General features: G+C 39.4%; 1 protein-coding gene across 1 annotated transcript; it reads right to left on the reverse strand.

Moving 5' to 3' along the window:
• Positions 1-9,609: 9,609 nt before the first annotated feature.
• Positions 9,610-38,479, reverse strand: LOC145772599 (uncharacterized). The gene is made up of 5 exons (XM_082584459.1): positions 38,342-38,479; positions 26,508-26,613; positions 24,232-24,363; positions 11,703-14,869; positions 9,610-10,840 (listed from the first exon to the last, which is right to left on the reverse strand). Exons 3-5 carry the CDS (start codon positions 24,317-24,319, stop codon positions 10,754-10,756), a joined length of 3,342 nt encoding a protein of 1,113 aa, XP_082440585.1. The 5' UTR covers positions 24,320-24,363; positions 26,508-26,613; positions 38,342-38,479; the 3' UTR covers positions 9,610-10,753.
• Between the last annotated feature and the right edge of the window lie 33,610 nt (positions 38,480-72,089).

Below are 72,089 nucleotides of genomic sequence, written 5' to 3' on the forward strand. Positions count from 1 at the left end.
CTGCCTGTGTTTTTGTACACTGCCAAGTTAATGAAATTGTGGAGTTCTTAGACTACACTATCTCAGAGGTTGTGAGTAATATTGCGTTTTTCACAATATGTTTGCAAAGGCAAAATTTGGGCAAAGTTTGGAAAATTTGGGCAAATTTTGTTCGCCCCCCCAAAATTTTTTACTCTCCTACGGCTATGCGAAGACTATATGTCACTTCGCTGCTTCCCATCGTCTGTTGTATCGCATCTGTGATCGCAGTGTAGGCTACGGTTAGTTATCGCAATGGGCGCAAATAAAAACACGAATCTTAGGCTATTATTATAAGGCGTAATTTGTTCATAATGCCTTTTATGTGACCTTACATTTTTACATTCCAAATAATTTAATACAATGGATTAGCGGTGGCCGGTGGGAGATTTCTAAAATGGTTATCAGAAGGTGCGAAATCTACAATAATCCACTCCACAATGAATTGTTCACACGTACCAGACTAAGCTAAACTATAAACACGTTTCACGGGTCGCACACAATTCAAAATTGGAACATCTTCGCGGCTCGCGGGACGCACAATTTTTCTTCGCGGGCCGCACGTTGCACACCCCTGGTTTAAGGTAGTCGTGAGTTGACTACGCGAGGGCTACGCACACACTCTTGGCCAGCTCCATGTCCATTGCGGTCCAATAAGATCGGAACGTGCAGTTTCAGGGGAACCGGTTGCAACGGGCTACCGGGTGCTCTGTTCATTGAGGCCCACCTTCCAGGATGCCTGCCCGTCAGACATTGCCCTCTTCCGCCAACGAAAGATTGCCGTTGGGGACTTTTAAGTGTGTCTATTAACCCCAGGAGTTGCTAGGAATGAGCCTAGTTTTCAGCCTGGGTTCACCTCTACACCGCGTTGAGGCATCTCCATAAGATGGGGGTTGAACAAAGTCAGCTCCCTAGACACTCCGATCTTGTAGAGGCATTTCATGTGGAACACGAAGTGGAAAAACCACACCTCCACGCTCCGTGACTTTATACCCGACGCCAATCTCCGTTCACCGGGGATGTTCCTCGTAAGGTTTGCGTGGGTCAAGCTTAACCGCCTGCGAACTGGCATCGGCCGTTTTTGTTCGGACATGCACAAGTGCCTGGCTCCTTCACCAGAATGCGAGTGTGGTGCCACTGAAGAGACCGCAGACCATGTCATCCACCACTGCCTAACCCACCGGCCTCCACACGGTGCGCATGGTCTGAGGGTCCTGGACGACGAGACTGTTGAGTGGCTGATGATTTCCTGCCCTCCAATCTAGCCTGGAAAGATCTGCTCATACGCCGATGATGAGTAGTTTTTTGGTAGTTACATTCATGATAGGCCTATCACTAATCAACCTGTATAAAATACTGGTTATTGCCTACCTACTATACTAACCTGTACGAAAAACATCTGAAAAAAAATCACAAAACAAAATTATGACGTCAATCATGATGCAATGCTGACGTCATATTTGAAGAGGGAATTATTTTAGCATTGGTAACTTTTTGTAACCATAAATTAACACCAACAACAAACAAGCGACTACAAAAAGAAAAAAATTAATGTTATGACGCCACAATGACGTCATTAATAACATAATTTTGGGTGATTTTTATCTCGTGTATTTTGTAGTGGCAGTCAGTCCAAATATAAAAAAATTACGTATCTAATTGCATAAAAATGGCGTAAAAAGAGCTCAAAATTGATTTGGGGGTGATCACGTGGCCCAAAAAGTTGCGGCACCCACTAAAATTGAAGTTAGATTTATCAACTACAAAAAAATGCAAAAAACCAACGTGTAACACGTTTAGCCTAAAGATGCTCCTTTTCCAGTTAGTTCTTCCCACTTTTGATGCTCATTTTTTTCCGTAAGGGCCTGCACTATTTGCGAAACTGCTCAAATCAAAACGCAAACTTTGCTATATAGCTAATTTTATTAATTTTCACAAATGCATCGTGTTGATTTGGGAAACTGAAAACATGAAATTATCTGATGAAACTGATTAGTCCAGGGTTGCCAGACTGAAATTTGAAAAAAAGGCCAAACTCAACAAGAAAAAAGGCCAAATTGAGGCCAAATAAGTAGAAAAAAGGCCAAAAATAAGCCAAACTTAAACAAGATAAAACAAGCATTGTAATCAGGGTTGTCAGACTGTGAAAAGGCCTTAATGCCAAAATAATACAAGAAAGATCCGGTGAAAAATTTTCTTAGGGGGTGTAGGTCTTTTTTAGCGCCTGCGGTCTTTTTTCATGTTTGCTTTAGAGTTTAGACAGTCTAATTGCCGTTGTAAAATTTGTGCTTGGTATGAATTTGAAACGCTGGCTGAAAATTAGGGCGTTTCCTTGGAATTTTCACCACTTATCAGGGTTTGATTTTACATACGTAGTTTTACGTTGTTGTAGGTATTGCGCATTTGACACATGCTGCCAGGCCCGTAGCCAGGGGGGCCTCGCCCCCCTGAAAAAAATTTCCCCCCCCCCTGGCAAAATCCCAACATTCTCGAGCAACAGCCACAATTATAATGATTTTGCCCATTTAAATTTTTTCGGCCCTCCCTAAAAACAGTTGGACCCCCTTGCTCTGCGGTCTGGCCACGGCCCTGCATGCTGCATTGCTTGAAGCAATAAGCCCCTTTAAATCAATCGTTCAGCGTTAAACACAGTCAGTTTGTGAGTTTCCAGTATGGTTTCTGTCGGCCAGTTGTGTGGTGCCTTATTTTCTCAGTCAGTTTGTCACGGATGCCTTTCTCGGAAGTCACGGTGTTAGTTTAAGTATGGTTGTAGTGTAGTTTTTTATGTTCTGAATTAGTTTAGCTCGTTCTATTTGAATTCAAGGTATTATTTGGCTACAACGTTCCGACGTGGAAGTTCATTCATTTCTTTGTAATAAACTCCTACTCGCAAAAGAAGCAAGGTATTGTTCTCAAGATCATCCCCACTACACGCTAGTACCCAGGATGTTGCTGTAGCAGCTACAGCTAGGTATGGGCGGATGTTCAGACCATTCGACGTCCGCTACAAAAGCAATACCTTAGCAAGGTCTGAAAGGAATGGTCCAACAGGAAAGAGTCTTACTGTAATGTCGAACAGAGCTGAAAACTTTTCATAAGAAGGTCAAATATGAAGGCAATCAATGTTAAAATGTCGTCAGTGAATAAAGCTAAATTCATATCGTCATAATTGAATAATTTATGTTCATGTCGTCAAATTCATGTCGTTTAAATTCCTCAATCGTCGTAGGCTACTGCGTGATGTGCAGTCTGACCCAGTGGCGTACCGTGACCACTTTGACAGGGTGTTCAGTGACGGCAAAGCAACAGCGGGAGGTCTGGGGGGCCTCCCCAGAAAATTTTTAAAATTAACCTTGAATTTGGTGCGTTCTGAAAGCATTTTCAGCACAAATTCTGAACATGAACAGAACTGACAAAAATAATGTTGTCGGAATGGAGAAGAATACAAAATAGATATTTATTTGACAGCGCCTATTGAATGAAAGACTAAATAATATCAAACATTAAGTTGCATTTCTAAAGTCACATACTTCAGTTCACTTTTTATTTCCAACCATCAAAACGAACAATATTACTTGCCATAACACAGCAGGAGTCTGAAAAAACGCGAAAGTTAAAGCGTGCTCGAGATGGAAATGATTTAGGCTACTTCATGCAAGGATTAGGCACGATCGCAACACCTTGAGAAATGTACAAGCGAATTAAAAACAAACAGGTGAAAGTTAAAACAAAAAACAATAGCAAAGCAACTCGATAATAAACAAGAAAAGAAAGTCGATTGCTATGTTGGTCGTCTGTACTTTTATCCGCCGTACTACTTAGTAAAAACGAAAATGTTTAACACCTCGACTACAGAAGGAAAATTCATCTATAGCATAATTTGATTCTTCTTGTTTGTGCAATAAATTTTTGAATTACATCGTCGTAGAAAGCTTGCTTTTGCTTCAGTTCTAGCAAAAGTTCCTTCTCTATTGAAAGCAAGCTGAGCGAGCTCAGTCTTTCTTGTTTTTGTGTGGAAATTACAAAACGATTAGATGTGTTGTTTTAGAATGGTGCATCAATGATATTGGCTGTTGACTTAAGCTTTATTGCAGATTCAGACAAGCTAGTTCTAATTTACTGGCACTTGGTGCATAAAAAACATTTTATCTTATCTTGTTTCCAACTCTGATCACCTCAAACTCTAATCCAACAAGCTAAAACTTGCTATTGCCTGGGATTCCCCCAATGACGCGTCAAGGTGTTCAGATCAGCGAGTGCACAGCCTGGCTGACCTAAAACCATTGCTGTTTTCGCTGCCTTGTGACGTCATTTTTCTTATTGTTTATTTTAAATAGCACTCGCCAAGCTGTTAGTGCACACCCAGCTTAAAGGTAATGACCGAAAAAATTAAAGGCAATGACCTCAAACGTTGGAGTATTAAAATTAGAAGGGGACGAGTTTTGCAATTGAAAAGAAAGCAATCAGCATGCAGCAAGATGTTAGAATATCATGAAAGTAAAGAACATCGACAATCGATGGAAATTATCCTTTTTTCTGGATTTCTTAGGGTGTTCAGTGCACACCTTGCACATCCTGAATATACGCCACTGGTCTGACCATGGGAAGAGCTCAACACTTTGCTCTCCTAGGCCGCATCGAAACGGGCTTTTGCCTAAGGATGGGTTTCTTTTATGTCCGGTTTTCTTTCTCCATCCTATTTTTATTATGATGACTGCTCATCCACATCAACATTGGAACTGGCAAATGCGAACCACAACACTTTTCATTAGGCTATCATTTATTGCTACATGTGTGCTTCTGTTTGTTTTGTGGCCGTGCTAACTACAGACATACAGGCTACTACATGATTTACTATTCAGGCACGTTTTAAACCTTTTAAGGTTTTGCCACCTTTTCCCGTTCATTAACGTCCTGGTAGGCCTATATCGACTATTGTAGTTACTATACTTAGTATCTTTTTCGTCCCGGACGCGTTAATGACTAAAAATAAATGAATGAATGATGTATGTATATCATTTAAGTGAACATTACTACAGTAATTATTAAAAAGAGATTCTTTTGTAACAAGTCTATGATCAATAATTTATTTGCTCATTACAAATTTATTTATAACATCACAAAGCATCACAATAATGGTAATTTGAAACGCACTCAATTGCACAACCACGAATCACTTGTATCGCTCAACAACTGAATTTCTGAAAGCATGCTCTGATGGCAAGCCAGCGGTTGTGTTGGACTACCGATCGATCGAAAATGCAGCTGACTTTAGTGACCTTTTGGTCTTTCGCTGCCATCCTTGTTGTGCGACTTATTTGTGTTTTCGTATATTTTTGTTTTTTTCTTTCTTTTTCGCCAACAAAACAAAAATAAATTGAACTGAAAAGTGAACACGTTAGTCGTTACATTTCTGTATAGGCCACCTACTTTTGAGCGTTACCATTATAATTCCAAAATAATGTCTATAACATTCATATTTATCGATATCTTATGACTTGTAGCGGATTTTAATAAATTATAGCAAAAATAATTCTGAAAGTAGCAAGTATATATATATAATAAAAGGACTGTAGCAGATGAGTATGAATCTGCTACAGTGGTGACATCTGGCACCACTGGCTGGCTTAGAGGGGAGCGCAGTCCGACTCGGCGTCACATTACAAGTATTTAACAAGTATAGAACATGTATTGAACAATGGTGAATATATGAGAAATATTGATTATTATGCATTTTGAAGATTAAATTTAAAAAAGGCCAAATTTAAGGCCAAATCTAGAAAAAGGCCAAACGTATCATTTCTAAGGCCAAACGGCTTTAAAAAAAGCCAAATCTGAGAAATTTGGCCTTAAAAAGGCCAATCTGGTAACCCTGGATTAGTCTGTTTATGCAGCTGCCCAAATTAGTGTGAGGCAGTTTCCCCAAAAATTTTTCCCATTTACACAACTGTATCGTTTAGATGAAGATGAAGCCCGAACCATCTTTACACCCTCCAAACTTCAATAATTTCACATTTGTTTGGTATCAGTCTCATGGTGGTTAATTATCAACTAGTATAGATTAATGATATGCAAAATGGTAGTTCTGTGACTATTGGTTTGGGAGATAGCGGACATCAAAAATTGATAAAAAATTTTCAAATGTAAAAAAATTCAATTTTTGAAAAGTTCTATATCTAAAACTAATTTGAAATTAGCAATTTTGGTGGTAGATATGAAAACTAGGGCTGCTTCTTAATCAGAATACCAAATTTCAGCTTTGTAAATGCTTTAGATTAAAAGTTATGAAGACCCAAACATGGAGGAAAATGTACAATTGTACATGCGAACACATTTTGAGGGACCTTGGTGACTTTGAAGGGCTGTAATTTCTAAACGTCTTGAGATAATGAGCTGAAATTTTTTTTGTGTTTATTATACACGTCCCGGATTATACATCAATATGAAACTTTAGTGTGAATTTCAAGAAAATCTAAGAGGATCGAGCTTGCACACCTTGTTGAGTTGACAGGGAATGACCCATTTGTGTATTATGTGCAGCTTTCAAAGTCGGTAGCAACCTTAAAAATGCTTTCGATTGCTCTAAAAATTTGACAGGATTATTTTTTCAGGTATTGACACGATACAAGAGGGTGCCCCATTGAATTAAAAAAAATTTCAATTTATGAATCACCCTAATATATAGCTAACACATTGATCTGTGATAGCCCAGAAACTGTTCAAAATTCCGCTTGTTTGGCCTTGAACTCAACTAAATCTTCTTCTTCGTCGTATGAGCTGTTCTTCTGGACTATATGTTTGGGCATGATGTCATCAGCCACTCGACACTCTCGTCATCCAGGGCCTTCAGTCCAAGCGCTCCATGTGGTGGTTGATGGATTGGGCAGTCATGGACGACATGATCTACTGTCTGGTCTGTGGCGCCACACTCGCATCCCGGTGAGGGAGCCAGGCCCCATTTGCACATGTCTGAACGAAAGCGACCGACGCCGGTTCGTAGGCGGTTAAGCCGGACCCACGCAAGTCTTGCGAGGGACATTCCCGGAGGGTGGGGATCGACGTCGGGTAGGAAATCACGGAGTCGGGAGGTGTTGTTTTGCCACTCCATGTTCCATGTGTAGTTCGTCCAGTGTGCCGCACTTATTCCAAGATCTTCAACGTTGTTCAGAAGCTGTCGTGCGGCGGGCACAAATGGGCGTCTTGATTTCAGTCGCTGCTGTCCTCCAGGTAGGCGCTGGAATGTACTGTGGAGGAGGTGGTCGGGGTCCAGTGCGCGACGAGCAAGGGAAATCATGGCTCCTTTACGGCGAAGCTCAGCAGGTTGGATGCCTGCAAGGATGGGAAGGCAGTCCGTTGGAGTGGGACGCAGGCATCCAGTCACAGTGCGTAGTGCGTCATTGATGGCGGTGTCAATGTGGCGGGTGTGAGAGCTGCGGCACCACACTGGTGCGCAGTACTCAGCGGTAGAATGGACAAGGGCCAAGGTAGCTGTGCGAAGGGTTTTCGCATCAGCTCCCCAGCCGGAACCCGCCAGCCGCCTCAAAAGTGCAACGCGCGCAGATAGTTTTTTGCGCAGTGACTCCAGGTGTCGTCGGTACGTGAGTGACCTGTCCAGGGTTACGCCGAGGTAGGTGGGTTCGGCGCAGTAGGGGAGGTGTTCGTCATCGGTGGTAATGTTGATCTCACGTTTTGCTTCCTTGTTGTTTAGGTGGAAGGCCGCCGACACTGTCTTTGCCTTGCTGAGCTGTAGCTTCCATTTCTGGAGATATGTTGATATAGTTGACATGTCCTGGCTTAGGTTCCTCTCCATTGACTGCCAATCTCCGGCTGGATGCAGGAGAGCCAGATCGTCTGCATAAGCATACTTCCTGGAGATGGTGTCAGGCAGGTCATAGATGTAAGTGTTAAAGAGGAGGGGAGCCAGGACAGAGCCCTGTGGGACGCCGTTCCTGAGTCGACGTAGTCTACTTCGTCGGCCGCTACCGGTGGAGAGGGTAAAGCTGCGGTTTTGCACAAGTTCCATAATCATATGGACCATGTGCCTGTCAGGAAGGAGACGGAGTAGTTTGCAGGTAAGGCCGCTGTGCCATACAGTGTCGTAGGCAGCCGTGAGATCGACAAACACGGCGCCAGCCTTCTTTTTTGCCGAGAAGCTGTCCTCGATGTCTTGGGTCATCAGAGTGACCTGGTCTACAGTTGATCTTCCGTGGCGAAAGCCAGCTTGTTCCCGAGGGAGCTGAGGGTCTATTATCGGTTCGACACGGGCGTAGATAAGTCTTTCGAGTATCTTGAAGGGGATACAGAGCAGAGAGATGGGGCGGTAGCTCTTCGGATCCCCTGGGGGCTTCTTCGGCTTTGGGACTGCAACCACTAGGGCTCTTCTCCAGATTCTTGGGATGCGCAGGTGACGCAAGCAGCAGGAAAGGAATTCTTTTAACCAGGACCTCATAGAGGGGGCAGCTTGGAGTATTAGTTCCGGGCATAGGTGGTCAAGGCCCGGGGATTTGCCTGGCTTTAGGTGCTGGAGGGCGGAGGCAAATTCTTCTGGGGTAAACTCACCAGAGATGTTGCCCTCGACAGGTGTTGGGACCTTCCAGAGGTCCGTCATTTCCTTGAGGACGGACTTGTCTGATTCACGGTCTCTCGTTCTGTGCACTCCATTTTTCACAAGTTGTGAGGCGATGGCATTTGCTGAAATGGGGCATTGGCGACGAGAGGCACGTGATCTGCCAGTGAGGTTGTTGAGTGTACTCCAAGCTGTGCGGCTGGAGTGCGTGAAGTCGATTGAGTCTATGGCTTCTGTCCAGCGCTTCTTCCTCTTTGAATCCAATCTTGCCAGCAGGGCTGTTGCTGAGTTGGTGGTGGCGGTACCCTGGGGGGAACGGAGGAAGTCGCGGTAAAGCCTGTCGCACTCCACATCCCAGCAAGGTATGTAGTTTTTCCGTCGACCTCGCGGGATGGAGTCTTTTGCCGCAGATATGATTGCATCACAGAAGTCCTGGTAGGCTTCATCCACTTTGATGGTGTGTGGGGATGGGAGGTACTGCGTAGCTTCGTTTGTGAGGAAGCTGTAGTATTCCCAGTCGGCCTTTCTGAAGTTCCATCGCTTGACAGGCTTGCTCGGAATAGGTGTGGCAAGCAAGGGGGCCGTGATTAGCGAGGGTCGGTGTTGAGACCTTGGGAACTTCTCTAACACACGTCTGTCCGGCTGGCGATCATCGGGGTCATCACTTGCGAAAGCCAGGTCTGGGTTCGTGCCAGTGTTCCAACGACCAACTAAATCTTGTCCACATGTAACAGATTTCTCAGCGTTTAGTTTCAAACAAATGGTTAGCTGGCAAGATTAGTGTTATTTGCTTTAAAAGATGCTAAAAACTTTGCGCAGATGTAAAAAACAACAACTTAGTTTTGACATTCAAACAATTTTGCTGAGGAATCAAAATAAAACATATGAGATTGTAGCGCGTAGAAAATTTAAATCGTTCAGACTTGCGCTTTTGTTCTTTAAAACTTTACAAATTACTGCAGAATAATAAGAATCTGGAGTGCTCAAAAACATTTCTTATTCAAACGGCAAATTCTATTTTTGTTTCAAAATAAGTTTATTAATGAAAAAGATTACTTACTCCAATTCGCTTCACGATCCTAGTAGCACTGTGGCCAAAAAATCTAGCTGCGTAGAACATTGCAGTAGCAATAATCCGAATAGAAACAATAATATTAGGCCAACTATCCTAAAATTATTTCGAAAGCATCATTCTCTTTAATATCAGCATCTTTTCGTGAGGTGCAGGTTAGATACTAGACACTTTACTGAGTTAATTCCAATACAGTATTCAGTTAGTTTTAAGCATTGAAAACCAATTTACTTTAACATAAATAAATAAGAATATAGACTATTGCAGTGGAAACATAAACAAGGCAAGTAAAACAAGAGTAAACAAATTGCATTTGAACTGCACTTGATCGATAAAAATCATACTTTTTTCATCTTTTTGCACCTTGACTCACTGTGGCACCTATGAAAGGCAGTGAAAACGTAATATTCCACTACGTATGGTGTGGGTAGTGGGTCTCAAAGCTAACATTAGCAAGTGGGGTGAAAAGTAGAATTTGGGTTGCCAAAACATAGACTATCACTGGGAAGCAACATGGCTGACAAAAAGTTGAAAACATTAATCAGTGAGTGCAAGGTGGATATTGTCGACAGTGTCATTTGCAGGACCTTCATGGTAGTGGTGGCGCAGCGCATAAGGCGTTGACTTTCCAATAACGAGAATCTTGTTCGACACCGGCTAAGCTGGTTGTTGAAAACACCGCTCATCTCTACCCAGGGTGTAATAAATTGGGTGGGCATAATTGCTGAAGGAAAGGCGGCCGAGAGAAAGGAACTGGCCACCCTACTCTTCTCAGTGCCGATGACTTAGTACAATGAGAGCCGTATCTTCTCATACCCGACACTTCAATCAAGTATGGAACCACTTTTACCTAATGGTAGTGGGTGAAGTACAACCGCCAACTTCAAATCATATTTTCAACTTCAATGGAAAACCAAAACAACAGTGTTTGACAAAACGTTGTAGGCTAATTAAATTCCTATAAAATGTTCTCTTATTGTTCAATTAAATCTACAACCGTGTCCGTAAATATTGCACGGTATGATTGAAAGCACGTTCACTTTAACCCCTTAAAACAAAACGCGACTTGAAGATGTCATGAAAGCAATTCTGGAAATCTAGGATGTTCCGTCTGAGAGTCGAACCCAGCTCGATGCACAACATAAAGCACCGCAGCAGGAACAACATACGTGGTCGGCTGATGCCTGCAAAAAAGCTTTTATGAATTTTTTGACACGGGGTTAGCAACATAAACTGACAAAAACATGCCAGACGTGATTTCAACAGTGCAACTCAAAGTAATGTAAGACGGCTAAAAGTAGAAAAATATCTCCTGCATTAAACTTTTAACTGTGTTTTTAGCTTCAAACCGAAACGCATCATCTGCAAATCTTACACTTCATACAAAGACAATACCTCAGGTCAGTCAAATATTACGAATATATACGAATATAAATCATACGAATACCTCAGGTCAGTCAAATATTGTACTTAACATTAAAGAAAAGTTTGCAAATTGTGTAAGCCTATATACCGGTACATCAGAAGAATTACAGCAGGCTATGTGTCAAAGTGATGGTGCAATTTATCAAATATTACTTGTCATGGCCATGCGCACTCTCAGAGCAAATAATGTTTTTTTCAGCATGATATCTGGATCTGATGTGTTGCTTTCATATTATATATTTCATACTTATATTTCATAGTCGTCAACCAGACTAGGGCTATGTTTACAAACGATGATTGTACTCGAGCCCACCAATGTGTAGAGTCTTCAAGTTAATATTGAGCAAGATTTTCATGTATATGGCAATAATGTATCACGTCAAGAGTCGACACTTTTTTGCGGAACACCTGACGGTTGTCCACGAAACACTAGTTGAAAATCACAGGTGTAGTTACAGTATTTATTAAAACTGGTACTTTGGCTGAAATCTAAAAACAACATCTGGAAACACTTTTATTCAAGAAACCCTTGTCTCAGAACGTAGTTTCGCTTCTTGCACTTGTATAATTTTTTGGCTGTATCGAATATATATCAAATTTATCCATACTGTATACACTTACATGTAGAAAGCACTTTGGAACAAATCCGGTATCTTGAAGGGCAGTTACTGTAACACCAACATTTTCAAGGTTACTTCGCCATTCTATGTCGGAGTCGCAGTCAGACATTGCTTCAACCTCGTCTAGAGCAGGTTGTGAGTAGGGCCAGGCATATTTTTCACCCCGACAAGTGAAGTTACCACCATCAACACTTGCATCACATATTGCGATTTGTGCAGAAGACTCGTGGGCACTCTTTTCTGGTAAAAGTTCATCACCAACAGCTGTTTCTTTGAGAGACTTGCTGCCACTTTCATTGGTAGATGTCACATGATCTGTCTGGAGATTGGAAGTTTCGTCTAAATCGTCTTCTAATGAATCTCGTTGAACTTCTGATAAAGAATGATTCTTTGAAAGACACGACTTAGCACCAATGCAAGAGCATTGTTTTTTAACCTCTGATTTACAAATAAGCCCTGAATCTTGATTTTCTGAGTAATTTATCAAGACATTTGATTCACCTTCAATATCGGTGGATGGTTTTTGCGCAAGAATACCAACATCAAGTTTTGCAGCATTTGAGTTTGCTTCCGTTTGGGGAATGCAATGAACATCATCATGCTTGAAGTGTGTGGTAGTTTGTTCATGTGAGCTAGCTGTAGATGCATTGGATACGGTCGACACATCTTTACTGCCATACTTGATACCTTGGTTCGACTGAGTCTTGACAAAGTCATGTAAAAGAACTTGCTCCGCAGTCGCATTATTCGTGTTGATACGACCAGGTCCGATCGTTGGTTTATTCGTGCAAATGACTGGAGGATAAGATATCTTTTGACGTTTTTTCTTAGGTTGTAAAATGGGAAGTTCGTCATCCACCCAGTCTGGGCAGGACCGTTCCTGAGATGATTCCCTGCCACCAGTGGTTACTTCTTTTAAACTGCTATTCTGCTGTTCTAGATAATTTTCCGCTTGGGTGTTAGGAAGTTTATGCTGATGCGATGTGAACTGCGTAGATGAATTAAAAGCTTCATTTCGTTTGTTGGAGCACTTCGAAAAAGTCGGTAATTGAAAATTGCTTAAAACACGTGAAGTGGGCTCTGCCCACTTCACGTGTTTGTTTACTAGGGATGTTACAGAAGGAAAAGCAATTGTGGACACTTGCATGTTTGACTTTTCCAAAACTTTAGACAATGTCACTTCACACTCATTAGGGAATGAATTTGTGATAGTTTTCAACACTTCAGTCACGTTACTGGGAGAAGATGACAATGGTGGCGAGCAAGAAGTTAAAACATTCTCATCAACCTTTATTTTCATAGTTCCCTCCATACTTCTAGAACCATTCAAGTGGGAAGAAGAGCAATTGCCAGAAATGAAATGGCTTACATCGGCTGCGATAATTTTCTCAGCAGTGTCCTGACTCTGTGCAGGCAGAAATGCGATATCTGAAACTGGAATTGCATTGTCTGCATCACACGGCTCCTTAGCATTATTACTATTCCTTTCATCATCACTGATGTCAGAGTAAGCATCATTGAAAAAAGATTTATGTATGTTGATATATGTACCATCTTTGTTGCTTTTTTCAGGACCACCAACAGAAGACGATTCCAGCATAGATTGATCGATGTTTGAAGTAGTAGAAGGACGAGTCCGACCAGAAATATGATGAGGTTTGTCGGTTGTTGCATCACTGACTTTAAGACTTGGTGTACATTTCTTAATGGACGATTTTTCTACATTATTTAATGGCATCGCACAAGGAATCTTCATCTTTAAAGCATCTAATCGTTCAACCTTACTGAGAGTTGCCTCAGGTATATGTTTAACAGAGCCACCACATGGGGTGACCTGAACGACTGACTCCTGTTGTTTAGTTTGTGGGACAGATTTCTCAGAAATTGGAGATGCTACACATTTCATGGGGCAAATGTTATCATATGAGTTTTCAGGCAAGTCACTGACTGCCATTGAGTAACTTTCGGGACTGTTCGATTTTCCAACAGCAAAAGATGTACCAGCAAGTTGAATTACTTTTTCATCTGAAACAACAGAAGTATTATCAGCCCTGATTGAAAGAATCGATGCAACATTAGTCTTAATGGTTTTAACTTGACGCTGTTGTTTGCTAGGAAACCCCAAGATTGATGGTGGCACAATGTTATGGTTTGATGAAATGTTAGGAAGTGTTGCGTTACTGTTCGCTAATGGCTTTACAATACTGCTAGATTCAGCTTCGAAAGGAAGTTTAATAATTTCTTTGGAATCCAGTGAGGGCGTGTTCAAATTGACACCAAAGTCTGTGTTATTTACAACTGCATTCAAGACGCTTGTGTTTGAGCAACTAGCAATCGTGTGAATACGCAAAGTCGACTGATTTTGCACGACGTTGCCATCAGCTTTCATGAGAAGAAAACAGTTTAGACAGCGATCTCTTAAAAGAAATTGGTATTTTAAACTCAAAATAGGTCTCGGGTCAACACCGATACGTTCATTCCCAAAGACTGGGATTGCCTTGTCAACTTCACAGTTTTTACAAAAAGAATGTCTATTTCTTTTAACGTAGTCGGGTTCAGGGAGAAAGGAAATGGGCTCCGCCCGATATCCTTGACAATGCTGCCTCACCACCACTGATGCAGCATCACTGTGCCTTGGTTTGTTTGAAAAAATTACTAATGTTTCATTTGTAACTGTCGTCATGTTTCGGGGTGAAACAGAACGCTGAACTTTGAACATTCCTTTTTTATCCTCCGCATATTTTCCACAGTGTGCTATACTTGAAGTAGACGGTTTGGTTAAGGTAGGGGGGAGTTTGTTGTTGGTTGTTGACACCGGCGTCACTTGGCTAAAAGGCTCACCAGGTTTTGAATTGTGGGTGGAATGTAACTCAATTCCTTCAGTGAGCCGTAAATCGGAAAAGGCTTCTTGAAACTGTTTGGGTTTCTTAAAATATGCATCATCATCTGTTGCGCTTTGCTTAAATTGTCGATCCTCTGACAGTGACACGTGTTGCAGAAAAACGGCAGTGTCTGTTGTGCGTTGCTCAACCTGTGTAGCATCGGCTGAGTGTTGTTCAGATGTCCTGTTTACAGGATCACCTGACTGAATTGTTACCGATGGAAGTTTCAATTCTTCTCCAACAAGAACAGGTTTTTCTACATCCAGCCGCACACGAAACAGAGTTCCTGAAACATCCAATAACAAAAGAAAATATAAATAAACTGGAGAAATAGGCTAAAGTTCAAAATATTTGATCTTTTTATCTATATTATGTTAGAGTAACATATCTCTACCCAGAACAACCTATATACACACTAGGGTGGGTCGATTTCTCTATTTATCATATAAATTTGAACATAAGTGCCACTTTACCTTCTAAACATTTCCTCTAAGTTTAAAATCGTTTTGTGCACAGCAACCCATTACCCCAATGACCCTCTGTTTCTGTAACAGGGTTGCAAGATTGGGCGAAAAGTTGCGGAAATTTTTGTCATTTTATCTCATTTTTTCGCCCAATCCGGCAATCCTGCGCAGTGAGCGAACTTCTAATAGTTGTGCGGTTAGCACGCCACAAAAAAACTTTGTGAAACTGACTCTTTATCTTATTCATCCGATAATGATTCGAGTTTCATGGAGAGTGTCTCAACAAGTAGTGCCTACAATACCATCCCAATCCCTTGTGTTGCAAGGGAATCCCATCAAAAGATGGTTTCTGACGAAACAGTTGCTGCTATTGCCACTGCTACTTTGCAGGATGTGTTAGAAAAAGACTTCTCCACAGACATCATTATTGACCCACGGAAAGTGAGACATAGCCGAGTCAAGAGGCGTACTGGATTGAAATCAACCCAACATGTCGTCAATAATTTTATATCGCTCTATTTCGATGGGAGAAAGGATGAGTAATATGTCTTTGATGACTACCACCACAGGAGAAATAAAAAAAAATACCATTACGTTTTACTGACACAACCTGGTGACATCTAGATCTCTCATGTCACAACACCAAGTGGTCGTTCAGTTGACATTTTAAAATGTATGATCGACGAGAATGTGAACATGGATGGAATTCGAATAACAGGTTGTGACGGGATAGCAGTGAACACTGGGAATTGAAAAGAAGATCATATCCATTATCCAGTGTGAAGTTCAGTGGAATATATGTTGGCCTATGCTGCCCATCAATGAGTTACCATTGCAGCATCTATTTGGATTATTTGGAAAGACATCTGGTCCAGAAACATTCATTGGTGAAATTGGCGATATTCTGTGATCAAACCTTATAGCCTTGGAGATCGCATTGTTTGATAAAATTGAAACTCCCCATTTGCCAAAATTGGTCAATTCAAAGATTTAAGCACAGACCAGATGTACCTTTTGGAAATCTGCCATGTAATCAGTTCTGAGGAATGCTCTGAAACACTCTTACACAGAGATCCTGGGAAATATAACCTAATCATTCACAGGAGCAAATCGAATGTGCCGCTATTATGTTAGTCAAACCCATCCATCAGAAGCTGTTAAAACATTGACACGATTCATTGCAACTGTATATGGGCTTGTATGGTTTGCACTAAGATGGCCACAGATATCAGCGATGCTCCAGCAGTAGGCTACTTTTCCTTATGATACAACTCAGTCGTGGAATTGAGCCAGTAGAAATGCAGTCTGTCATCGACAAATCGATGAAGCAAAATTGTTATGCAGCTCACCCCGAAAACTTGCTATATGCCATGTTTCATCACAATAGACCTGCCATTCTTGAAGTAGCTGTTAGCGAATTCTGAAAGCACGAAAGCTTTCATCTACAATAATATGAAAATTCCATCGCCCTGCTGATCAACTTAATCTTAATGCGATGGATTATATTGATATGATCGACTCACTGGACACAGATTGACGTTACTGAACCACCATTATTATCATCTAACTTAAGAACTAAGAGTGAGGATGAACTTTGGGATGCAATAAAGTCAGTCCCAGTGAAGTCGTCATACACACCACAGACTCAAGCCGTTGAAAGAATGATTCGTGTAGTCGCTGAGGTTAGCCCCAAAACTGTCGGAAAGGAAAAAGGAACTCTGATTTATTCTACCTTAGATGCAAGGAAGCAGCGGCCTATATTTGAATCAAAGAAAGACTGTGTTGTTTAGTTTAACATCTAGGTTTGGTTTTAATTCATTAAATTTCAATTTTGTTTTGATTTCACTGTAGCCTACCTATTGAATATAATTTACCGTGAAGTAGAAAATTGTATTTTTCCATACCACCTGGGGTAAGTGGTTAGGATCACACCATCACATTGAAATTTTAACACTTTATTTAGTATGGCAAGCCTCACCTAAATACCGATTTATGCGACAATCCGACAATTTTATGTGAAAATCGACCCACCCTAATACACACGCCTTGCTAACGTGCAAACCTATAATAATGACAGGAAGCCAATGCAATTTAGATTTTGAACTCTCCGCCAGGACCCAGCCGAGTCACACTAATCAAATTTTAGATAAGTTGGTTCATATCATAAAAACAAAACATAAAAGATTTCCAGTTGTCGAAGTTTTAACCTATCTACTATAGCAGGGGTTTTCAGCCTGAGGGTTACCAGTTACCACCCTATTCCGAGACGCCTGAAAATCCGATGTATATATCGTTTTAATTTTTTGCAAGAATAAAAACTACGTCTTTTTGCAATCAACCATTCCTCGACCTGAGGCTATACTTTATTACTATTGTTTAAGCTTTAAGACTATGCAAAGGCTTCGATATAGAAAAGCATTCAATATTGTTCACATAGTTTTTGTGTGTTGCTTTTGCAGATTAAAGTTAACCAGTAACCATGCTATGGCAAAAAGAAAGATTATTTGGAATCCTACCACGTCAAATATGGATTTGTCAGAATCATGTCCAATGACGTTGAAAAATTTCAGTGTTTAGACAATTTTGTTTGAATTGAAAGTTCTTTCAACAACAGTTTCACGCATTAACAAGCTTGTTAAAAATATGCAGCAGCAACCATCTCACTGAAACTGATTTCAATAAACCCATACAAGATTGCAATACATTCAACCAGTGAAAATGTACCTTATATTCATTATTTTTCTCCCATAATCGAGCCAAGCTTGTAACCGAACGAAATGTGATAGAAGTCGTAATAACATCGTAAGACACTTTTGGTTTCAGAAGTTTGCATTAGAACAGCGGAACGAGACCAGGGTTGATCGGTTTAAACCGCCCGGTTAAAACCTGGTTTAAACCGGGCAGTTTTGACCACCTATTACTGGTCAAAACTGGTCAAAACCCCTTTAGTGTATGAATCAAGTTGATTTTCAATTGAATTAAAAATATTACCCTCCACCTCCATGTTTAGTAATGATGTTCAACTATATTTTGTTTTGATCAACAATAACCTAAATGCTGGATTTGGAACAAAAAATATTCAATTTCTCTGTTTATTTTTGATATTTCAATCAGTTGGTTACCGTATTTTACAGACCATAAAGCGCATCCGATTATAAGGCGCACTGTCAATAAATTGCTTTGATTAGTTTTTTGTTCAGACATAAGACGCACATGGCTATAGAACGCAACGTATTTTAAGGAGTATGGGTTACCGTATAAAGCTCATTAAACAAAAATGCGTAATAAATGTAAGCAAGTCACAATAGTACAATGAGCAAAAGAAAAAATGGGCCTAGTAAATATCACAGTTTCTAGTTGCTTTTATTGTGTAAGACGGTGGTTTATTTATATATATAATAATAGTATCGGTACGGTACTGGTTTTGAGTGTAGGCAATAAAACACTACTTGATCCATACATGGAAAGAAAAGAAAAACAACTGGATGGACTGGATGGAAAGAAAAACAAATGAATTTGTTTCCCAACAAATAAACGATAAATGGAGTCTGATTAATAACATTAACCTCAGAAAATTGAGATATTTCGGACACATAGCAAGAAGCAACTCGTTGGAAAATTCAATGTTGACTGGGATGGTGCAAGGCAAACGAACAAAAGGACGACAAAAAATGAAATATTTTGACAATATCAAGCAAATTACAGGAATAAAAAGCATACCGGAAACACTAATAAAAACAAAGGACAGAACAAAATGGAGGCAGTTCATAAGGGAGATCACAGCTGATCAAACATGATCAATCTGTTGAAGAAGAAGAGATCCATACATTAGGCGCACCGGCTTATAAGGCGCACAATCAATTTATAAGGAAAAAAAAAGGATTTGAATTGTGCCTTATGGTCCGTAAAATACGGGTATTTTAATTATTGAGAAAATTCCAAGTCTAAAAATACCTAAGTTTCTGATGAACCAAAAAATGCTTGGTAGAACGATGAGCAATTTGCACAGCCAACTGAAGTACAAGAATTAATTCCAACAATTTTTTTTTATGAAAAACATTTACCATCAAAGTTTGCTTGACAGGTCGGTATTGGCGGCCATTAATGAAAGTTTAGCTATTTCGACGCCTGCATATCAAAATATTCATAACTCACAACCATACGCGCCGACTCCCGGGGGGGCCGAGGGGAGGCGCCCCCCGTAAACTTATGGTTGAGGGGCAACAAAAATGGCTATTACAAGTGGTGTTTCAAAGATAAAATACTTCACGAGAGATTTAGATCATTTAAACGGACTTAGAGAATGCCGAAAGCGACGCTATTGCCCGCAAAACAGCAGCTGATCACATGGCTTTCTCTGGAACGTGAATTACTACTGACATGCACACCGCACGCACGCTCACAGTCACACACTGCTTATCTTCCCGCGCGTGAGGAGCAGCTTCAAAGTCAAAACGCGTGGTAGCGAAAAAGCGAATGCGAGGTTGAATAATTAGTCTCATTTCACGAGTTATCCAAACGTCCGTTAGATTTTTTGTGACTTCAAACATGAAATCGATTTTAGCAAACTTTATCGAGTTGAAACTACGACACACCGAACAATTACGTGAATACAGATTGGAAATCATACCGTATGGAAATTTCAAAGTAGAGCGTAGAGTAACTTACGCTGCTGGAATAGTCACGTAACTGTTCACTGCAGTATTACGTAAACCAGCTAAATTAGACGAGCTATTTTCAACGAGGTCTTCCTGCTGTGAGATCAATTATGATTCAACAGAACGCATTGTTTTCTTCGCAATGTGTGAGAATTATATCGAAAACCGATAAAAGAAAGGGTGTTTAATGGTCTTGGTCGCAGATATTGCCTGCATTAACGACGTCTCCTACCGCTATTATCACCTAGCCAACCTGACATCATTGTTTTATGCGGCCGCTAAGGTTTGACGGCGGCGACTTCAACGATCATGGAATGTTACGTAATAAGAACGATTATATCCTACACGCAAAAATAAAAAAATTGATCTCTAGAACAGCTCTTTTTGCTGTTTTGTCTCGTGAGCTTTGTATATTGCTCAACAAGTGAATAAAGTTTAGAATTGACAAGAAATCATTAAATTTGAAAATTAAGTTTGAATCTTTGCAAATAAACGTATTCAAAACTTTTACTTCGGCCGACGCCATTTCACACTTCGTAATCTACGTCGGCAATGATTTTGCCGCAGCAAAAATGCGTTAATTTTGAAAACTGCCGAGCTGGGGACAACAGCTTGTCCCGTGTATAAGTTGAACCTGTCTTTTTGAGGTGAAAATCACTTGCGATATACGGTATATATTCGATAAAAGACTGACTTTCGATAAAAAGCATAAGAGAAAACACTTCGCCGTTGTTAACGCTTTGAAGGTAAGTAATTAGCAAAACGCGCGATACGAGGTTAATAAAACTGATAGCGGGTTTCCACTCTGCTTGAGATCATGATTTTTTGCGTTTTATTTCGATAACTTCACTGTCTTGGTCGTTGTTATTCACTCGCACGAAAAGGAAATGAATCGGCTTGTTTTCCAACTGTTCCAATTATGAGCTAATAATATCAAAATTATTACGACTAGGCGTACTGTATGCGTAAAACTAATCGTTTCAAGCAGCGGTTCTAATAAATTCGGTTTGCGACCTAGGTGTCAATATAAACAAGACGGTAAGCTTAATCAAAGATTATTTTAATCCAGTAAAATAGCATTATGGTTATGACGTCATCACCTTTCTCGCCCCCCAAGGTTTTTTGAAAAGTCGGCGCCTATGCTCACAACTGCTTTTATATTTCCTCAATAGCCCATAGCCCAGGTAGCGGACCTTTCACTACATACAAATATTTTTCTGGGTTTTGACCAGTTTAAACCTAGTTTTCACCGATCAACCCTGAACGAGACATAAGTGGATGTCATCGTGAATCTAATTTGGTTAATTTTGCATTAAATATGCTTTTATTGAATATTTTTGTAGGTGGGTGGTGAAGCTATGTCGCTTGTTCTGAGGGGGTCACGATGCAGAAAAGGTTGAAAATCCATGCACTAGAGCAGGGGCGTGCAACTGTTTATCTCAATGGGCCACAACGTACAATTATAATGAAGCTGAGGGCCAGTCTATCGAATAACACATGAATTTATATGAAAAATTTATTTAATGGAAACGTACACACAATCGTTACACATTGAGTGAGTGATTAATGAGATGTCTGATATCTTCTCTGTCCAGAGATCTTGCCAATGTCAGCTTTGACGGAGGAAGTGGCAACTCGAAGTTGACTTGACAAGTGCTCATCTGTAAGCTGATTCCTGCATTTTGTCTTGAACAGCTTCATTTTTGAAAAGAACTGCTCTCATAATGCAATGCTATCATGCTATAATATTTAGCAGAGTGTTTTGCACAGTAATGTCGCTTGATATTGTACTCTTTCATTAGGCTACTGCTATAGTGTTTTGACAAATCAGGCAAACAACATCTAGATTGTGTTGAACAACGAAGTAATTTATACAGCACTCATTGTTGAACTTCCGGCTTTCATAATCAACCTTCCTTTTCTTACTTGTAGACATTTTTACTATGCTAAGCTTTTTGTAGAATAAATATTAATATATTCACCACACTGCACCCATAAAGTAAGATTTATGTTAGGGAACGTTCAAATATTACGTAACGCTTTTTTTTCCGAATTTTTGACCCCCCCTCCCCCATGTAACGCCAACGTAACGCTTTTTTCAATCCCCCCTCCCCCATGTAACGCTTTTTCACTACGAATTCAGCACAAAAAACTACCATTCCGTACTCGAAAGCGTTACGTAACGTTTTGCTTGAACCCCCTCCCCCCCGATGTGACGCTAACGTAACGCTTTGCATAAACCCCCCCTCCCCCTCGAAGGCGTTACGTAATATTTGAACGTTCCCTTGCTGAATCATTGCCAGAAGAACAAGGCGGTTTTCTACAACGCTTACTAATGACGCAACAATAATGCTAATGATGTAATAATGCTAAAAGTCAATAACGCTAATGATGATGTTACAAATAACAACATCTTCCGATCTAACAGTGAAAAGCATTTAAAAATAATGGGCTACTTGATGAAGAATGTGCGGGCCACGTAAATGGGTACCGCGGGCCGTTCTCTGGCCCGCGGGCCGTATGTTGCACACCTCTGCACTAGAGTGTGCGGAATGACCTTCAAATGGGATATGATGATACCTTCCGCTTCTGTTGTTTCGAAAGAAAATTTCAAAACAATGATATCAGAGGTCTTAGAATATACTGCTCTCAGAGGCTTTTTTTTCGCTGAGACTTTTCGGTCATTTGTCCGAAATGACTTGAAAAAATTCGGTCATTTTTTATTTATTTGGGTCATTTGTTCTGATGAAAATATTTCCTTTCAAGTAGCTGATACAATCCAAAATTTGCACTTCCTGACTAGCTACAACAAGTTTCGCTGAGAAACGTTGTCGTGTTTTATCTCGAAAGGGACATTTTGAGCGAATTGACTATATTTTTTTCGGACATTTTGCTAAAAAATCGGTCAATGACCGATAAATGACCGAAAAAAAAACCCAGACTGGTACTGATTGTATTCTAACAATCAGGGCTAAAGTTAAAATTATCTACCCCCTAATATTAGCGATTCAAACTGTTATTAAGCGTAGCAGATCATTTTCAAGCCAAATTTCAAGCTTGTACGTTGGTATGGCGTGTGCATATATATAGGTTGCCATGCTTCCACCCCCACACTGTTATGATAAAGTAATCTAGAACAAGTAAATCGATAAATAGGTTAGAAGAACTTCCCGCCAACAAATGGCTAACTTGATTACTGATGTCCCTGACATGCCTAGAATATTCACAATAGCTACACACAGGGCTGCGATTTTAGCCTTTTTCGGCGGCAATGCCGCTCGACAGGCGCCGTCACTATTCGACAAACGCCGTGTCTCACGGAAAAAAAAAATTAAAAAGGAAAAAAAAACTGAGGGAGAACGTCAAGTCAGGTCGAGGAACGATCTGGGGGGGGGGGGGCATCACGTGATGCTATCATCCCAGCCAGCAAAACTGGTCCTTTTCACATTGATTTATCGTCTGCAGACGTAAAAAGGACCATCTTTGCTGAATGGGATAAGAGTGCCGACTTACATAAATTTTCTTGCGCCAGGTACTTCAAGACAAGGCCTAAAAGCGACGATTGACACGAGAAATTTCCAAGGCGTCAGCGCCGCGATTTTGAACACTGCGGAAAATGTTTTGATCGAAGTTTTAACGCCTGGCATCAAACTTTTCGCCACAAAAATATCAGTTGGCGTTCAGTAGCAGAGGACACAGCTTGTTGTACTAACCACACGCAAATCTGTAGCTATTACTGCAGTAAATGATTTTATTTTAAGTGCTCGCGTTAAAATTATGACTTATGCCTACTGAACGTCATCTGACATTTTTTAATCCGAATGCTCTAACTAGACGCTGCGTAGGCGCATCAGCAGTTTACAGAACACACTGTGACTGAGACTCATTACATTTTAAGACTTAAAGTCACACGTAATCAAAACTTCGCAGTGGTTGCCAGATGATTCTGCTGACTGTCGCTGGTACCGAAAAGTGTTTCAACAGAATGCATCATTAGCGACTGACAAGTTTCCATAACGGTTGGGAGGCGTTCATAACTGATGTCAACCACTTTTTGAGGTCTTCGTTTGTCTCTTTTCTGAGGTGATTTGCTTAAGCTTCACTATAAACCGTGACACTGCAAAGCAACTAGATAAATTGTATAGGTCACCACCGTTCCGAACGGCTAAACTTATGGTATTGTCACCCAGTTTGTCCATCGCCCACATGGTCTCACCCAAGAGGATTTCGACCAGATGTCGTGTACCATGGAAGGTATACAACTTAGAGCTTGATACTCCTTTGCAATCACTCAACCAGCGTCCGATTAAAAACTTAAGTAAATGACTCTGACGTACATCCACACACCTTGTGCGGCAATTCGCTGCCAAACGCTTATCTGACTCTTGTGACGTCATATTACTATTCGACAAGCAAACGCAGGATTTTTGGTCGTTCGACAAGAAAAAAAAAAATCGTAGCCCTGGCTACATAAAATGCATGAGTTTTCTATTGTATGAAAAAATGACTTTTAAATAATTTCTCACCAGTACAATTTTGTTCTTGCTGTTTTTTCATTTGTTTTTTACTTTTGGTTGCAGAATCTTTCTCATCAGCGACTTTCACCATATCCATGAGTGTCAACGCATAACAACGAACCTTCTCTCTTGTGTTTCGATCTAAATATTTTCTCTATTGATCTTTAATTCAATTTTGAAGTAAATCGTCATCAAACAAAATGTTAGTACTATGTAAGGATGGAACGACCTAAAGCTCTGGCCAAACTTCGGCTCCGAGCCGAAGGTGATAGTGGCATCGGCCCGAAGGTGTATCTGTGTGTGCATGTGTCCAGGTTCACTTGACAGGTTCACTTTGGATAAATCTAATTATTTGTATCGTTCTGGTACTGCAGTGATGCAAAAATAGGCTAAACATGTTACCTGTAACATTGGTCAACCCCTAGCGCAGAAGAAAAAAAAACAAATTTTCAAAATTTTTTTTTTCATAAAAGGTACAGAATAATACAGAAGATTTAGCAGACAATGTGTTGCAAATTTGCAACATTGAGCAATGAAGGGTCATTGGGTCAATTCAAAGCAGGCCTCCAAATTTGTGTTTATTGACGGCAGACAAATGCGTCCGGTCTGAGCAGCTGTATCGGCGGACAAATTAAGCCTCACGGCGGACACACCAGTTTTAGCGTCGATCGTCATGTTTAATCACTTTATCTTGATAATTCTTCGCCATTTGAGAACTATTGCTATGCTTTTTAAAACTTCAGTGAATTACTCAGAAACGCTTTCATCAGGCTAACGACGTGCGCTTGAAGAGTCAAAGCGCCCTGTGGCTGCTTAATACGCCGCATAACTGATTAACTTCCACCGAACGAGGTCGTGTGGCTTCTTGCGTCACAATGCTCTGGGCACGAGTCGGAAAACTTCTACACTAACGCTACAATTTTCTGTTGTGCAAAGTTTCACTGGGCTTTTATCTTTAGATTTATTTTTGCGTGTCATGTGAGCGAAAGTGACTTTTCCCTGGGCTTTTTCATTCTTAGTGTAATACCAAAATTTAATAAATTTTGCTGCATCTTGCTGTAATAGCTCACTCGTATGATCTAATTTTGTAACAAACCTTGCTTGATCAATATTACTCGGTGATCAAAGCTAGACATTGTGACGTAAGACTTGAACTAAGTTGCGCGTGATTTGTGTAGAAGTACTGGACTTTCATCCATTTTTAGCGAAGAATTCACCTTCGTTGCGCTGATTCAATGTCATCAATCGTTGAAGCAACGTAAAAATCGAAAGTCTTCTTGCTTGAATGGAAGCTAAGGAATACAGTATTCACATTTTCTAGATGCGCGGGAAATTATATTCTCGCAACAATTGTTCGTGCTATGCAATGACGATTTGTATCGCTAGTTTATGTGTTACTTCTCAGCGGACAAACATGACCGATCTAAATGGTACTTCCCGCGGACGTCACATGCTGTGACAGCGGACTTGTCCGCCGTGAATTTCGAGGCCTGCAAAGCATTTTTGGTTTAATTTTCTTCAAAAATCTTCATTCTACATAGGGCGCTATGGGAAATATAACATAAAAAAGAGGATCAAGTCAATCAAAAATCTTAAATATCTTGAAAACAATTCTATTTCTATATCAGGTCGATGAACACATCGCCAAATTTGAAACCTACCCAAAAAATTACCTCTGACCAACATTGTCAGTAGGCACATATTAGAGCGCTTGGTGAGAGCAGCAAACAACTGCTCGGTTGTAACATTGATTTAAACTATGGTATATGAAGCAGATATGATACGAAGCCGAAAGCCAAAAGGAATTCTGTAGTCGAAACATCCTGCTTCCGACCAGAATGTTGTGTCTGATGCAGTATTAGCAGGGGCTCTATCCACTTTTAGAATTCGGGGGGTGATTTTTGGACAGTGGGTTAAAATCATCATAGTCATTTCACTTCTGGGGGCTACACCCCCCAGACAAGCACCAGCTTCATTGATCATCAACGTACACAGGGTTTCCAAATGGTTTCACAAAGTATGTTTCGATCGGAAATGGCATTTTTGGGTAAGCATTTACCTAAGTTAAAACTCCACAGTGTAAACGCCTGTCACGTAGTTCAGGGTTACCAAATCAAAGAAGTGATAACAGCCGAAACATTTTTTTTTCAAAATTCCTTCAATACAGTAAAAAATATCACAAAACCTGTTCAAAGCCAAATGAGTGGGGGGGGGGGGTGGTTTTGCATTGCTCACCCCCCCTTGGATAGAGCCCATGAGCATTAGCCTAGTACCAGTACTCTTACCAAGTAAAGCATTCTGGCCAAGAAAAGGTTGGTTTGAATTGCTCTTGCTTTCCTTTTTCTCATGTTCTTTGCTGGTCGAATCAGGAAAAACAGACAAGGGTGCAATCTGAAACATACCAAATGCATGCATTGAGTCTAACAATGATGGTGGTACTTTGAACTTAAAAATCAAAGTCATAATTGACAACGGACAAAGAAATTTTAAACTCAAGTTTCAGTTCAATAATTTTACTTTGGAGCTTATCTTTCAAACCAATCATTTCAAAATTAATGTCTGTTCTTAACCAGGGTTGCCACCAACATAGACCCTAAAATAAGCACTCTTGAAAAAAATTTTTTTATACAAAGCGAAACAAACGTTTTTGAGAGCATCTTTACATTCATACGAGCCATGACATATCACATGCCACATTTTTTCCCAGAAACAATCTGTTTCAGCAACTCCTTATTTGTAGAAAATATATATCATACTTAGAAAAAACAAAAAAATAAATAAAAATAATTTGAACAACTCGGATGGCAGCAAAACACCAAAAGGTCATCAAAGTCAGCTGCCACCCAAACATTTAAACAAACACCAAGAATTAAGTGAATTAATCACAGATAATACATACAGATAGGTGAACGGTATGATACTGCAGACTGCTGTAATGTATATATATAATTATATAGGCGTTCGTGTCTAGTGTACGATTTACTGCACTGAGGAGACCTTAAGGTTGAAACAGTGACGTCCTGTCTGCAGTTATATAAAAAAACAATGAAAACTATTAATACTACAAAAAGTGCTCAATGCCAAGCAAAAAGGCAAAGCAGAGCGAATTAAATCAAATATAGTTATAGTTATTACTTATTCAAATAGAATACTTGATTCTACTTGAATAAGACCTTCTGATGATCCGTTAGGTGAAACAATTTGTAAAGGCTTCAGATAGTAATAACTACCGTATATTTGATTTAATTATATAATATGCAATATTACATAAAAATAATAAATAGGGTACTGCGTTTCTTTTGTTGCTTTTTGTTTAATTGAAGTTAAATCTATTTTGTTGCTTTATGTCAACTGGTGGAAGAATGCCAGTTGCATTTAAATCGTCATAAATTGTTCTTTTGAGCTCAAAATTTGTTATGATAGGTTGTGACCTCGATTTGATTTGTTAAATTTTATCTGAAGAAAACATTATTGACCTATGTTATTCGCTTGTACTTAATTATTTCTCATTTACAATATATTTAACTTTTTCCCAATTTATATGAGGGGTGTCCAAACCTTTTGGTCAAAGGGCCACATGCGGTTTACAAATTATTGTGCGGGCTACTTGAGTGTTTACTGCTAATTTGTAATCTTTGAAACAGCTGTCTTATAATTTCTAATTGAAGCCCTCACGTCAAAATTCTAATCTTAAAAATGTGTATTATCCTTTTGTACAATTATAAGAAAAATAGACATAGGTAACCAAGATATAGTAAAGTCAATAAAGTTTTTACTACACGTCAACATTTCAATGTGAAGTTTGGCGCTGTTTTTCTCTAACAAGTTATATAGGCATTATTCGGTGAGATGCACAATGCAGCAATGCGAAAAGAGTTTTTGATATGGCTGTCAGAAATTAGTGATATCACAGTGGATTTGACATGGTTCATCAGCGAAAAACCTGCTCATATAAGTAAGTTTGCCGAATAATGAGGTCTAGAAAACTTCCAATCTGTGAATCCTCTGATAATTTTCTTCAGAGACATCAGTTTATTTTCCATATCGCTCCAGAGTGCAGAAAATATTTCACGGCTAAATGCGTTTTGCCTGATTCTCTGATATCAGATGTACCTCAATGAAACAAAAATTATTACTGACTGACTCTTGAAGCACAAGTAGGATTGTGTGGAAAGGATTTGGATGTAACAATGCACATTGTGATGCAATAAAATTAACTTGAACAGTTGTGCACCCCTGCACTAGAGACTAATATAGAGTAATAAACAAAGAAAGCAAACAATAAATGCCAATTTCTCGGAATGTAAGTTCGCCATAAATTACGTAGGCGATAAACTTGATAATACAAGTAATTTTGAAAATACTGCGAACCACTCAGAACCTTCCCGCGGGCCACATAAGGCACGTGGGCAATGGGTTGAACACTCCTGATTTATATGGTCACATTGAGCTAGCTTCCTGCAGCCTAGCAAGTCATACTTAGAGACAGTCAGCAATTTCTTTTGTGACAGAACAACATAACTTACATGATTTATTTTTGTAATAAGCTTACTGTGCTGAAAATGATTTTGCTTGCACTATTTATTGGCTTGAACTCTTATTGATTGCAGTGAAGCTTAAACGCCCTTGCTACAACAAGAGTTTATAGATTTCAAAATTTTTTTTCTCTACTACTTTCTAACACTTCTGATCAAAATGCAGCTTAGCAGGCTAGTCGTAGCCTACCGACCTTCTTGCCTTGATCCCTTTTTTTAGCTCTTCCGTATAGAGGATACAGGTTTCTGTTTGCCCAAGTTGGACTAACTTTCAGAATTAGCAAAAGAGTCAGTTGAGATGAAAGCCTTTGGAACTAAGATAGACACTAGACAGTGATGTAGTTTGTGCTTGAAGACACACTGTTGCAAAAGCAAATTTGCAAGTGTAGATGATTTTTGTCAGTCGAGGCTGCACAATCGGCGAGTAGGCTTTTTAGGCCTGTAGTGTAGAGTGTAGACTAGGTATAAAATTAATTCATTTTTTGCTAGATCCTCATTGTAATAAAAAGGCTGTCTGATATAAAAATGTTACGAGTAGAGATGTACCGATATATCTGATCGGTATCGGTGATATCGGCCATTTTTTGAGTATTGGTATCGGCAAAATTTGGCCGATACTAAACATGTAAAAAAAGGCGTTGCTGGGGATTTTCTACGGAAGCAAAGATATAATTTTTTTAAAGTAGTAACTAACGTCACATTGATGTAGAAAAATAACAACCTGTTCAAATTTTTGATACGTCACACTCCCATGACTTCTTGCGCGCAAGTTTTAACATTGGTTGCTTAGAGTGATTCTTTCACTTAAACAAAACATTTTGTTTCAGCGGTTTTGCGTTGTTCGATTCTTAAGTTGTGTAAGGAGACTCAATTTCTCCAATATTTATCATTTGTGTTTCTTTTTTACTCTCAGCAGAGTATAAAACTTGTAAAAGTTTTTCATCCATACAACGTCATGAATTAAATTATTATATTTTAAATCGGCATAATAACGTGACATCATCTAAACGTAACAGAAATAGCGAAGAGCAAGTATCATAACAAAAAAACCCACAAAAATGCAACGCAAATAGGCAACATCAAAAGACATTGATGTTCTTTGACTTGTCAGCAGCAAGTGGTGATAACTGTGGCTGTGGGAGTTTGTTGCGCAGCCTACTTAGCCAACTCTGACATTGTTTAAGCTTGATGAGTTTATTACAACGAAAGGTGGAAATTAAATCACAAACTGATAGAACCAGCTTACTAAAAACAACTAAGTTACATGGTTTTTTTAAACGTTTAGCAACGTAAAAACGATGCAAAATTGTACATTTTTGCTACCTTAGTAGTCTTGGCCTGGCAAAAGCTTCTCAACCAAACGACAAGCGCCCTTAGGGGTAGAACCTTTGACATACTGATATCCAATTGAACGAACTCGAACCATCAGATGTTAGGTTGTCCGTCCAATTGTGGCCATTTCAGCATTCAGCCAGAGAGTTGATTATTACTTTAAACTTTTTTTGGTAATTACACAACAAACAAGAGCAATAGCAGTGGTGGGAAGTTGCATTTTTCCTTTGTTCCGAGAAACGCAACCTTGATGACATCATGAACAGCGTAGCTTCTGATTGGTTGATGGTTCGTGGTTCAATGGGATATCAGTATGTTAAAGTGCCTACCGCCCTTAGGTTGCATATTACTTGTGGAATAGTTTTTGTACGACTACACAAATGACTTGGTTTACATTTTACATCTTATTATCAATTATGATTGCCTATTTGGAGAGTTTGCGCAAACCCTTTATTATTTTTTCAGAAACCCCAATTATGATATCATTCCCTTATACCCCACGGTGGCTTTTCATTACTAAAATCTACTATTACGACACAACATTGAGTTGGGATTGGATTCTTGAATCTTCAAGTGCCAAGGACTTCCAAATCCGTCCATTGTCACTCATAATGACGTAATAATGCCCCCTTGGCACCTAATGTTGCCCATTTGAAGTTCCCCTTGCTGCTCTATAAATTTCCAAATTTGGTTGGTTTTGTGGCGTATTTTGGAATTTATTTATTGTAAGCGCCAAACTTGAACACAACTAATTTTGAATTTAGGGAATTTTTTGGTTTTAGACTAATTTGTCACTGTGTCAGTCGCGGTGGTGCCACGGCTTGTGTTTTAGCACAAGATCTTGTGGTTTTACTTTTGATCTTGTGCTTTAAGTTTTACCTTATTTGCATAAAACTAGAGATGTACCGATATATCGGTATCGGCATCGGTGATATCGGCCATTTTTTGAGTATCGGTATTGGCAAAATTTGGCCGATACTGTGGCCGATACTAAACATGTAAAAAAAAAGCGTTTGCTGCGGATTTTCTGCAGAAGCAAAGATATATATAGATTTTTTTAAGTAGTAACTAACGTCACATTGATGTAAAAAAAATAACAACCCGTTGAAATTTATGATACCTCACACTCCCATGACTTCATGCACGCACCTTTTGGCATTGTTTGCTTACAGTGATTCTTTCACTCAAACAAAACGTTTTGTTTCAGCAGTTTTGCGTTGTTCGATTCTTAAGTTGTGAAGGAGACTCAATTTCTCCAATATTTATCATTTGTGTTTCTTTTTTACTCTCAGCAGAGGATAAAACCAGGGTCCACGTCTTTTAGGCGCTGACAGTTAGGCGCTGGTCTAATAGGCGCGCACACTGTGGCGTCTGGATATTTAGGTGCGGAGCACTGTGGCGCCCGTTCATTTAGGTGCTATGCCTAGTAAAGTCTGTAGATTGTATCAGCTTGGCAGGTAGGGGCGTAGGGCAATGCTTTTCACACAAAATATTATATTGAACAGGAAAATATATTGTTTTGTTAATGCGTGTGCGTTGTTGGTCATGGCTTCAGTGAGTGAAGTTGCCTAAACTGGCAATGCTTTTTCACACAAAATGTTATATTACACAGAAAAATATGTTATGGCTTCCGTGAGTGAAGCTGCTTAAACCGGCAATGATTTTCACATAAAATGTTATATTGAACAGAAAAATATGTTGTTTTTTTTAATGCGCGTGTTCAGCATTTATTTGTTGTTAGTCCAGGTTTGCGCCGGCGAAAGCTTTATCAATAAATTATTCAAGTTTCCGAAAATGTATGAGATTGAGTTCACTTTTAGTTAGGTCAAATAATAACTAAACATCAGTAAAAAATGTACCGTAGGCTGTACTCAAGCGGGCGGTAGGCTTGAGTGAAGAGTAACTTAGTTTTCCGTCAAAACCCGGACTAGGTTTAATAACGAGCGAAGTCTCACCATTATGCTTGCAACTTGTAGCCAAGGTGTAGCCTATATGCCCTGTAGAAATGTATTCATGTGAACAGTAGTAGAGCGTCTTACGCGTTCTCGTCACATGGCCAATCCATCCCGAACAGAAGTAATTTATATTTAATCTAAATTACCAGACATTTTTCACACAAATCTGTTGTATTTACGCGGTAAAAACATGTCATGTGATCGACGTAGACGCACAATCTTGACATCAAATGAAAGCATACATCTTCAGCTATCCGAAGATGCAAAGCTTTGCAATAAAATTTAAAACATTCTATGTACAACTAGCAACTTTCCAAAAGGTATTTTTTCTAATTTTTTTAAAAATTAAAAATTGGCAGAAAAGTGTACTTCATTATAATTTTTACTACCCAAGCATGATACAATAATATGAAAATATATGTAGTTTAATCGAATGCCAAAACAATTCTGCACATGAGAAAAAATTTACTTCGTTTCTGCGCGCAATGCTTTAGGAGGTACAGCAGAATGATTATGGAGAAATTTGGAAAATTTTAAGCAAAAAGTTTACGTAATTTAGCTTACAGTCTTTTTGATCGAGAAATTCCAAAGTAAGGGGTTGCCTAGCCAGTTTTGACTGCCAATTCCAATGAGTGAAAGAAAAAAAATCCACTGTGTCCCCATCTTTAAGAAGTCCTCATCTGATAACTGCACCGCCAAAATATTTTTTTTAATTAGCCAAAAAAGAACAGGCAAAGACTATGGATCTGCCATCATTTACATTATTTTTTTGCTTGAAATAGGCTACCTTTTAACCTTGGACGTAGGGATACTTCCTTGGTCATCATGGCAAAAATCCCAAGACGTGTGTATACGTCCGTGGTCGCGAAAGAGTTAACTAAAAATGAACTCAATAATGTTCGGAAGCTTCAATAATTTATTGATAAAGCTTTCACCAAAGCAAACCTGGACTAACAACAAATAAAACAATAATAAATCAATAAAACAACAATATATTTTTCTGTTCAATGTAACATTTTGTGTGAAAAGCATTGCCGGTTTTAGCAGCTTCACTCACTGAAGCCATGATATAATTTTCTGGCAAGCTGCCAAGCTAATACAATCTACAGACTTTACTAGGAATAGCACCTAAATGACCGGGCGCCACAGTGCTCCGCACCTAAATATCCAGACGCCAGAGTGTGCGCGCCTATTAGACCAGCGCCTAACTGTCAGCACCTAAAAGACTTGCTCCCTAAAACCAGGCCAAGACTACTAAGGTAGCAAAAATGTATAATTTTGCATCGTTTTTACGTTGCTAAACGTTTAAAAAAACCATGTAACTTGGTTGTTTTTAGTAAGCTGGTTCTATCAGTTTGTGATTAAATTTCCACCTTTCGTTGTAATAAACTCACCAAGCTTCAACAATGTCATGGCAGAGTAAGTAGGCTCAAAATGAAACCAATGGGACTACGAATCCTCACTAAACTAATCAATAAATGGTCTTGTTGCGCCTAAGATGGCAACCTCATTGTGAAGAAAGTAGCGTTCTTCCATAACGGTGTAGCTTCCACGCTAGCCATTTAGACCATCCAATCAACTATATGTTTCTCGGCAGCTGTTTTGTAGCAAGAATTGAAATCGACAAGAACTGAAATGGCTAGTGTGGAAGCTACACCATTGTGGTTAGCGAATCACAACTGCTCGCTGTACTAGTGAGTGCTCACTGCTCAACCTTGTGCTGATAGCCGGGAAGAACGCTCCTTTCTTCACAATGAGGTTGTCATCTTAGGCGCAACAAGACCATTTTGATAATGAGGATTCATAGTCCCATTGCTTTCATTTTGAGCCTAGCCTACTTATTCTGCCATGACATTGTTTAAGCTTGGTAAGTTTATTACAACGAAAGGTGGAAATTAAATCATATGATGAAATGTTTCTTGTACATATGATGAAATGTTTCTTCCCTTATACCCCAGTCCTCAATTACGGTGGCCTTTCATTACGGTACTAAAACCTACTATTATGACACAACAATGCAGTTGAGATTGGATTCTTGAATCTTTAATAAATTATGCCAATTGAAAGCTTTTTTTAATAGTTTTATGCAAATAAGGTAAAACTTAGCATTTGATATCATCATCATCAGCCGGTCATACCACTGCTGGCAGATGGCCTCCACATATGTTCCCACACCATTCTGTCTTTTGCTGTTCTCATCCAGGTGATGCCAATCTTTTCTTCTATGTCATCTCGCCATCTTCTTTTTGGTCTACCTCTAGTTCTTCTTGCATATCTCGGTGTCCCTTCTGTGGTTATCTTGGCCCATCTGTTGTCTGTCATTCTTGCTACATGTCCCGCCCATTGTCACTTTAGGTTTGTTGCTGTTTCTGTGACATCTTTGATACTAGTTTTGTTTATGATGACTTCATTTCTAACCTTGTCTTTTCTATTTATGTTTAATATTATTCTTTCCATGTTCCTTTGCGCTGCTGCCAGTTTTCTTGTTTGTTGTTTTGTGAGTGACCATGTTTCTGCTTTGATATAATTCGTTGCAAATACCAAAATTGCTTCTTTTTGTAACACCAAAATATCGGCCAAAATATCGGTATCAGTATCGGTATCGGCCTAAAAAAGTGATATCGGTATCGGGATCGGTATCGGCCAAAATATTGGTATCGGTACATCTCTACATAAAACTATTAAAAAAAACTTTGAATTGGCATAATATGCCATTCAAACAAGAATCACTGTAAGCAAACAATGCCAAAAGGTGCGCGCATGAAATCATGGTAGTGTGACGTATCAAAAATTTGAACAGGTTTTTATTTTTCTACATCAATGTGACGTTAGTTACAACTTTAAAAAATCTATATCTTTGCTTCTGCAGAAAATCCCCAGCAAACGCCTTTTTTTACTTGTTCAGTATCGGCCAAATTTTGCCGATACTGATGCCGATACTAAAAAAATGGCCGATATCACCGATACCGATATATCGGTACATCTCTAGTTTTATGTAAATAAGGTAAAACTTAGCATTTGATATAATTACTTGCAAATACCAAAATTGCTTCTTTTTGTAACACTAAAGTATCGGCCAAAATATCAGTATCGGCCTAAAAAAGTGATATCGGTATCGGCCAAAATATTGGTATCGGTACATCTCTAGTTACGAGCATAGGCGCCGACTTTTATTTTTGCACGGGGTGGCGGTTAGCACAATATGGCAACCTAAAAACTTTCAAACTGCATGTTTTTGTTTGATTTTTACTAAGCGTGTTTCGTAGATGCAGTTGTCTTTTCACACCTGATTTGTAGCTCGATAATTTACAAAGCAACTTTAAAACAAAGCACAGGAGGTATGTCGTGAGTTTTTATTGTTACGTTGCTGCTCTGACACTTAACATTTGGTACAAGTATTTTTGCGAACACCAGCTCTGTCAATCCAACTGTCAATCAACTGGTCAAGTTGTAACCGTGAAGCTTCAGCTTGATAAACATTTAAAATTAGGACGTGGTTCAATCGCTGTTGTGTCATGGTAGATCGCAAGTAGGTTTTTATGCGCCTGAGTGCACTAAACGATCGCTCCGCCTCGCAGGTGGTGGAAGGCAACGATAAGTATATTTTCACAATGCAGACCAGTAGACCACGTTTGGAAGCATTAATGAAATTGTTTCATTGCTTGCAAATAGATCAAGCAGTTGCGACAATCATATGGACTCTATGCTGTAGAGTGTTTCCTAAACTTTTTTTTAATTGCCCCCCCCTGGACAACGAACAGAGTATCAAACGCCCCCTTCGACAAAAAAAGTAAAACCAAAGTTATTTTCCATTCATCACAGCTTAAAGTGCAACTTTAAAGAGACGGATGACGTTGGCACAATGTCATCAGCCTCTTGATATCGGTTTCCAGTTTGGATAGGGACAATCTTAAGTCTCCCTGTCTAACTATGTTAAGACGGTTTCTTTTGTTATCTAGTAGCGTTGTCACGGCACTGAAAGCACGCTCCACCAAGTATGGGCTGAGAAAGGCTATGATAAAAACTTTGACCCGATTCCACATGTGAGGGTATTTCTCTTTGATTTGGTTGTGTAGCCAGAACGATTGATACAAGATAATGAACTTCGCTTTGAGTGCAAAATCGCTTTGCAATGTTATCAGTTCCTCCTCAAGAATTCCATGTTCAGAAATATCACAGAATGGGTCGATTATCCAGTCATGGATATCTAACTGGAATACATCCTGGAATCGAACTCCCTTACTTTTGTGTACTTCTTGAAGATAATTGCTGTAGGCTACGTCTCGACATCAACATCAGATTTGCCTTTGTCACTGGTACCAATTTGATGCAAGCTTGAGAATTGGAAAAATTCTCATCTAGCAAAATTTCGCTGACAGAACACGAGCTTATTTCGTTACCGTACCCCGAAGGGATAAATTCAATTCATTAAATTTGGAAAATATGTCTGACAAGTAGGCGATATCATTTCTCACAACCAGGACGTCATTCGCAAGACCGGGGTCACAACTCTGTAGAATTTCCACGATAGTTTCAAACAGGGAATAAAATTGTGCAAGGCAATTTCCCTTGGAAAGCCATCGTACTTCGGTGTGGAGTAGTAGGCTAAGCGCTCAAAAGCTTCATCATTCTCATTGCACAATCTTTTGAATAAGCGTGTATTCAGAGCGTGCGCTTTAATTTTATTCACAGCTTTGATGACAGTCTTCAAAGATAGATTAAGACCAATGCTAGATCAAAATACTCTCGGATTGTAAGATCGGATTTGCGTAATCGCAGTGCTTCAAGTAAGTCATGCGTTACGAGTCTACGAGTATGACCTCAACTAACTTGTAATGCACTTCGAAGCGACGTTGCCAACATAATTGCCACAATATCTGCCACAGAGTTCTTATAGTCACCGTCTTCTTTTGTATTTCTTTGAAGCGAAACATGACAAAAAATGCTTTGCAATCTTCTTCTTGTAACTGCCCCGATTTACTCTCAGCGCCCCCCAGTCGCCCACTTTATAGCCAGCGCCCCCTTTATGGTCGCAAACGCCCCCAGGGGGGCGCTGGCGCCCACTTTGGGAACTACTGCTGTAGATTAAAATTTAAAAAAAAAGATTTTTGAGGGAAGCAATAAAAAGATCGTATTTTATTGATTAATAAATCCCATTGTAAACCTAACAAATGCAACAATGACTTATGACAAGTAACGAATAAAGCGATCGCAACAACAACAAGGAAAAAACTCGGAGCCACGCGTTGCGTAATCTTCACGTAGCTTGCTTGATGTTACGCGAGTATCATGCTTGTGACAAAAACAATCATTTTCTTCGCAATACTGTATTGGTTCACCTCTTGCTTTACGTTAACTTGAAGCGAAAACCAATGATCAAAAAAAAATTTAAACGTCCGTTCAAATTACATTTATTTGCAGTAAGTAATGTAACCTAAACGGGGTGGCTGCCACCCCGCCACAGCGGTTACGGGGTGGCTGCCACCCCGCCACAGCGGTTACGGGGTGGCCACGCCACCCCGTAAGTCGGCGCCAGTGGTTACGAGGTTGCTTTTTTTGCAAAGTTAAAGCAAAATTATTGACAAACTGGTTAAAACTTTAAATGGACACACACACATACTCTACCAGTTTTTACTATTGCTTTTTTTGCTATTAAAAGTAGCCCAGTCATTTTTTTTAAAATTGTCTGATGTCTCTGTCATAATCTCCTTGAAATCGCTAATCTCTTTGTAAAGGCAGGCAGGGTCTAGCCATACTTTCTTGACATGACCTACTTTCTTCCGACAAGGACAACTGCTGATGCAAAATCCAGCGGTGAAGTTAATCCCTCTTCAACTTCATGCTGATTAATTTTTTACTAGTTTTGCAGCAGTTTTGGAAGTAGGGTGTCAAAAACTGCTGATAACTAAAAACCATACTACACAAAAATGTCATTTTATTACTAAACCAAAGATAAATAATTTTTCGGAAAAGTCATAACATTTCAGTTAATTTGAGCCAGTAGGTTTTATGTAATCGATGAAAGTTTTAGGTATGGACGATTGGACGGAACGCGTCCATCCGAATAGGGTTAAAAGAGATGAGAAATGCTTTGCCTTTCCTTACGTATTTAAGACAGGTCATTTTTTGTAAAGGCAGAAGCACAAACCAATGATAACATAAAGCGCTAGCACAATCATTATGCTAAGAACTATCAAGCACATCTGGTAGTATATACATAACAAACAATTGAGCCACAAAACAAGCTTTAAATTAAAAACAAATTCTAAAAAAGTGAAGACTTAATGATTGACTTACTTGAGTGGATAAATCAGCAACACCTGCAGCAACATTTTTTGCATTTGGAATCAAACCACTCTGTTTTGCTTGAAAATGTTTCCTATCTTGCCTTGCATCATTTTTTGAAATACTACTTTGTTGCTTTTCAATATCACTTGAAGAAAAATTGTTTAACTGCCGTTTAATATAATTTAGTTCATCTTTACGAAGTTTGCGCACAATAATGTCATTTTCACAAGTATTCTTTGATAAATTATCCAGTTTTTCGGCCATGGTACAAGTGTCATGTCGTAATACAGTTTTTTCTTTTCTTCTTGGTGACAACTCTAAATGCTGACTTTCTGTATCATGCAAATCATTTTCAGGCATTTGAGAAACATGCTGCTTCAATCGTGGGTCTTTTGGTCGCTCCATCATAAAGTTGAATCATCTGTTTTACACATTAACATGAATTAAGCTGTGATTTAACATATCGATACTCCAAGTAGAACTAGAGGTACGGTACGGTAGTCACTTTTTTATCATTAGCAAAAACAAAATGTAACTTTCCTTTTTGGTTTCAACAGATAGTCAATTGCTCGTTGTTAACATAAAAATACTATAAATTGAATTTATACCGAAAAACATTTTTTTAAATTAGGAAAATAACTTAAGTTGATCAATGCATTGCATACTATGTACACAAAAGGATGAAGGAAATTAAAAAAAAAAACATATAATATATATGCAATTTAAAGCAGTGTTGGGCGATATTAAAAAAATCAAAACGATACGATATTTGAAAAAATACTCGATATTTCGATACTTTTCAATATTTTTGTTCTAATTAAGAAAAGAGTTTCTCAGTCTTCGAAACTAGTGTCGGCAATTGCCGACGCAGGTGCATGAATGGCGCATTGGGCGTCGGCATAAAATGCCAAGGCCACACGAGCGGTTGTAAGGTTAGGGTTAGACATTTCTCCCAGTCGTTATGCCACAGCCATAGATTTGTTCCTTAGTCAACACCCTGATGGAGTACTGCGAAAGAGGCGTGTGGATGGGTATCAAAGCACGAAAGCCGCAAAACGTGGATGCTGCATTGCGAACGGCGAAGACAGTGTAGATTTACAGCCAAGCGATGAGCCTCTTGAATCTTGATGTGTCCGATTCCAGTGATGGCACGACAACCTCATCCTCCGATACAGCATATGATGATTCCGATTCTGACATCTACTTCTAGTTCATCCAACAGACTTTGTGTTGCTCGCAGTATCCCAATTGTGCCGAAATTATGTTAATGCATATGTAAATCGTGGCAATCTTCTCGCTGAGAGCTATTAATTTGTTACCAGTACTTGGTTGAGCAATTAAAGTTATTTTATGATAGTTCAACGTCGCTAGATGCCGAATTAACGTAAATTTCTTCGTGGGCATTGTTGTTACGCAATAGAACCCGCCGAGAAAATTAAATGAATTTGTGCTGACTCGGACGTTAAATCAACCCAAAATTAACTTAATTTTCCTCTCCGTGAGTTATTCAACGGAAATTGCATGCATATCACGTTGTTCGCTACTTTTGCAGTTCTCGAAATTAGCGGCGGCACACGGCAATTGCCGTGGTAAATGCTGCCGCAAACATCATAATGGCTATTTTACTAGGCCAATAAAAATGCCGTCGCAAAATGAGCACTCAATTAGGACAAAAACTCGCAGCGGGAGTTTAATCAGCAGAAACATCGCATCAAGGCCTCACCTCGAACTATTTTACTTGCTGTGAACACTCATGCAGTTTTCGAAATTACCATATTTTTACTTGGCAAAAATGTTGCTGCGGCCAAACGGCAAAAGTTGAAATTGCCTCGGAAATTGCTGTGAACGTTTATTACGACAAAATTGTACCAAAACATGTCAAACAAAAAGTGAAACATATACTGGAGTAGTCTATCACGACCGCACTGTTTGATTTGTTGTGATGTAATAATACCAAAAGTAGCGATAAAGCGAGCAACGAGATACGCACGCTGTTATGGTAATTCACGTTAAATAACTCAGTAAGTTAATTTGGGTCTACACATAAAATGAGTAAGAACACAAGCGGGCCACTAAAAATTTTGAAATTTTATTTACAGATAAAAAATGTAGCAAAGTAGACAATGATTTATTTCACTTTCACAGCTAGTGGGATGGCTGAAAGTTTTTATTTTTGGTGAGTCGTGTGATGTCTGCTGACATGGAAGATGTTGCAACTCTTAACTGCATCTCCACGCTTTTATCAGCCAGTCCGGAGCGAAGCTGACTTTTTGTTAGATTTAATTTGAAAAAAAACTGCTTGCAACGGTAGGTGCTTCCAAACAGAGACACATATATTTCAAAGCATGTTTCCGCATGATTGGAAAATCATCAGCATTAATGTGGCGTTGATAAAACTTGAGCAGTAGAATGTTTTGGTACATCGCTTTTAACGTACCGTCACTCTGGAGCTCTACTATTTCATGTTGGAAGTTACTAAGAACATCAGTTGCAACCACATTGAAAGGAGAACCAAAAAGAGAGCAAGAGCAGAAAGCAAAAAAAATAGCCTACTCTTTTTTAAGCAGTGTTGTTTCAATATATTTTGGGTAAAGAAACTTTGACGCGGGCCACGTGGAACAGTCACACGGGCCGCATTGAGCCCGCAAGCCGCAGGTTCCCCACCCCTGGATTAAAACGTACGGCAATTGCTGCCGCAACCCAAGGTTTGTTGACTTGGCGACGGCAATGTTTTTGTAGGAGTTTGCAGTTAAGAGTTAGGGCTGTAATAGTTAAAATATCAAACAATATTGAAATAAATATTGATATTGAAAAGATATCGTATCGAAAATTAGATATACCGCCCAACACTAATTTAAAGTAGGCTACTCTCTTTTGATTCTTTGAGAAAAAAGCCAGGATAGTGGAATTAGACAGAAAGCATTTTTTTACGAAGTGGCTATTTTTACCTACTTGTTGCCATGGTTACATTCAGGTGTTGCGAGAGTTATGATTAAAATTAGGAAGAGTTAAGGGAAGGGTTAGGGTTTTGATCTTTGCCCATGACCAAAAAAATATTTCCAAAATACAAGTTTTTGTTTTCAACAGCTTTAAACTTTTCTCAAATTAAGGCAGAATTCCTTATCTGGCAACGCTATATAGTGTAATATAGCCACAGCCTTTTTTTTATCCGATTTACATGTATAATACTTAGTACAGACGAAATTGGTTAAGTGCATATTGCTTAAACTGATACAATTAATCAATTTTGTCTGAAGTCTGAAAAGGCCATTACAATTATTATTATCTGTACTGTAACGGCATTACTAAATTTTGAATTTAAATACTGCTGACATCCGAGGAGTTTATACACAGCAAAAACAGTGGTTTTCAAGAGTGCAACCTAGTTTGTACCCTGAACAGTTCGTACCCTGAAAAGATCGAGAGAAAAAATTAAAAAAGCCAAAGTCGCTGGTCGCAGTTTCCGCAAACATTCAAAAATTTGCCCCTGAAAAGATCAAGAGAAAAACGCAGTTTCCGCAAACAAACAAACTGAAAAAATCGACAAAAAAAAATAGAACAAAGCCGAAGTCGCTGATTGCAGTTTCCGTTTTTCCGCAGATTCCGCAAACCTTTTAAAATTTCTGGTAATGCAGAACTAAGAGTAATGATCCTAAGAGTTTGTCGAAGTCGCTGATCGCAGTTTCCGCAAACATTTTAAAAGGGGTTAGGGTTAGGAAACGAGCGAGAGAAAAAAAATTAAAAAAAGCCGAAGTCACTGATCGTAGTTTCCGCAAACAAACTGAAAAGATCTACAGAAAAAAATAGAACCATTTTCCGCAGTTTTCGGAAATGATTGTAAGAGTTTTTGTTTGTTTGAGGAAACTGCGATCAGCGACTTCGGCTTTTTTAAATTTTTTCTCTCGATCTTTTCAGGGTACGAACTGAGGGTACAAACTGTTCAGGGTACAAACTAGTTTGCATCCGGTTTTCAATATTTCAACTTAAATCCATCAAAATCAATGGGTGCATACGCGCCGACTTCCGGGGGGGCCGGCGCCCCCCGTAAATTTATGGTTGAGGGGCAACAAAAATGGTGATTACAAGTGGTGTTTTAAAGATAAAACACTTCGCGAAAGAGATTTAGATAATTTAAACGGACTTAAAGAACGCCGAAAGCAAGAAAAGCCTACGTTGCTCTTGCCCGCAAAACAGCAGCTGATCGCATGGCTTTCTCATACGATATGGAAATTTCAAAGTAGATGGTAGAGTAACTTACGCTGCTGGAATAGTCACGTAACTATTCACGGCAAATATTCAATAAACCAGCTAAATTAGACGCGCGCTATTTTCAACGAGGTCTTCCTGCTGTGAGACAATTATGATTCTACAGAACGCATTGTTTTCTTCGCAATGTGTGAAAATTAAATCGAAAACCGATAAAAGAAAAGGTGTTTAATGGTCTTGGTCGCAGATATTGCCTGCATTAACGACGTCTCACGTCTCTTACTGCTACTATCACCTAGCTAACCTGACATCATTGTTTTATGCGGCCGCTAAGGTTTGACATCGACTTTAACGATCATGGAATGTTACGTAATAATAAGAACGATTATATCCTACAGGCAAAAATAAAAAAATGATCTCTTAAAACAGCTCTTTCTGTTTTGTCTCGTGAGCTTTGCATATTGCTCAACAAGTGCATAAAGTTTAGAATTGACAAGAAATCATTGAATTTGAAAATTAAGTTTGAATCACTGCAAATAAACGTATTCAAAACTTTTACTTAGGCCGACGCGATTTCACACTCCGTAATCTACGTCGACAATGATTTTTAGTGCGTTCATTTTGAAAACTGCCGAGCTGGAGACAACAGCATGTCCCGTGTTAGTTGAACTTGCCTTTTTGAGGTGAAAATCACTTGCGAACATCTCGACCTATACTCGAGTATATAGCCTACTGTATTCAATAAAAGACTACAAAGACTTTCGATAAAAACAGAGGAGAAAACCCTTCGCCGTTGTCAACGCTTTGAAAGTAAGTAATTAGCGAAACGAGGTTAATAAAACTGATAGCGGGTTTTCACTCTGCTTGAGATCATGATTTTTTGCGTTTTATTGCGATAACTTCACTGTCTTGATCGTTGTTATTCACTTGCACGAAACGGAAACGAATCGTCTTGTTTTCCAACTGTTCCAATTACGAGCTAACAATATCAAAATTTTTACGACTAGGCGTACTGCATGCGTAAAACTAATCGTTTCAAGCAGCGGTTCTAATGAATTCGGTTTGTGACCTATTTGTCAATATAAACAAGACGGTAAGCTTAATCAAAGACTATTTTAATTGAGTAAAATAGCGTTACGGTTATGACGTCATCACCTTTCTCGCCCCTCAAGGTTTTTTGATAAGTCGGCGCCTATGAATGGGTGCAACCTAGTTTGTACCTTGAACCATTCGTACAGTCAGTTCGTACACTGAAACAATCGAGAGAAAAAATTAAAAAAAGCCAAAGTCGCTGATCGCAGTTTAATAGCCGAAGTCGCTGATCAAAGTTTCCCCAAACAATTTGAAACAAACTCGAGGGTTAGGGTTAGCGGAAACTGCAAAACTGCGGAAAAATGTTTGCGAAAACTGCGATCAGCGAGGGTTAGAGCATAGTTACTCTATGGTTGGAGTTAGGGTAAGCGGAAACTGTGGTTAGCGGAAACTGCGGAAAAATGTTTGCAGAAACTGCGATCAGCGAGGGTTAGAGCATAGATTACTCTATGGTTAGGGTAAAGGTTAGCAGAAACTGCGGAAAAATGTTTGCGGAAACTGCGATCAGCGAGGGTTAGAGCATAGATTACTCTATGGTTAGAATTAGGGTAATGGTTAACGAAAACTGCAGAAAAATTTTTGCAGAAACTGCGATCAGCGAGGGTTAGAGCATAGATTACTCTATGGTTAGAGTTAGCGGAAACTGCGGAAAAATGTTTGCGGAAACTGCGATCAGCGGACTTCGGTTTTGAGCTATTTTTTCTCTGGATCTTTTCAGGGGGAAAATTTTAAAGTGATTGCGGAAACTGCGATCAGCAATTTCGGCTTTTTTAAATTTTTTCTCTCGATCTTTTCAAGGTACGAACTGACAGTCCAAACTGTTTATGGTACGAACTAGGTTGCATCCAAAATCAATGATACATTGCACAAAAAGACATAGCAAAAGTTTACAATTATTCAATTACAAATGAAATTAATTAATCGTATCAGTCATATGTCAGATGTTTTGGTACGATTATTCCATTGATACGTTCAACCAATTTGCTCAAGACAAAAGATATTGCGATCAGGTGGATGCAACCTAGTTCGTACCATGAACTGTTCGTACCCTCAGTTCGTACCTTGAAAAGATCAAGAGAAAAAATTAAAAAAGCCAAAGTCGTTAATTGCAGTTTCCGCAATCATTTTAAAATTTTCCCCCTGAAAAGATCGTGAGAAAAATTAGCTCAAAGCCTAAGTCCGCTGATCGCAGTTTCCGCAAACATTTTTCGTCAGTTTCCGCTAACCCTAACCATGGAGCAATCTATGCTCTAACCCTAACCTTTGCTAAACGCAGTTTCCGCAAACATTTTTCTGAAGTTTCTGCTAACTCTTACCCTAATTTTAACCATAGAGTAATCTATGCTCTAACCCTAACCCTCTCTGATCGCAGTTTCCGCAAACATTTTTCCGCAGTTTCCGTTAACCTTTACCCTAACCATAGAGTAATCTATGCTCTAACCCTAACCCTCGCTGATTGCAGTTTCCGTTAAACGCAGTTTGCGCTTACCCATGGATCACGGAATTAGAAATTAATAAAAATTAAAAATAAGAATTAAAAATCTAATTCAGTGATCCATGGCTTAATCTAACTCTAACCATAGAGTAATCTATGCTCTAACCCTAACTGAACGCAGTTTCCGCAAACATTTTTCTGCCGTTTCTGCTAACCCTAACCCTCGAGTTTGTTTCAAATTGTTTGGGGAAACTTCGATCAGCGACTGCGGCCTTCGGCGTTGTGCTATTAAACTGCAATCAGCGACTTCGGCTTTTTTTAATTTTTTCTCTCGATCTTTTTAGGGTACGAACTGACTGTACGAATGGTTCAAGGTACGAACTAGGTTGCACCCCGATCAGGTGCTATTATTACGAATAGGCGACTGCCATCTGGGTATGCAATAACTTGGTTGCATTGTGCTGGGTGCAACCTAGTTCGTACCTTGAACCATTCGTACAGTCAGTTTGTACCCTGAAAAGATCGAGAAAAAAAAAAAAAAAAGCTGAAGTCGCTGATCGCAGTTTAATAGCACAAAGCCGAAGTCGCTGATCGGAGTTTCCCCAAACAATTTGAAACAAACTCGAGAGTTAGTGTTAGCGGAAACTGCGGAAAAATGTTTGCGGAAACTGCGATCAGCGAGGGTTAGAGCATAGATTACTCTATCGTTAAAGTTAGGGTAAGTGGAAACTGCAGAAAAATGTTTGCGGAAACTGGAATCAGCGAGGGTTAGGGTTAGAGCATAGATTACTCTATGGTTAGAGTTAGGGTAAGCGGAAGCTGTGATTAGCGGAAACTGCGGAAAAATGTTTGCGAAAACTGCGATCAGCGAGGGTTAGAGCATAGATTACTTTATTGTTAGGGTAAAGGTTAGCGGAAACTGCGGAAAAATGTTTGCAGAAACTGCGATCAACGAGGGTTAGGGTTAGAGCACTTAGAGCATAGATTACTCTATGGCTAGAATTAGGGTAAGGGTGAACGGAAACTGCAGAAAAATTTTTGCCAAAACTGCGATCAGCAAGGGTTAGGATTAGAGCATAGATTACTCTATGGTTAGAGTTAGCAGAAACTGCGGAAAAATGTTTGCGGAAACTGCAACCAGCGGACTTCGGTTTTGAGCTCTTTTTTCTCTCGATCTTTTCAGGGGGAAAATTTTAAAATGATTGCGGAAACTGCGATTTCGGCTTTTTTAATTTTTTTTCTCGATCTTTTCAAGGTACCAACTGACGGTCCGAACTGTTCATGGTACGAACTAGGTTGCATCCCATTGGGCTTCACAATTGTGTGGATTAATCCTACAACTGTTTGCAATTCTAATTAAACTCAAAGTCTGAGTTTATTAGTGCTTTGTGAAACAACACAATGCATTGTCAACGAGATCGGTTGTATGATCAAAGCATTTTCCTAGGCTACTATTAGATGCTAATATGTTACCAACGCAATACGCCTTTAATTAGCCGATTCCGTACGTATATTGTACTTGTTCATAAAACCTTATAACTCTCTGTTACTTTGTTGTGTAGATTTATTTGACAAGAGTACTACAACAAATCAACAATGAAGGGCTGTCTTTATAACGTGGCAAACCCAGGTTACTCAATACCTAACCTAAGTACCTAACAACAGGCCAGCAAACTTAGCAAGCAAACCTCGCAAACCACAAGGTTGCCAGATGGTATTTGTTAAATTGTATTTTTTTTAATTTCTTGGCATTTCTTTATTGGGTACCTGTTTTTTAAAACCCTTTTGAATATGTAATTTGTTTAGTATTGATGTTCTATTTTCATCTATAAAAAGCTATCAAAATCTCTGCTTTGCGAGTTGTAGTTATTTTTGATATAATGAAATAGAATTTATTTAGAATTTATTCTCACCCGAGTCAGTTCAACCATAAATAGCTAAAAATCGATTTCGATCAGATAGAAGCTAGATCATCTTCAGTTAAGCTTAATTACAAATAGAATTAATTAATAGAATTAATAATTGTGCCAATCAACAACTGCCTGCCAACTGTCACAGGTTGCCTCCGTCCAACTCCAATTGACTGCTTGCCTGTCCTTGCAAACATTGAGCCAGCTGCACTACGGCGTCAACGTGCTGTTCTTTCCCTGAGCCGTAAAGCCCTAAACCCCGGCCATCTGCTACACGCAACCATCTGCTACACGCAACCACGCTACACGCCACCAAAGCAGCGGCTAGAATCAAGAAAGCCAGTGGTGCCACGCGGCTAGGTGTGAACAGGGATATCTAAAGAAGGGTAGCCTATTAGCATCAGGCCTGGATACTCACAGCATGCTCACGGTTGCTTGTTAATTCAACTACCCATGGTAGCCTACTTGCTTTACATCTAGCCTACTGCAATAGCTTTGTTAAAATAAACAATAACAGCCTAGGCCCAGGGATATCTAGAGAAGGGGATATGAAGGCTTGCAGCGATTGCCTTATTCTCATGACACTACCAGGGCAGTAGTTTGTATGCTTTAAACATGTGGTTCTTTTTAAAATCGTAGAGAGTTTTGTAGTGCAGCTGGTACAATGAGCTACAGAAGACAGTTAGCAAATGTTACGTAGAGCATATTTAAAGAATACTTGTTTACAAAAACAGTTGAAAAGTTACCAGTAAGCTGTTTTTAACAAAGCTTTTGCAGTAGGCTAGATGTAAAGCAAGTAGGCTACCGGTATATCGGTAGTTGAATTAACAAACAACCATGAGCATGCTGTGAATATCCAGGTCTGATGCCAATAGCGCAATGCAAATTATCATAACAAGATTTATTAAACTACTATCGGCGCCAATTGTCATTTTACGATAAACACAGATTATTTACGATAAACAAAAGCCCTTCTATTGTCAGACGTAATAAAAGCCTTCGTATCCCCTTCTTTAGATATCCCTGCCTAGACCTACTGGTAACTTTTCAACTGTCTTTGTAAACAAGTATTCTTTAAATATGCTCTACGTAACATTTGATAACTGTCTTCTGTAGCTCATTGCAGCCTACCAGCTGCTTTATAAAACTTTCTACCATTTTAAAAAGAACCACATGTTTAAAGCACTACAAACTACCGCCCTGGTAGTGTCATGAGAATAAGGCAATCGCTGCGAGCTTTCATAGACCTATCCCCTTCTCTAGATATCCCTGGGTGTGAACATTGGTCAAGCAGCACATCTCCATTTCGCCAAGTAGGCTATTCAGATCCCTGCCCGACAACCAGCTGGGCCATGACCTCTTTAGACTTGCCTCATCAAGGCGTAACCGTTTGCTCACTGGTGTTGGACGCTATAGCCTATGGTGCAGACATGTTGCGCTGGGGCTTGGCAGAGAGTGCTGCTTGTGAGTGTGGTGAAATGCAGACGGCAGCCCACATTATCAAGGATTGCCGACTATACAGACCACCTCATGGTATGGAAGGTCTAGTTTCTATCGACGACGTCACCAGGCAGTGGCTAACCAACGGATGCCCTGACATATAGCGACAACACGAGAGATGAAAACAAATAGCCTAGAATTATTTTTCTTAATTAATTAGAATTATTCTTAACTAGAAGTATTCTAGCTGATCGAAATCGATTTTTAGATATTAATGATTGAATTGATTCGTGTGAGAATAAATTCCTTTGCATTAGGCTACAAGACATGTAACCGAGTCGTTCATATCAAGCATTGTTGTGGGTTTGACACCTGTCAGAAGACAGCTACTTTATTTTCCTAATACTTTTGATATAAATACGTTTAAAGCGATGCCTTTGCGATCAACATTTGTAAAATATTGAAAGTTAATATTAACACAATATTTGATAGTCAGACATTTGAGAATCAGTAGCCTACGATGCTCAATCCCTTAGACCAGGGGTCACCAAACTACGGCCCGCGGGCCAGAACCGACCCGCGAACTGATTTCATCCGGCCCGTCACGTGCTGCGGAAATAACAGCTGCACTACAACTGTTAAGGAAAAAAAGTTACCAATGTAAAGGACTGATGTTGCTGTTGAGCTACACGCAACCTGCTAATGGTTTTTCCATATTGTTTCTTCTTAAGTTTCTTTTATCATTAGGCCACCACAAATGGGGACAGCCTAGGCCAAATTTGAAAAGATATAATGTTTTTTCAAGAGCACGATGCCCTGTAGTGTATCACAGCAGGGGATAACTTTTCCAGCAACCTTTCGATTTTCATCACAACTTTGCTATTCCACCGCTGACTTTGTCATTGATTGTGCTCAATTCAAGTCAATGGCAATTCTAAATAGTTGTATATCTTTTCGTAATTTGCATCCTGCCGCAGCTGTTAATCTCGCAGCAATCCGGCCCTCAGAGAAAAAAGTTTGGTGGCCCCTGCCTTGAACCATGGTTGGGTGAGTTCGTAGGCTTTTGGCTACAGTATCTGAATGCTGTCTTTTGTTATTATAAGGGATAAATTAGTCTGTCTCTAGTCTATAGGGGTATTATTAGGCTACCTACAAAAATTAATCAATTTAACTGTACGGTAATATAAAATATATTTATTATTAGCCTAATCAAAAGTTACAAATTTGCTATTCGTGAAATTGAGAAATACGGTATGTCTAACTCTAACCAATTTAGTGCTCAGAATTGACGATATTATTAAATTAGAGACTGCAAAATTTATGTAGCCTACAAATAACTTATGTGCACAAAATGCTGCCCCGGGCCTTTGCTGGCTGCTTTATTTTTGTAAACAAAATTCACCATCATAAAACCCGTCAGAACCAAAAAATGATTTATATTTGCCTTCTGCAACGTCAAACTCTGGTAAGAAGATGTTATGTTTTAATGTTATGTTTTAATGTTATGTTTTAATGTTATGTTTTAATGTTATGTTTTAATGTTATGTTTTAATGTTTTAATTATGTTTTTTTCCCCCCCTTTTAATGGAGGGGGGAAGAACAAGCACCTTCTCGTGGTCCCTCCCGTCAGTACCATATCTTTAAGAAAAAAGATATGCGAAGCGAAGCTTGTCATACTCGAGCAAAACAGGCCCAGGTTCAGCGCAGGGTGGATAGGGAAACGCCCTTCTCAGGGCGCGGCAGCTCCTCTGTCGAAAAGTATCGACGACCCACCGTACTGCAGCTGAACACCGAGGGCATTACGGCCAGCAAGCTCAGCATCATCGAGTATCTGGCCATAAAACATCATGCCCTCGTTATTCTCCTCCAGGAGATCCACTGCACATCTGTGGATAAGTTGGCATTACCCAACTTCACACTCGCAGGCGCAACCATCAGCAGGAAACATGGCCTCGCCACGTTTGTCCATGAGCAACTGAGCTGGACGCCAATAGACCAGTGAAATGCCCAATCGGAGATAGAGTGGTTATGCATAGAGATATCAGGCTATCACATCATCAATGTCTATAAGCCACCACCCTTCACGCTTAACACCAACAGCCATCCCAGTGTTCCCCCAACCCAGCCTCTATGCTGGCGATTTTAATTGCCACCACGTTGACTGGGGATACAACACCACCAATACCGACGGAGAAAGCCTGGCCTCATGGTCAACCAATAATAACCTCACCTTACTGCACGATCCCAATGGTGCAGCGAGCTTCTTCTCCGGACGCTGGAACACTGGTACAAACCCCGATCTGGCTTTCGCAAGTGATGACCCCGATAATTGCCAACCGGACAGACGTGTGCTAGAGAAGTTCCCCAGGTCCCAACATCGACCCTCAATTATCACGGCTCCAGCGCTCATAATGCCTGTCCCGAGCAAGCCTGTTAAGCGATGGAACTTCAGAATGGCTAACTGGGAGTACTATAGCCTCCTCACCAATGAAGCCACACAGTATCTCCCATCCCCTCACACCAACAACGTGGAAGAAGCCTACCAGGACTTTTGTGATGCAATAACATCAGCGGCAAAACAATCCATCCCCGCGGCCGACGAAAGACCTATATACTGTGCTGGGATAAGGAGTGCGAAAGCCTCTACTCCGACTTCCTCCACGCCCCTCAGGGCAATGACACCAACAGCTCAGCCACAGCTCTGCTGGGAAGGAGCGCTGGACAGAAGCCGTTGAATCAATCGACTTCATGCACTCCAGCCGCATAGCATTGAGTACACTGAACAACCTAACTGGCAGATCACAAGCCTCTCGTCAACAATGTCCCGTTTCAGCAAATTCCATCGCCTCACAACTTGTGGAGAACGGGAAATACAAATCGAGAGACCGTGAATCAGATAGATCCGTCTTGCAAGAAATGACGGACCTCTGGAGGGTAACAACCCCAGACGGGGACAACATCTCGGGTGAGTTCACCCCGGAAGAATTTTCCGCCGCCCTCCAACACATAAAGCCAGGTAAAGCCCCGGGCCCTGACCACCTATGCCCGGAGTTGATACTCCATGCTTCTGCTTACATACAAAAAATGTGAGATCATCTGAAGGCAAGGGCGAGACTAATTTAGTTTCTCGAGCGAGTTTGTGGTGATTGAAGCCAAACGTCACAATACTATAGAATCAAATACCAAAAGAAATAAAAGAAAAGTCTTATAATGCTTTTAAATTTATAATAATAATAATAAATTTAATAATAAATAATAATAATATATATTTTTAAGTTTATAATAAATAATAAATAATAATAATAAAATAATAAATAATAAATAATAATAAATAATAAATAATAATATAATAAATTAATAATAAATAATAATTTTAAATTTATAATAATAATAGGTTATAAAATTTAATATCTTTTCTGGAATTCAGGTTTAGAGGATATTTTTTTGCAGATTAAATTATAGTTGTAATATTTAATATCTTCTCAGGAAGTATAGGCTTAGAGGTTTTTTTTGGCAGATTAAATTACAGTTGTAATATTTAATATCTTTTCAGAATTATCGATCTTTACTGTTTGCATGTTTTTTCAGACCTTCTGATGATCCGCTAGGTGAACAATTTGTAAAGGCTTCAGATAGTAATAACTATATTTGATTTAATTCGCTCTGCTTTGCCTTTTTGCTTGGCATTGAGCACTTTTTGTAGTATTAATAGTATTCATTGTTTTAAATTTAAATATAAATGTTTATTAAAGAATTTGTACAATGATCACTCCTGAAACCTATCAGTATCATCAGCTTATTTCTCTGCACTATTTTTTTTTTATCGTTTCTAGCACTAGTTGCTACTGTGTTATTCCACTGTTAATGTAGGCTATTATGTAAAGTGCTGGTATTGTGCTATATGTGCTAATGTTCTTAATTTTGGGTATTTTGTTTAAATGTTTGGGTGACAGCTGACTTTGGTGACCTTTTGGTTTTTCGCTGCCATCCTTGTTGTGCGAATTATTTGTGTTTTTGTAGCCTATATTTTCCCTTTTTTTTCTTTCTTTTTCGCCAACAAAACAAAAAATAAACTGAACTGAATTTAGTTTATTGCGACGGGTGTCAGAAATGTCGTGAATTTAACCTTCTCGTTCTTTAGTCTGTTTCTGAGTGTGAGCATTTTTCAATTAGCCTACCCGCTTATTTCATAATGTATCTTACCGGTAGTGCCTTTTTATGACTGTAATAGCCTATCGTGAGAGTTATGAAAGCGACCGGTTACATAGTTATGTCGTTTTAGAAATACAGAAGTGGCGAGCTAAATTCCACGAGAGTGGCATTTGAGGAAGCGTGACCTAAGTTCCGTGAGAACAGAATTTAGGTTTTGAATTTGCAGCGTTGAAATACATTTTGCAATTCTGATAAGTTTCGGTTAAATGTTAAAATATAAATTTGTTGGTTAAAAACATGGTAGCCTACATGTTACAAGTTCACTAATCACTGGTTCTCTAAGTTCTAAAAACCGAGCTGCAGACGATAAACAAAACTTAACTTTTGCAGGCGACCGTAGTTCCTGGGCTACGGCAGTGTGACACACAATGAAGAAGTTCCAATGACAAGTTTTTGTGTGTAGGCAGGCCTGGATTAACCATTGTGCTAGGGTGTGCTAAAGCACAGCAGGGGCCCCGCAGACAGAGGGCCCCACTTTTCTTAAAAATGAAATAAATAAAATAACCAATTTTTCCTGAAAAAAATTTTCAAGAAAAAAAATTAAGAAAAGTGGGCCCCTCTGTCTTAAAAAAGTAACACATTTATCAATAGCCAGAAAAAAGCCAGAAAAAAGTTGTTCGACTGAATTTCATGTTAGTTTTCTAAATCCTATTGGTAGTTAGTAGTGAATGAAAGAGCAGTTTAGAATAGAAATTCAGACTAACCTTTCATTGCAATTTGCAGTGTAGTGTGCAGTAGCCTACTAACAGTGGTCCCTTGCTACAATGTTTTCTCTTGCACGGTTTCGTTGATTTAATGTGTGTGATTTTGCATCCATTATAACGTAAACATTGTTGACTTAATTTGCACATGCTTATTTAATCATCGATCACGTGCTATTTCAAAGTTATCTAACTTACCTAAGTTATCTAACTTACCTAAGCAAAGCTCGGTTTCCTCTGCAAGCGAAACCAGCTCACTTCCATTACGCTCCACGTAAGCTGGTAAGGGCCCCCAAAAAATTCATTAGCACAGGGGCCCCATTTGACCTTAATCCGGGCTTGTGTATAGGCTACGTTTAGTAAGGATATTTTGTGAACGAAACCGGTTTTTCAAAACTTTTGGACATTTGAATTGTGTTTAAAATAGGCCTACCTATAATATGCTTTGGCTCCTTTATGGGCTACTTGCAAAACAATTGGCTTGTTTTCGGGATTGGTTTGAAACTGGTTTATGGCTAGGTAATTTTGTAGAGTCTGGCAACTCTGCAAGTCTTGCTTCTTTAAATGTAGCAAACCTAGCAAACCTCGCAAACCTTGAGAAAGGTTTCTGCAATAGGCTATTGATGGGCGATGAGGTTTTCAACATCTCATAGTTTGCATAAAATAGATAGGCCGAGACTACAGACAACTTTACCATTACTTGCTAGTCTAAACCTATCTTCTTTGAGTAGGCTAGAGTTGTAGGTTTGTTGAACAGCCCATCAAGAAAGTACCACCACCGCCACAAGTGACGTCACACGCTGTGAAAACCGACAATGATGAACTTTCCCACTCAGGAAATGCAACTGGTCAACAAAACGATCCATCAATAACATCATCTGCCCAGCAGTCGACCGGCGGTGATGTTCATAAAGGAGTAGACTTTCTTCCTTTTATGTCAAAGTCTGGGCGATCAGTCAACCGCCCGCAACGTTTAATTACCATTGTGTAATATTTCTTCCTGTAATATGATTCAAACTGCCTGGCAGCTTATGCGGTTAAAGCTGCAAATATTTACTTGTAGGCCTACTTTGTATTTTAATATTGTAATTATGTAACTTTATACTGTATTTTTTGTGTCTTTTTAACAGCGCCAAGCTGTTGTGCTAAGACGAATGGTCTTAAGGATTGTCCACTCCAGCATTCGTCCATTTGTTTATTTTGCAGTCTGCAGAGCAGCAATGTAGGTTATTTTTGTTTGTTCTAAATACATGTTGTTTAAACCATGCAGTTCTTTGCAGGACAGTTACAGCTTTTTCCAGTATAGCCATCTCATGTACTTTGAAATGAGGTGCACCTCAGCCACTGCGGCAATTCTTGGATGTCTGGCCATACAAGCTGGCCAACCTGCTTTTCAAAAGCTCTTGCCTATACACTGTAGGTTATATAGCTTCATCGCAAGAAAAATGCAAATATTGCATTAATACGAAATCGTTGTCTTTTTCTCCACTGTCTGCATCTTTTCCAATGCAGATCCAGTGGTTGTCTATTTCAACCTTTCTCTCTTTATAGGTTGTCTGCTAAGCGTTTTTGTTTATTGTGTATGGTTGAATATGACTGCGAGTGGCATGCAAATGCGCGCATCTAATGGTTGGCATGGCATGTTACTAACCTATTTAACCTATGTTGGGCAACCATGCATATGTCCACCAAACATTACTTTCCTTACTGCATGAAACAACCGCATGGTTTTGAATCATGTACTGCATCTTTTTTTATTTCTGTGTTTTATTTGCAGTTGCTGAACGACTGTTCAGACTTATGAACATTTACGATTTTGTGAATGGTATTTAGACCTGGCGATGCCTATGTTCTTTTGTTTTAATTAGTTTTGTTTGCCTTTCAAATCGTATCTTTACATTTTGTACAGGTCGACTTATAAACCAAGTCGCTAAATATTTCAAAGTTGAACTTGTAATCAATTTGCTTTGCCTTTTTCAGAAATCTTACATCATATTCATGAACACCAGAAGGACGTGATTATGCGTACTGCCGCCTGAAACGAAAAAAATGCTCCAGAGCCATCTGCACTCGACTCTCTAGCGCCTCTCAACGAATACAAAAAGCCAAATGCCAACAATTAAATGCTACGACTACGTCAATGATCTCCAACTGCGATGATCTCTAGCAAGCAAAAAGCAAGACAAGGCTACATTTGTATCAAGTCAATCGGCATGGTCTGCTTTTCAACAGAAAAAGTCAGACAAACAATGAATGCCTGCTACGGTTTGCAACGGCGCTCACAAACAAAACAACCAATTCTTTTATGCGGTGGACTCTTCTTATAGGCCTACGGCACAAACTCAGACATTCCTTTGCGGAAGGTGGTGGAACCACGCAGAATCACTTCGCGACACGATATCACAAACACAACACCACATTATTATCATAAACACTAAACATACCTATTTCACACTATGTCTGTTACAATGGTGTTAACGTTTTAACTCCTTAAATTTGAGCTAAACTTGGTAGGGGAAGGGAAGGTAATTTGATACGGAAGGTAATTTGATACACCCCCCCTACAGAAATGTACAAAAAATATTGGTCAAAAATATTGTCATTAGGTGGAAGATCTGTGAAAATAATGCCTACAAAAATTGCACCATGCAGCTAACTCGTGCTTTTATGGCATAAAATTGTGAAAGTGTGTTTTTTGAGTATTTTCGTAAAAATTTTAACTCATGATTATTTTCGTCTGGAAAATTAAAGAAAAGTTCCTGAAAGATGAAACCAAACTCATTTGACAGTTCATTGATAAGGCTTCAAGGGCATGTCACGTTTTTTCTGCAATGTGCATCCATGCATACAAAAATCAGTATTTTATAACTTTTTTTGAAAAAGGTAAATTGATACATGTGGAGAAGGTAAATTGATACAGTATATTACATTCTTTTTTGTGACTGTAATAAATGTTGACATTGCTCTACTTGATTTAAATAAGTTATTCTTTATTAACAAGACCCGCTACTTTGGGAAACAACTATTATATAGGCTTTCGTAGGCCTACACGCTATCTGCTGTCAAAATATGAGAACAGCGCAAAGCACCTCCCTTGAATAAGAACTCCAGCCAATGATCCTTCCCATGATCATCCCGCTGCAGAAGCTTCGCCGCACACATGGGCCTCAACAGTCATCTTTGCACCCAAGCACGCCAACCACATATTAAATTTTCATTTATTGCTTTGCTGTCAAAGGGGATTTCTGTATTAGTTTTACTGTATCAAATTACCTTCCGGGTGTATCAATTTACCTTCCGTGGAAGGTAATTTGATACATTTGAGTGACGTTTTTAAAATTTCAATTAAAAAAAAAGTAACAAAAATAAAAAAGTGAAAGTGTTTTTAAAAAGTGTGTAAGGGATCGGACTTTCATTTCAGCATAAAATCAATAGTTTGTGTCACGTAATTTTTAGTTAACAGGCAAAAATGTTAAAAGTGTATCAAATTACCTTCCCTTCCCCTACCCATGGTTCCAATTTAGCCCAAATTTGGGGGGCCTCTGTAGCGATCCACTTTCTTTAACTAAAATGAACCATTTCAAACCATGCGTAATTTCCTAAAGAATTGTAATTTTCCATTTAATCTGCTCCCGAAGTCAATAAGAAAAAGGGAACTGATGATTATAAAATGGTTTGTTCGTCCTTTGACGAGAGCTCTATCACATCAAACCAGCTCAATTAGACAAAGAGCTCTATCAAATCGGACTAGCTCACATCAAACCAGCTCAGTTAGACCAGTTCAGCTCTTAGAAAAACATTAAATTGATTGTTTAATTAAAATGTAATAACTCGTGATAATGTTTCACTATCCTGTAATTTCATTATTCTGTACTGTTTGAATTCAAATTGTGTTATAGACTTACAACATTATACGAACACCTTCTGATAACTTAAAATTATAATTCGAATAACAATTGCGTGGAAATTATTTCATGGAGTCAGATAGCCAAACTAGATAAATTAGATAGATAGAAATTTCATCAGGTAGTTAGACAGCTTTCATCTTAATTCAACTTATAAATATAAACTATCCTTATACGTTAAATAACCTAAATAAAATATTACTACAGAGTCACGTAGAAGGAGACTATGAAAACCTATTGGGGTAAGGTTTCAAATGCAGAAACCTTTCTCAAGCTTTGCGAGCAATGCGGAATTTGCGTCATTTAAAGACGCCCGCTGAGAAAACCTCATAACTATTAATTGACAAATACACAAACCTTCCTCAAAGTCATAGCCTAGTTAGCAGGCCTAGTTACCATCCTTAGGTAATTGTCAGAGATGTACGTATAGCCTACGCCGCAAATTCTACGCCACATACTTGCGGCGTAGACTTTTTGTTTACGCTAACGCTTGCGGCCACATTTATTGGATAGTTTGCGCTTGAGGCTACGCCGTAAAGTTTTCGCGTTTTTTTAGCGCATAGCGTCAACGCATACTTTTTAATGTCATTTTTTCGCTACAACACGCCAATACCTTCCAGCGCTGCAGTTGAAAGAATGTTTTCAATGGGCAAAGACATCCTATTGGAACCAAAACACAGCAAAATGTCAGATGAACACTTTCAGATGCTTGTGTTTCTTCGTGGAAATTCAAAATAAAACTTGTATGTTTCGAGTGGTTTATAGCGTGTGAAGGTTTGGCACCTAGCAAACAAAATTAGTTTACGCTAGTGTATGCGCTAACGCTGACGCCGCCAACATTTTTTACAAGTTGCGTTGACGCATACGGCGTATGGTTTTTCGAACGTTTGCGTTAACGCTGACGGCGTCAATATTTTTGTATGCGCGCAGGCTACATCACTGGTAATTGTAGTCTACAAGTCTTATTTATAGTCTTTTGAGGTTTGCGAGGTTTCCTACATTTAAAGACGCCCCAATGAAGCTGTGCGAGGGAGGGTCGCTAGACCTCACAGTCACACCCGTTGGTCGACGTTGCCTTACATGCGAGAGTGGGAGCTCTCGACGTTGGGGCTGCTCAGCGAAGGCAAGTCGAAGACAAGTTCTACCAGAAACAACTTAGGTTTGTGCTGGTACCGAAATAGAGCAAAATCCCGAAAGCGGATTAAGCCGTTTCGTGCCACATAACACCCCAGTCCCAATCAATGTTTGAGGGCTGGGTTTGCCAGAGACACGTAAAGGTAGAGTGCCCTGTGTTGTTCTGAACGTCGAGGGTCACCAGTGCGGAGGAGGGTCGCTAATCCTCACACCCGTTGGTCGACGTTGCCTTACATGCGTGAGTGGCAGGGATGGAGGAACCACGTGGGGCTCGTGGGCCTGGGCCCACCTACTTTATTTTCTGGGTGGGCCTGGCCCACCCACTGTTGAAAGCCAAATATTTTTGAAATGGTAGCGAAAGATTTGACCAAGATAACCTGCGTACCACAGTTTGGGAAAGCCTGACCTATATAGTGACAGTTGAAGAAACCTTGTTGTTGTTTGATACCAGTAGGCCTATTATATTTGTATATTGGTGGTGCAGCTGTTGTGTAGTGTATGCACATAATACTGCAGGCTGTTACTCCCGGATAACTTTGCTAACTGTTAAATATGTGTATATAGGCTACCAGTACCGGTACTCCTGGTATTGAAACTTTGTGGCAATTAGCTGTGCATTGTTGATGCCAGTATTATATTTGCATATTGGTGCTGATGCTGCGGCATATATGCGCACAGCCAACTGTATAATCCTGCAGATTATTTATCCCAGGTGGTATTATAACTGTGTGTGTACTTTGTATTGTTTCTTTTTTATTTGTGTGTTCATCGCCATATTTTGTACAGCACTATAAAGCATAGAGAAATAAAACATGGTAACCCAAGCGGGTTTAACATACTTTATTACACACAAAAAATATAACATAATCAAAATAAACTCAAACGTTTTCGACACATATGTGTGTCTTCATCAGAAATTAAATCTGCTATATACATAAAATGAAAAATCGGAAGATAAATTTGACTTTACACTGTAACTGTAACGACACTCTGAACTGAAAAGCACGAACTCAACAAATGATACAAGAATGATTACTAGTAGCCTAAATTATGCGGTGGGAAACAGATCACATGAGGTGTAAACTACAGGCATTGGACAAACAATTAGAACACACACGAAAGGAACGATGAGCCACAGTCGAATAACTGCCGGTTGAGAGATGGATTGTTCCGTTTGATTCTTAAGGCTTCCATGATCTTAGTCTGAAAATCTGATTTGCCTCGAGAGATGATTTTTAATTGGCCGATCGAGACATTGTCAGTGCATGTTTCACAAGAGGCGATGTGCTCTTTAATTGCACTTTTAGTTGGTAGGTTTGGGTTTAAGTGCTCCCCGGCCCGTGTCAACAAATGTGTGGTTGACATACCAATGTACGATATGTCATATGTGTTGTTTCCTGATGAGGACACACGTACGCGTCGAAAACGTGTGAATAATTTTAAATATGTTATATTGTTGTGTGTGTGTAATAAAGTATGTTAAACCCGCTAAGATTACTATGTCTTATTTCTGTATGGTTTAAGGGGGGTCTGGGGGGCTTCGCCCCCCAGAAGTTGGGTTGACTTTGACTGCTGCGCCTCTGGGCCCACCTACTTTTAAAATGGTTCCTCCATCCCTGGTGAGTGGGAGCCAGTGGTGCCGAAGTAGGGGGGAAATATCCCCACCAATATTTTGGCAGCATCTCCCCAATAATTTAGAAAAAATTATTTGCTATGTAGTTTTACTTCGATTTAGTTGTTTGCTAGCATCTCGAATTGCTGTTGTTTTTCTTTTATTGATGTTTGATCACAGTTTTAAAATGTCTTGGATTTGACGCTAGACAATGACGGACCTTCATTGAAGGTATCAAGGACGAGTTGGACCAGGCCACTGGCCACTGCACTGCAGTAATGAAAAAACTGCAAAAACTTATTTGGGACTTGTGCTGATTTTGAAGCCTTTAGCATTTATGGAGCAATTTAGTATGACGTTGCAAGGAGAAAAGCTTGACATGAACTCTTGTGAAGAGCTGTTTCAGACCTCGAAAATCACTCTAGAGAAATATTGTGATTTGGAGTTTGAGAACAATTACAAAAATGCAGTTTCATTTCCAGAAAAATTTGTTGCTAATTTTATCACGCCTTTGCAAGCACTACGGCAAAGAAGAGTCCTTGAAAGATTGGATGAAGGCTCGATGGCAGCTGCTGCAGGCACTCAACTACATTATAAAATACTTTACAATCAGTTCATGGACAGAGTTATCTCTGAACTGACCGAACGGTTTGAAAGTAGCCTGAGTTTCGATTCGGCAAAGCATAAAAAACTTGCACGAATTTTCAAGACCGACTTAGTTCCTGAAATGGCCAAAAATTATCCAAAGCTGAATAAGCAATCGATGAGTTATCAAATTGATTCATTCAAAATTCAACAGGAGCAAAATCTCTGTAGGCTACGATGCTAAAAGAGCTTACCAGGTATTGTCTGAGTTGGAATGGATGGATGGATGGTCATTTTATTTTTGTTTGGATGCGAAACGCCGAAACATACATAAACAAAAACTGACAGTGTGCATCCAATGAGAGAGTGCGTAAGACCGTAGCCCTGAAGGCGTAGGAGGTCGTCGAGTCTGCACTCTCTCATTCAAATAGTTATACGAAAGAAAGTATTGCGCTTTTAAATATTGTAGCAAATTGACACAAAAAAGAAGAAGGAAGGAAGAACAGAAAAAAAATACAGATAGGCCTACTACAAAAAATAATAACAATTAACATATTCAGGTAGTGGATGTCGTTTTTATAGCTCTTGATTAATTATTGAAGAAGTGGTTTTTGCACATTTTATTGAAAAATTTGAAGCCTTTTTTCATGTTTTTTTTTCATATTTTGAGGTAAACTGTCCCATACCTTGATTCCCATGCATTTTAAACTTTTTTGAAATAGTTGGGTATTTGCTATAGCCTAAAGTGAACTGGAGCTTGAACGTCGGGTGTTATACGAATGAATAGCTGGTAGGCCTACATGTGTAAAGAAAGTTTTGAAGTTTTCCGGTAGTTTATTATTATAAAATTTGTACATAAATTTGCTTATTTCTAGTTTATAAGTAGAATTAACAGTTAGTATTTTATTTTCTTGATAGAGTGGCAGTAATTTAGTTTTCATTTCAAATGCTCCTGTAACGATTTTAATTATCTTATTTTGTCTAACTTAAATTCTATTCAAGTATTTTGTGGGTGCGCATCCCCAGTTGATAATTCCATATTGTAGGTGCGAGTGTAGGGGAAGGTGGGGTTAGTTGAGTCATGTTTCAGATTTTTCCTTATAATTTTTTACCTATTGTAGATACACCTATCAAAGTCTAAGTGAAACAAAGGTAACGAATTATGCTTGCTGCTACCCATTTATCAAAATGCTATCTCACGTTTAATTGGCATTTTTATTACCTTGAACACAGAGCACCGTTCGACTCAACCAGCCCCGCATGCAGGGTTAGTTGAGTCAGTGGGTGGTGTTAGTTGAGGCGCAATGGCATTCATGAGATGCATAATTTTTTGGGGCTATTGGGCACCGTCCCCATCTGGCAGACTGGCACCTCTGACCTATACCATCAATGAACGTTTATTGTATCCAGAAGTGGGGAATAACCTATACTTTGTACTATGGGTCACAGCAAATATTAAAAATACCAGGCGGGCCACATGGCTCTTCCAAATTCGCCCGTTTCAACAAAATTTCCATAAAAAAGAGTTTTCTCAGCAACCAGACACAAATTTTCTTCGAATTAGCCCGACTTCATGCCATTTCTCTAAAAGAAATTTTAAAAAAAGGTCTTCACCGCAACCAGGCCCAAATTTCTCTCGATTTTGCCCGACTTCATGCCATTACTCTAAAAAAAAGGTCTTCATATCGCCCAGACCCAAATTTCACACGTGATTATCGAAAGTGACATGAAATCTAATACTTTTCATGCTCCCACAGGCCACATTATATTGCTTCGCGAACCACATTTGGCCTGCGGGCCGTAAGTTTCCTACCCCTAAATTAATCACAAGTGGGAAAATCATGTAAAAACAGTACTGTTGTCGGTGCACGCCAAATGTGCCCAACTGTTGCATTGGAAACATGTAGAACTACTACTTCCACCATAGGACAGCACGAGTTGCATCCAGTGCAGCAACAACGAATCGAGCAATTCCAAGAGTATTGATGGTGCCGATCATAGTCACCAAATCTCCTCTATCCCTAAAAACAATAGACCCAACTTGTTTCATGCCTTGTTTGTGGTTTGAGTATCCCATCTTTACTTTAGAAGCATCAGCTCCAGTTTCATTTAATTTCTTCAAATATTTACGAAACGTTTCTTTGTCCACACCAACTCTTTCTTACCATCTTGCACTAACTTCAAACCAGTTTCAAAAGTCTCCATAAGCCATTGTCCACCACCAGTTTTTTTCATAATTTTTAAGACTTAATTTGAAAATATTTTAAAGCTAAACAGAAAAGTAATAATCAAATAATAGCTCATTTTGTTCAAGTAACTGATTTAATAATGCGCGATTAGCAATAAAATTCAGAAGTAAGATTTCAGCAGCCTGCAACTTGAGGTAGAGTTAGTTGAGTCACTGCCTCAACTAGTCCCGCAGCTATTGACTCAACCAACCCCAATCCTTCCTCATGACAATTATTGAAAGTATTATCTATACGTAAAGCTTTATCAGTTTTACACAAATGCCCTGTGCATAAGATAGCTATAAACTATGTGAAACATCGACGCTATCTTCGCTTACGCCTATCATAGCTTCAACATCCCAATCAACTTTGAGCTGAAAATATTTACTTTTTAGTCCAAAAAATGGCATTTTGCTGACTGTATAACTTGTATAACTTACACAGCTGCTAAAACAAGATGGACGCAGTTACCCATAATGCTTATTATTTCAAGCAATTAATCTTGACGAAGTCATGCTTGGTTAGTCAGAAAACAATGGTGACTCAACCAACCCACTGACTCAACTAACCCCACCTTCCCCTACAATGCTATAATAAATATTGATGGGAACTTTTCTAGAAGTAAATTTTCTAAGTTTACTCAGTAGGCTACGCCTGAAGAAGAGGATAGTTTTTTCGAGAGGCTATCAATGTGTTTATTCCAGTTGAGTTTGTTATCAATTGTGATTCCTAAGTAGCGTGTGTGGTCAACTTCCTTAATTATTGTACCATTTAATTTAATTTGCATATCGGAGGGTGTAGTCTTTTTAGTGTTAAAGAGTACGGTATGTAGTTAGTTTTACTCAAGTTGAGTGTCAACTGATTGTTATCAAGCCAAGTGTAGAGTTTGCATAATTCTTTATTCATTATCGGCTGGAGGTTGCTGGTAGTTTTTTGAGCCAAATAGAGAACTGTGTCATCAGCATAGAGTAGAGTTTTCAAATTAGTTGCATCGGGAAGATCGTTTATGTAAACTGAAAACAAAAAGGGGCCAAGTACACTGCCCTGAGGAACTCCAATAGTAATATTTGAGCGAGAAGAGTTGATTTCCCCGCCATGTACATATTGCTGCCTATTGGTTAGATATGAATGAATAAGGTTTTTAACGTTTCCCCTTATGCCATAGTGATTCAACTTGTCAATTAAGATTTCGTGATTAACTGTAGCGAATGCTTTTTTGAGATCTATAAACACTGAGCACACAATGTGATTGTTGTTTAGTTCATTTATGATATCTTCATGGAAGTGAGTAATTGCTAAATTGGTTGAGTAGTTTTTCCGAAATCCAAATTGCAAAGGGGAGAAGAGTTTATATTTTTCCCAGAAATTAGCCAAGCGTTTGTGAATGATTGTCTCAAATATTTTGTTGAAAGGCGATAAAATCGATATCGGTCTGTAATTCTGAGGTTCCTGCTTGGAGCCTGATTTATAGATAGGTATGACTTTGGCTATTTAGAGAGGAAAAATCTCTCTATTCTGAGTAGCCTATTCTCAAATACTCCAGCTGATTAAGATCTTCTTAGATTGCCCGGTAAGCTCTGCTGCTTGTGAGAGGTCGTTTTCTAATCTTTATAGATTGAAAACCTGGCTGAAAAATACTTTGGGACAGAAAAGGTTGAATGCTAGCATTATTTGCAACATTCAGTCACCAAAATATTCTTAATGACATCAGCATAAATGACATTGCTAATGAGTTTTCAATGCGCACTACCGTAAGACACAATGTGTTCGGTTGTAACAAGTTCTTGTGATGTGTTTGAAAGTTATTATTTTGTCATCAGTTTGCAGATGTTCTTCTGTAGCTTCGATTGTTTTCAGTCTCCTGACTAGTGACTTTGTCTTATCAGAGCCACTGTGGCTCTGGTCCTATAGTGCACTTAGTGTAGTGATTCTAGTGAAGGAAATGACAAGAAGAAAAGTATAACTGCTGTTTTTTTTAAACTAAGTTTTCATTGGAAGGTCATAAGTTCGAATCCCGCTGAAGGTACCAATTTTTCTTTGCTTGTTTCTTAATCTTGCAGCAGTCATTCGCAAGAGCACTGGTAGCACTTTTATCTCCATGATTGCTTATCCAGATGTTATGCTGTTAGCAGCTAATTTACCGAGGTCCGGTGATTGTTTAATAAACTTACTACCGGTACCAATAAAATTGTGTATAAAAATATGCATCCCCCCAATGTTCAAAATCGTCTAAAATTTGATAAAATGTTGATTTATCCCCCCCCAATCCTCAACTAACTTCGACACCACTGCTTATAATACAAAAACCAGGGTCATAGGGTGAACCAGGGTCAAAGGTCAAAACCCAACAAAAATTTTTGGTTTGCCAATATCAGTGAGCAAAATGGAACATTATTCCAAACTGACAAAAATTTTAAAGAACATCAAGGAAAATGAGCCACCCTACTACACAAATTAAACAAGGTAGCCTAAATGTAATGTTAAATGTATTTTTTGTTAGATCAAAATTATAAACTCATATTCGGGAAATTGAGAAATACTTATCCTGTCTAACTCTAACCAATTTAGTTTCTTGCGACTGGTGTCAGAAAAGCGACATTCCCCATTCGTAAATTTTACCTTCTCGTTCTAAAGTGGTTCAGTCTGTTCTCTTTCTGCCGTCTCTTCTGTCTCTGGGTATTTTTCAATTTCCCGCTTATTTCTTAATATAGTGCCTTTTTATCAGTAACATGGTGGGAGTTATGAAAGCAAAACGATTACACAGTTATGTCGCTTCAGAAATACGGATAACAGGAAGCGCGACCTATATTTCCGTGAGAGCAGAATTTAGGTTTTGAATTTGCAGAGCTGAAGAACATCTGCAAATTGCAATTCTCGTAGGTTTCGACCAAATGTTCCCACAATTTAAATCTGTTGGTTGATAGCATGGTAGCCTACATGTTACAGTGGTATGGTTTTAAAATAGGAATCTATAACTGATAGGTTAAGAAATTCACAATTTGAGTATGATATTAAAGTGATGTTCATGAATGATGAAAAATGTAGTGATGATATGAGAACTGGTCCTGATGACATGCGGATGACTTGGGTATTGGAGAGGGATGAATGATTTCTTTGGCGTTTTTCAAATGAATTTCCAACCAAACTGCTGGAGAGTGGTACAGCAGTGGTACGAAACAGCTTAATCCGCTTTCGGAATTTTGCTCTATTTCGGTCCCACAAACCTAAGTTGTTTCTGGTAGAACACAAGGGTCGACTTGCCTTCTCTGAACAACCCCAACATCGAGAGCTCCCAGTAAGCTTAGACAGTAGCCTACCGACCGTAAAATGGTGATACTGAGGTACTTTAAAACCCGGGTAAATTTTGAACAGTTCCCCAAAATTAGTTTATAGGATAATAGTTTTGTAGTGGACGTCGAATAGTCCAGAGCATCCGCTCATATCTAGCTATAATTATTGCAGCAACATCCCGAGTGCTTCGGTGATGATCCGAAAGTGATATCTTGATTTCTTTTAGTATGAGTTTATTGTAAAAACAACTCCTCAAATCACGAGGACGCATTAACTCAAAAACGTTGCAACCAAAAGTTGCCTTATAGCTAAGCGAACGTGATGAACTTAATCGCATTAGTATTAAGAATATAAAATTAAATTACCACCACAACTGAACTGGTACCATGACTTTCAACAAAAAGGAATCCGTAGTAAACTGACTAAAAAAAAATGCACCACCCCGACCACCCAAAGACTGAGAAAACAATACTAATAATAATGTTATGGTTTTACTTATTGTCGCTCTACAACAGCTAAGGTCTTTTAGCGACATGGCTCATTTTTAATTTATATCAGGTTTACGATGTTATCACATTATTACCCGACTCATTCTCACTGCGCTATGCAGGATAGAACACAATCGGTACCGTTTTTAAAGTCTGCGATTTGACCCGACCTGGAATCGATCTCAGATCTACCAGCACCAGAGCCGAAGGCGAAAACACTCGGCCACTGAGCTGGTGAAAAACAATACTGATTCTGGTTTAACGGTAGACGCGTTGGTTTAAAAGAAACCCAGTGTGATTGGAATAGGCTACTCCAAGCGATGCACCTAAGCACAATGTGGCATGCAGCAGATACACAACGCTAAAAAGACGTAAAACTACGTATATGTGTATCAAACTGCCAATTGCAAGAAAGTGCACAATTACTGCTAGCGTTTCAAATTCCTAATAAACGACACAAATTCTTAAAGCAAAACCCGCAGGCACCAAAAGGGCTCCACGTGTCACAACGGCAATAAGACGCAAGGAAGCATAAGAAAAGCCGCAAGAGCTATAGACACCCCGCAAGAAGGCAAACGAGCGAGCAAACAGTAAACACGGTAAAAAAAGGCGGGGTCGGATTCCCTCACCACGGCGCGAGAGCTAACAGTTCCTCTGTTCCCAAGTCCGCTCTGACGATTGGGCGAGGCAGAGGTCTCGTGCAGTGGACATCCGGCCAGCAAGAAGGCTATTCTGTACAACAAAATTTATACGGTTATTAGTGAGGGCGATGATAAACCTAAACCTGGTGAAAGTTATGAAGGCACGCTACTGCCTACATGCAATATACGAAGCCTAACGTCTATGAAAAATGACGACGCATGTCAGGGGCCACATAGCGTCCTCTCTCTGCGAAGCGGGGGAACAAATCGAACAGCGGCCGGACGAAGCAACTGTACGAAACGCCGAACAGCGACCCGAAAGCAAAGCGTCATGGCAGCTGGATAGGAGTTCTAACTAATTGGAGGAAGGTAAAAAAACGTACAAACGTTTTAACACTACCAGACCAGAATTATAGTGCCAAGAGACACATCAAAGAAGAGCGACGGGGCTGAAGGTGTCCAGCCTCAAGACAACCTGTAAATGTAAGACCTGATGCAGCATGGAAGCTAGACGAAGTGACTACACGGGGAACGAGCCCAACAGGTCACGAAGCGGCAGAGGAGTGAATACAAGTAACATGCCAACTTATATCAGGCCAATTGGGTAATGATAGCAATAACAGGACAAGGCCAGTAAGGCAAAAAGCGACGAGAAAGGGATTTACAAGTGATATGGCGGCTTATATCTGTAACATGTCAATGAAGACCATAGCTAACAGGTAATGTTAACGACGTAAAGGGGAAAGAGTGGGGACCTGCGTTAAGTGTACTACGCTGATGAGAAAGTGAGACACTAGCGAGAATGAATTAAAGTGTGAACTCTACCTTAAAGATTATTCAAGCCCCTTGTAACCGTGGCTTAAAAAAAAATAAACAACAAGGCACGTCATGAACAAACCACGCCTACGGATGACCACAGTGGTCAGACTGAAACAAAGCGGAATCCTACGTGAAGAAAGTGTGCTTGCGTCGCACGCCTACATGAGATAAAAGCAGCTTCTAAAGACAGCTACAGAAGAGAACTACTAAATGAAGGACTTGCAGGGGTTCTAAGTTTTTTATTTATTTTTGTTTATTTATAGTTTAATAGCCAGGGGTTGTAGGTTTTTTTTATTTAACCTCTGATGACAGCAAACCGCTGCTGGCGTTACTACGCTCCGATGACACAGAGGTAACGAAATGAGTCTCAAAGAATTTCTTTATTTGTGGTTTCGAACTGCAGAATTTAGAACACCAATTTTTTGAATTGGTGTTTTTTTAAATGAATAGATTTTGAATTTGGAAATAAAAGAATGTGTGTAAAACTTGTTTGTGTGGAGGTATATAAAGCACTTTTAGATTAAAAGAAAGGGCAAGTAATTACGTAATTTAAAATTTGCAAATTTCAACAATATGTTTATGATTGTAGAACAACAAAGGTGAACTCATGGTAAGATTTCGTCACATCAGAGGTGAACTGCGGAGATATTGAATAGTTGTTACTTCACAGCAACTTGAAACTGACGCTATTTCTTAAAAGTTATTGTTGATGAAATCACCGATTTGACGTCATAATGTAACGTTTTGCTAAAACAGAAAAAATTGAAAGCATTCAATCGCTATTGAACAGAATCACTTGTGACAGCTGCGGTGGGTTATTGGGTGGAAAACGATTTATTAATTATTTTTGTTCACAACACGTGAGTTTTTTAGGGAACGCAAATATTATAGAAGAAAAACATTTTGCACAAGGTTGAAAACAATGACTATTCATCACAGGTCCCTGCAGACTGACTAACTAAAGAGTTGTTTGTAGTCTGACTATAATGAAAGATGGGATGAATGAACTACCTAATTAGTGTAAGTGGATGGGTGGATGCAGTTTCACGTCTTGTCCAGGACGAAGACTGCGTAGTTAAGACAGGTCGTAATCTTTCAAGTTAGCGGGAGCAACAATGTTCCTGCCAGCACGGGAGACGGAGCTACAATGACGCTCACTAACTTCGACGGGGGGCCACCGGAGCGCTGGGTAGGCCTGATAATGACAGGCTCTATGGTCGAACTGCATCTAGCTTGAGGATGGGGAACCTCGAGGTTCTCTACTTCTACTAGGTTACAGGGTGGAACACCGCGGCAGTAAGTCTATCGATCGAGACCGTATCAGTCTTACCATTAATGCTCAAGGTGAAGTATTTGTCGTTGCGATTGAGAATGAGACATGGTCCTTGATATACGGCCTCTGTAGACTGGATAACACTCTGTCCGTTCGGACGAACACATGCTTGCGTGAAAATAGGGCATCGTCCAGAAAGGTGGCTCGATTATTGAGGTGTCTAGGACGAGAGTAGCGTAATGTTTGCATGAATATGATAAGTTTAAAGCGTAAAGCGAATACTGAATCTTTTCCACATCGCGGGGGTCGAAGAATTCGTTGAAAAGCCTCAGTGAAGTTCCCAATGTCATTTGCGCAGCTGAACAGAATGTCATCAAATTACAAAAAATTAAAATGCTGGAACAAATTTTTTACTTTTGCTTTCTTGAAACATCTGTTCTGAAATCTGAAAATCTGAAATAATGACATCGATGACTTATCAAAATAAAACTTCGTTACTGAATGTTTCATTGAAATCTTCTTTCGACTTTACCAATGATCCAAAAAGATGAGTAGTGTGATAATCAAAAAAGTAGAGGGTAGGCTAGGCCATTGCACTAAATTGGCAAATTTAAGTTTAGTATATGAAAATTGAAAAAACTTTTCAGGACCGTAAAGTCAGGGCCGTAGCAACGAAGAACGTGGCCCCCTTTAAACATAAGTCCGGGGCCCCTTCCAACGCGGAAACTGGAATGTGGAATTTATTTTATACAACATGCAGGGTTCATAGTATGTATAGTAGTATATAGCCTACAGTAGAGGACACAGTTCCGCTAACCGCTAATTAGCGAAGCTAACGCTTTGGTTAGCGGATTAGCATTTTCGTTAATATTTAGAAATTTTAGCGGACTCGTTATAGCAAAAGTAAATTTATTGGAAATCCGCTGATTTCTTTGTTGAAAGCTAACTTTTACATTAGCTGCGCCCACCACTGTGTATAGGCCTACATAGGTCTACAGTGACAGTGTGGACACTGGACATATATTCCATAATTACGCAAAGCGCTTCTTTCGAGCCTTGTTCTGCGCAAATTGTAATGGGTCATAACTCATAGTCCAGGGATTTGGCAATCTTGTTTTCGATGATAATTGCAAGAGCAGAAAGCCTGTCATCTGCCACGGTTAAGCGCAGGGTATTCTTGATCAGTTTCATTCTGATGATGGTCCTTTCAGCACTGGCGACAGTAACTGCTGCGGTCGGTCAGAAGAATTCTGGTGCAAATGCAAAGGTTCGGATATATCTCCTGAATGCTGTTTTTGTAGGTTAAAAAATGCTTGCCGTGACAAGTCCTTTCTCTTTCTCGATGACATAAATAAAACGATTCAATTCCATTATTAGATCGTTGGCATCAATGTCTCCCATTTTTATTTTATTTTTTTGCAGTGATTGTCCACTTCCATTGTCCGCCCCATTAGCTCAGTGGTTATGTGCTCGCTCAAGACCACGCGGCGCTGCTTCGACTCTCGGGGTGTGCGCTTGAGCAACGCATTTCAGGACTGCTCTCCATTCAGTGGCACCTAGTGAATGAAATAATTTCCTGGCAGCATCACTTCAATAATCGGAAAACTTCACTCTGCCAATCTAGGTAACCGGCCCTGCGTCAATAGCCTCTACAGTCTACAAGTATGCGAAACTACCAGGAATAACCATTCAAGGCTTTGTCAGTCCGAGGATAAAGATTCAAAACCAACCAACCAAACCATTTTCTCTGAGACACTTCTTCAGGCTGCTAGCGTTGTGCAGAAATTCAAACAACTTGTACCACTCCACGAGTTGATCAAAGCGCAAAGAAACAAAAGACATGGCCTGATCAGTAAGAACAAGAAAAAATTGCGATTTGAATTTCTCTTCAGCAGAAAGACGACTCGAATCATCAGCACATTCGTAACCAAACATTCTCTTCTTACATCGTAGCCTACCGTGTTTTATGCAAACACCTGCTCAATACCAATAAGCTCTGCTATTTCGCGTGCTCGTTTGTGACCACATGGTTAGCCTATATCCTGTATTTCGATAGTCTTCCAAAAACTTTGGCGGAGGGGCCCTCATTCCTTGCGGGGCCCCCTCCGATCGGAGCGTTCTGAGGGCGGTTGCTACGCCTCTGCTACAAGTACCCGGTAGGCTGCCCACATGCCATTGCTTCACCCTTCTCTCTAAATCCTACTAAGCATTTAACAGTTGTTTTAAAACTTAGAAAAAAAAGAACAATATTGGAAGGTACCGGGGTCGCCTGACAAAACGAGAGGTCGTGAGAACTTGCGCGATGTAAGCTACAATGACAATCAAGCGTCCAAGATCACAGATGGCTCTGCTCACAGTTCTGTTGAATTTCCTTTCAAATGTTGACCATTGTTTTCTTGTCGCGTGGGACTCTCGTGTCGACGCGGATTGATTACCTTCCTTGAGCGTGAGAATCATAATCCTTCAAGTAAATTGATCCAATTAAAACATTGTTTTATTTAATAAACCAACCAAAGTGTGCAGTATTGACTTCAAGCAAGCTGTAATCTTTCATCGTTTTTGTTCCTGGCTTGAAAGAACTGTCATTTCTTAATATCTTGTAATTCATTTTGCTTCAGTTCATGCTACCCAAGTAGTGAAGGAAGGAAGTAGCACTATAGAACAGGCTACTTGCAAAATTAAAAAGAGTTACACAGATAGAAACGTGGTTTTTAGTGTCGGTCGAATTACAAATGAACTAGTTAGATGGATGTTAGTGATGAAACAATAAATATTACATCATCTT

This window comes from Aplidium turbinatum, chromosome 6 (genome assembly GCF_918807975.1).
Source record: "Aplidium turbinatum chromosome 6, kaAplTurb1.1, whole genome shotgun sequence".
Lineage (NCBI taxonomy): Eukaryota > Metazoa > Chordata > Ascidiacea > Aplousobranchia > Polyclinidae > Aplidium > Aplidium turbinatum.

Bases quoted from the DNA above. Each gene is read 5' to 3' on its own strand.
- LOC145772599 (XM_082584459.1), bottom strand. From the start codon at position 24,319: ATGGATATGGTGAAAGTCGCTGATGAGAAAGATTCTGCAACCAAAAGT. The intron at 14,870-24,231 runs GTGAGAAATTAT...TGGATGTTTCAG, and splicing joins GCAAGAACAAAATTGTACTG to GAACTCTGTTTCGTGTGCGG. The intron at 10,841-11,702 runs GTAAGTGTATAC...GCTTTTTTGCAG, and splicing joins TTCCAAAGTGCTTTCTACAT to GCATCAGCCGACCACGTATG.